Source organism: Triticum aestivum, chromosome 2D (assembly GCF_018294505.1).
Source record: "Triticum aestivum cultivar Chinese Spring chromosome 2D, IWGSC CS RefSeq v2.1, whole genome shotgun sequence".
NCBI classification, from domain to species: domain Eukaryota; kingdom Viridiplantae; phylum Streptophyta; class Magnoliopsida; order Poales; family Poaceae; genus Triticum; species Triticum aestivum.
Window position 1 is genome coordinate 623,584,544 of NC_057799.1, and position 72,089 is coordinate 623,656,632.

Here is a 72,089-nt window from a genome sequence, read left to right on the forward strand (position 1 = left end):
GAGGGAGAAGGAGGGGCGACTCGAGGAGGGAGAAGAGAGTAGGACGAAGGAGGAAGACGGAGTGAGGAGGGGCCAGCCGGTGGCGAGTGGAGGGAGGACGGAGGAGGAAGGCGGAGAGAGGAGGGGCCGGCCAGCGGCGACTAGAGGGAGGACGGAGGAGGAGGCCGGTACCGAGTCCAGCGAGAAGGAGGAGGTGGCGGCGGCCCTGATCGGAGGAGGGCGACGGGGGAGGACCGGCGTGGGGGGTTGAGGGGGAGATCGAGTGAGTGTGAGTGGATCAGATAGATCGGAGAGTGGGGGAGATGGAATGGCTTAGCAGTAGCGCGCTATAGCAAAAGGCGCTACTGCTAAACGACCTAGCAGTAGCGCCTTTTACAAAGAGCGCGCTACTGCTATGTGTCAGCATGTAAAAATAGACATCAAAAATACATTGATCATCAATGATCTTTTTGTGTACAATCTGATTTGTCAATATGAGTCCTCACCAGTTTAGGAACTGGTGAAGACTAATATTGCGGCCACAAATTCTACACATAGAGTTCAATGAAGACCAAGTGGTTGTGAAAGTTGAGAAGTAACATATTTAAGGTGGTACAAGCTCTCTTCACGAAGCGAGGTGGGACTAATTTTTTTAGTAAACTTAGCAGTAGCGGTTATTGTGTAAATGCGCTACTGCTATGGTCCCTAGCAGTAGCGCTCTTCATATTAGCGCGCTGCTGCTAGAACTAGCCTAGCAGCGGCGTCGTGGCAATTCTAACAGTAGCTTGTCTTAGAGAGGGCGCGCTACTGATACATTTATTTCAGCAGCGAGGTTTGTGCGCGCGCGCTACTGCTAGTAGCGCCTTATTTTAAAGCGCGCTGCTGGTAAGATTCTGTGTATAGGCTTTTCCCTAGTAGTGTATGAACATCACCATACTATAGTGATGTGTCTACAGTGTCCGGTCTACAAGGGATCTCTCCACAGTGCTGTTGGAAATATGCCCTAGAGGCAATAATAAAATGGTTATTATTGTATTTCCTTGTTCATGATGATGGTCTATTGTTCATGCTATAATTGTATTAACTGGAAACCGTAATACATGTGTGAATAAATAGACCACAACATGTCCCTAGTAAGCCTCTAGTTGACTAGCTCATTGATCAATAGATGGTTATGGTTTCCTGACCATGGACATTGGATGTCATTTATAACGGGATCACATCATTAGGAGAATGATGTGATGGACAAGACCCAATCCTAAGCATAGCACAAAATCGTGTAGTTCGTTTGCTAAGAGCTTTTCTAATGTCAAGTATCGTTTCCTTAGACCATGAGATTGTGCAACTCCCGGATACCGTAGGAATGCTTTGGGTGTACCAAACGTCACAACGTAACTGGGTGGCTATAAAGGTGCACTACAGGTATCTCCGAAAGTGTCTGTTGGGTTGGCACGAATCGAGACTGGGATTTGTCACTCCGTATGACGGAGAGGTATCTCTGGGCCACTCGGTAATGCATCATCCTAATGAGCTCAATGTGACTAAGGAGTTAGCCACGGGATCATGCGTTACGGAACGAGTAAAGTGACTTGCCGATAACGAGATTGAACGAGGTATTGGGATACCGACGATCGAATCTCGGGCAAGTAACATACCGATTGACAAAGGGAATTGTATACGGGATTGGTTGAATCCCCGACATCGTGGTTCATCCGATGAGATCATCGTGGAACATGTGGGAGCCAACATGGGTATCCAGATCCCGTTGCTGGTTATTGGCCGGAGAACGCTCGGTCATGTCTGCATGGTTCCCGAACCCGTAGGGTCTACACACTTAAGGTTCGGTGATGCTAGAGTTGTTATGGGAATTAGTATGTGGTTACCGAAGGTTGTTCGGAGTCCCGGATGAGATCCCGGACGTCACGAGGAGTTCCGGAATGGTCCGGAGGTAAAGATTTATATATGGGAAGTCATCATACGATCACCGGAAGTGTTCGGGGGTATGCCGGTATTGTACCGGGGCCACCGAAGGGGTTCCGGGGGTCCACCGGGAGGGTCCACCTGCCCCGGAGGGCCTTATGGGCTGTAGGTGGAAGGGAACCAGCCCCTAAGTGGGCTGGGCACCAACCTCCCCCTAGGGCCCATGCGCCTAGGGTTGGGGGAAACCCTGGAGGGGGCGCCCCCCTTGACTTGGGGGGCAAGCCACCCTCCCTGGCCGCCGCCCCTCCCACCAGATGGGATCTGAGGGGCCCGGCCCCCCTCTCCCTTGCCCCTATATATAGTGGAGGGGTGGGAGGGCAGCCATACCTTTCCCAAGGCGCAGCCCTCTCCTCCTCCAACTCCTCCTCCGTAGTGCTTAGCGAAGCTCTGCCGGAGAACCACGAGCTCCATTGCCACCATGCCGTCGTGCTGCTGGAGTTCTCCCTCAACTTCTCCTCTCCCCTTGCTGGATCAAGAAGGAGGAGACGTCCCCGGGCTGTACGTGTGTTGAACGCGGAGGCGTCGTCCGTTCGGCGCTAGATCGGATCTTCCGCGATTTGAATCGCCGCGAGTACGACTCCATCAACCGCGTTCTTGTAACGCTTCCGCTTAGCGATCTTCAAGGGTATGAAGATGCACTCCCTCTCTCTCGTTGCTAGCATCTCCTAGATTGATCTTGGTGACACGTAGGAAAATTTTGAATTATTGCTACGTTCCCCAACAGTGGCATCATGAGCTAGGTCTATGCGTAGATTCTATGCACGAGTAGAACACAAAGTAGTTGTGGGCGATGATTTGTTCAATTTTCTTGCCGTTACTAGTCTTATCTTGATTCGGCGGCATTGTGGGATGAAGCGGCCCGGACCGACCTTACACGTACACTTACGTGAGACAGGTTCCACCGACTGACATGCACTTGATGCATAAGGTGGCTAGCGGGTGTCTGTCTCTCCCACTTTAGTCGGATCGGATTCGATGAAGAGGGTCCTTATGAAGGGTAAATAGCAATTGGCATATCACCGTTGTGGCTTTTGCGTAGGTAAGAAACGTTCTTGCTAGAAACCCATAGCAGCCACGTAAAACATGCAACAACAATTAGAGGACGTCTAACTTGTTTTTGCAGGGTATGCTATGTGATGTGATATGGCCAAAAGGATGTGATGAATGATATATGTGATGTATGAAATTGATCATGTTCTTGTAATAGGAATCACGACTTGCATGTCGATGAGTATGACAACCGGCAGGAGCCATAGGAGTTGTCTTAATTTATTGTATGACCTGCGTGTCAATGAAAAATGCCATGTAATTACTTTACTTTATTGTTAACCGTTAGCCATAGTAGTAGAAGTAATAGTTGGCGAGACAACTTCATGAAGACACGATGATGGAGATCATGATGATGGAGATCATGGTGTCATGCCGGTGACGAAGGTGATCATGCCGCGCCTCGAAGATGGAGATCAAAAGGCGCGAGATGATATTGGCCATATCATGTCACTTTATGATCTGCATGTGATGTTTGTCATGTTTACATCTTATTTGCTTATAACGACGGTAGCATGAATAAGATGATCCCTCACTAAAATTTCAAGAGACGTGTTCCCCCTAACTGTGCACCGTTGCGAAGGTTCGTTGTTTCGAAGCACCACGTGATGATCGGGTGTGATAGATTCTAACGTTCGCATACAACGGGTGTAAGCCAGATTTACACATGCGAAACACTTAGGTTGACTTGACGAGCCTAGCATGTACAGACATGGCCTCGGAACACAAGAGACTGAAAGGTCGAACATGAGTCGTATAGTAGATACGATCAACATGGAGATGTTCACCGATGATGACTAGTCCGTCTCACGTGATGATCGGACACGGCCTAGTTGACTCGGATCATGTATCACTTAGATGACTAGAGGGATGTCTATCTAAGTGGGAGTTCATTAAATAATTAGATGAACTTAATTATCATGAACATAGTCAAAAGGTCTTTGCAAATTATGTCATAGCTTACGCTTTAGTTCTACTGTTTAAGATATGTTCCTAGAGAAAATTTAGTTGAAAGTTGATAGTAGCAATTATGCGGACTGGGTCCGTAAACTGAGGATTGTCCTCATTGCTGCACAGAAGGCTTATGTCCTTAATGCACCGCTCGGTGTGCTGAACCTCGAGCGTCGTTTGTGGATGTTGCGAACATCTGACATACACGTTTTGATGACTACGTGATAGTTCAGTGCGTAATGCTAACGGTTTAGAATTGAGGCGCCGAAGACGTTTTGAAACGTCGCAGAACATGTGAGATGTTCCAAAGACTGAAATTGGGATTTCAGACTAGTGCCCATGTCAAGAGGTATGAGACCTCTGACAAGTTTCTTAAGCCTGCAAACTAAGGGAGAAAAGCTCAATCGTTGAGCATGTGCTCAGATTGTCTGAGTACTACAATCGCTTGAATCGAGTGGGAGTTAATCTTCCAGATGAGATAGTGATGGTTCTCCATAGTCACTGCCACCAAGCTATTAGAGCTTCGTGATGAACTATAACATATCAGGGATAGACATGATGATCCTTAAGCAACTCGCGATGTTTGACACCGCGAAAGTAGAAATCAAGTAGGAGCATCAATTGTTGATGGTTAGTAAAACCACTAGTTTCAAGAAGGGCAAGGGAAAGAAGGGATACTTCATGAAACGGCAAATCAGTTGCTGCTCTAGTGAAGAAACCCAAGGTTGAACCCAAACCCGAGACTGAGTGCTTCTGTAATGAGGGGAACGGTCACTGCAGCAGAACTACCCTAGATACTTGGTAGATGAGAAGGCAGGCAAGGTCGACAGAAGTATATTGGATATACATTATATTAATGTGTACTTTACTAGTACTCCTAGTAGCACCAGGGTATTAGATACCGGTTCGGTTGCTAAGTGTTGGTAACTCGAAATAAAAAGCTACGGAATAAACGGAGACTAGCTAAAGGTGAGATGACGATATGTGTTGGAAGTGTTTCCAAGGTTGATGTGATCAAACATCGCACGCTCCCTCTACCATCGAGATTGGTGTTAAACCTAAATAATTGTTATTTGGTGTTTGCGTTGAGCATAGACATGATTGGATTATGTTTATCGCAATACGGTAATTCATTTAAGGAGAATAATGGTTACTCTGTCAATTTGAATAATACCTTCAATGGTCTTGCACTTAAAATGAATGGTTTGTTGAATCTCGATCGTAGTGATACACATGTTCATGCCAAAAGATATAAGATAGTACCACATACTTGTGGCACTGCCACTTGAGTCATATTGGTATAAAACGCATGAAGAAGCTCCATGTTGATGGATCTTTGGACTCACTCATTTTTGAAAAGATTGAGACATGCGAACCATGTCTATTAGTAAGTATGCATGAAGAAAGTCCATACAGATGGATCGTTTGGACTCACTTGATTTTGAATCACTTGAGACATGCAAATCATACCACATGGGCAAGATGACTGAAAGGCCTCGTTTTCAGTAAGATGGAACAAGAAAGCAACTTGTTGGAAGTAATACATTTTGATGTGCGCAGTCCAATGAGTGCTGAGGCATGCAGTGGATATCGTTATGTTCTTACTTCACAGATGATTTGAGTAGATGCTAAGAATATTTACTTGATGAAACACAAGTCTGAATTATTGAAAGGTTCAAGTAATTTCAGAGTGAAGTTGAAGATCGTCGTGACAAGAGGATAAAATGTCTATGATATGATCATAGAGATATCTGAGTTACGAGTTTGGCACACAATTAAGACATTGTGGAAATTGTTTCACAACTAATACCGCCTGGAACACCATAGTGTGATGGTGTGTCCGAACATCATAACTGCAACCTATTGGATATGGTGCATACCATGATGTCTCTTATCGAGTTACCACTATCGTTTATGGGTTAGGCATTACAGACAACCGCATTCACTTTAAATAGGGCACCATGCAATTCTGTTGAGACGATACCGTATGAACTATGGTTTAGAGAAACCTAAGCTGTCGTTTCTTAAAAGTTTGGGGCTGCGACGCTTATGTGAAAAAGTTTCAGGCTGATAAGCTCGAACCCAAAGCGGATAAATGCATCTTCATAGAATACCCAAAACATGTGGGTACACCTCCTATTTCAGATCCGGAAGCAAGGTGATTGTTTCTAGAAACGGGTCCTTTCTCGAGGAAAAGTTTCTCTCGAAAGAATTGAGTGGGAGGATGGTGGAGACTTGATGAGGTTATTGAACCATGACTTCAACTAGTGTGTAGCAGGGCACAGGAAGTTGTTCCTGTGGCACCTACACCAATTGAAGTGGAAGCTTATGATAGTGATCATGAAACTTTGGATCAAGTCACTACCAAACCTCGTAGGACGAGAAGGATGCGTACTACTTCACAGTGGTACGTAATCCGGTCTTGGAAGTCATGTTGCTAGACAACAATGAACCTACGAGCTATGGAGAAACGATGGTGGGCCCAGATTCCGACGAATGGCTCGAGGCCATAAAATCCGAGAAAGGATCCATGTATAAAAACAAAGTATAGACTTTGGAAGAGCTACTTGATGGTCGTAAGGCTGTTGGGTGCAGATGGATTTTAAAAGGAAGACGGACAATGATGGTAAGTGTCACCATTAAGAAAGCTCGACTTGTCGTTAAGATGTTTTCCGACAAGTTCAAGGAGTTGACTGCGATGAGACTTTCTCACTCGTAGTGATGCTAAGAGTCTGTTGGAATTATATTAGCAGTTACTGCATTATTTATGAAATCTTGCAGATAGGATGTCAAAACATTGTTTCCTCGACGATTTTCTTGAGGAAAGGTTGTATGTGATACAACCAGATGGTTTTGTCAATCCTAAAAGATGCTAACAAGTATGCAAAGCTCCAGCAATCCTTCTAAGGACTGGAGTAAGCATCTCGGAGTTGGAATGTACGCTTTGATGAGATGATCAAAGATTTTGGGTTTATACAAAGTTTATGAGAAACTTGTATTTCCAAAGAAGTGAGTGGGAGCACTATAGAATTTTTGATGAGTATATGTTGTTAACATATTGTTGATCAGAAATGATGTAGAATTTCTGGAAAGCAAACAGGGTTATTTGAAAAGTGTTTTTCAATGGAAAACCTGGATTAAGCTACTTGAACATTGAGCATCAAGATCTATAAGGATAGATCAAAAACGCTTAATAGTACTTTCAAATAAATGCATACCGTGACAGGATTTTGAAGGAGTTCAAAATAGATCAGCAAAGAAGGAGTTCTTGGCTGTGTTACAAAGTGTGAGTATTGAGTAAGACTCAAGACCTGACCACGGCAGAAGAGAGAGAAAGGACGAAGGTCGTCCCCTATGCTTTAGACGTAGGCTCTACAGTATGCTATGCTGTGTACCGCACCTGAAGTGTGCCTTGCCATGAATTAGTCAAGGGGTACAAGAGTGATCCAGGAATGGATCACATGACAACGGTCGAACTTATCCTTAGTAACTAGTGGACTAAGGAATTTTCTCGATTATGGAGGTGGTAAAAGAGTTCGTCGTAAAGGGTTACGTCGATGCAAACTTTGACACTAATCCAGATGACTCTGAGTAGTAAACCGGATTCGTATAGTAGAGCAGTTATTTGGAATAGCTCCAAGTAGGGCGTGGTAGGTACATCTACAAGATGACATAGAGATTTGTAAAGCACACACGGATCTGAAAGGTTCAGACCCGTTGACTAATAACCTCTCTCACAAGCGAGATATGAACAAACCCCATGGGTGTTGGATTCATTACAATCACATAGTGATGTGAACTAGATTATTGACTCTAGTGCAAGTGGGAGACTGTTGGAAATATGCCCTAGAGGCAATAATAAAATGGTTATTATTGTATTTCCTTGTTCATGATGATTGTCTATTGTTCATGCTATAATTGTATTAACTGGAAACCGTAATACATGTGTGAATAAATAGACCACAACATGTCCCTAGTAAGCCTCTAGTTGACTAGCTCGTTGATCAATAGATGGTTATGGTTTCCTGACCATGGACATTGGATGTCATTGATAACGGGATCACATCATTAGGAGAATGATGTGATGGACAAGACCCAATCCTAAGCATAGCACAAGATCGTGTAGTTCGTTTGCTAAGAGCTTTTCTAATGTCAAGTATCGTTTCCTTAGACCATGAGATTGTGCAACTCCCGGATACCGTAGGAATGCTTTGGGTGTACCGAACATCACAACGTAACTGGGTGGCTATAAAGGTGCACTACAGGTATCTCCGAAAGTGTCTGTTGGGTTGGCACGAATCGAGACTGGGGTGTGTCACTCCGTATGACGGAGAGGTATCTCTGGGCCCACTCGGTAATGCATCATCCTAATGAGCTCAATGTGACTAAGGAGTTAGCCACGGGATCATGCGTTACGGAACGAGTAAAGTGACTTGCCGGTAACGAGATTGGACGAGGTATTGGGATACCGACGATCGAATCTCGGGCAAGTAACATACCGATTGACAAAGGGAATTGTATACGGGATTGGTTGAATCCCCAACATCGTGGTTCATCCGATGAGATCATCGTGGAACATGTGGGAGCCAACATGGGTATCCAGATCCCGCTGTTGGTTATTGGCCGGAGAACGTCTCGGTCATGTCTGCATGGTTCCCGAACCCGTAGGGTCTACACACTTAAGGTTCGGTGACGCTAGAGTTGTTATGGGAATTAGTATGTGGTTACCGAAGGTTGTTCGGAGTCCCGGATGAGATCCCGGACGTCACGAGGAGTTCCGGAATGGTCCGGAGGTAAAGATTTATATATGGGAAGTCATCATACGGTCACCGGAAGTGTTCGGGGGTATGCCGGTATTGTACCGGGGCCACCGAAGGGGTTCCGAGGGTCCACCGGGAGGGTCCACCTGCCCCGGAGGGCCTTATGGGCTGTAGGTGGAAGGGAACCAGCCCCTAAGTGGGCTGGGCACCAACCTCCCCCTAGGGCCCATGCGCCTAGGGTTGGGGGAAACCCTGGAGGGGGCGCCCCCCTTGACTTGGGGGGCAAGCCACCCTCCCTGTCCGCCGCCCCTCCCACCAGATGGGATCTGAAGGGGCCGGCCCCCCTCTCCCTTGCCCCTATATATAGTGGAGGGGTGGGAGGGCAGCCATACCTTTCCCAAGGCGCAACCCTCTCCTCCTCCAACTCCTCCTCCTCCTCCCCCGTAGTGCTTAGCGAAGCTCTGCCGGAGAACCACGAGCTCCATTGCCACCATGCCGTCGTGCTGCTGGAGTTCTCCCTCAACTTCTCCTCTCCCCTTGCTGGATCAAGAAGGAGGAGACGTCCCCGGGCTGTACGTGTGTTGAACGCGGAGGCGCCGTCCGTTCGGCGCTAGATTGGATCTTCCGCGATTTGAATCGCCGCGAGTACGACTCCATCAACCGCGTTCTTATAACGCTTCCGCTTAGCGATCTTCAAGGGTATGAAGATGCACTCCCTCTCTCTCGTTGCTAGCATCTCCTAGATTGATCTTGGTGACACGTAGGAAAATTTTGAATTATTGCTACGTTCCCCAACAAGTGCGTCAGTGTTTTGTTGCGACAATACTAAATCTGGGTTATCCATCCTTGATCCAACGGGCATGTTACAACATAACATGCTATGGGCATGTCACTGGCTCTCTGCATGCCTATATTCTCTTTCTTTGGAGCGACTTGTATATGCTATGGGCATGTCTATCCTTTGGAGCGTCTTATATTATATGAGTCTTTGCTTGTTTTGCTTTTTAATTTATGTCATCTATCCTTGCTGGACACACTTATTTGAGAGAGTCAAAATTATGCTATGATTTGTTAGAATTACTCTATGTGCTTCACTTAAAAAAATTGAGCTATGAAATTGCTCTAGTGCTTCACTTATCTTTTTGAGCACGGTGTGCTTAAATATTTTTTGAGAAATACTCTCATGCTTCACTTAGATTTATTTGAGAGTTAGTAAATTTTTGGGGAAATACTCTCATGCTTCACTTAGATTTATTTGAGAGTTAGCAAAAATTTGAAGAAATTCTCTCATGCTTCACTTACATTAATTTGAGAGATGAAAATTTTTATGTTCATATTATTCACTTAAATTTGTTTGGGCCTATCAAAAGCAACTGCAACATATGAAATTAGTCCCAAAGTGATAGATATTGAAGAGGAATATAATAAAACTTTCATGAAGATCATTGGACAAAATAAACTTGATTCCTTGTAATAGTTTTGATATATAATGATAGTAATATGCGTGTCATGTTGATTAGTAATTATGCTTTAGTAAGAATATTGGTGTTAAGGTTTGTGATTCCCTATGCAAGCACAAAAGTCAATAGTTATGCAATGAAATTACATCCTAGTTGTGGTGCATTATTCGGTGTTTGTTATGCTCAATGCTCGCTTATGTGAATTTTCGTTTCTTGGTTGGATGCTTCTCAATCTATTTGCTAGCCTTCATTTGTACTAACTACAATACTACTTGTGCATCCAAAATCCTTAAACCCAGTTTTGCCATATGAGTCCACCATACCTACCTATATGCGGTATTTCCATGCCGTTCTAAGTAAATTTGTATGTGCCATCTCTAATTTTCAAAATGAATTTCCTTTTTGCGTGCTCGTACCACTGATGAAGTGACAGGGGGTGGCTAATATTTTCCATGCTAGATGTGTTATTCTCAAGATGAGTGTTTATTCACTTGTCATTGCACGAGAGTACAACGGTAATAGGGATGCCCAGTCCCGAAATGAAAAAGAAATTTACTTTGTGTTCTCAAATAATATATTTCTTGAAAAGTGTTGGTATGGACGGTACCCATGGATACGGCTAACTGTGGAGTGTGAAAGTATGGTGGAAAAAGGAATAAACTTTATTTTATATTTGGGAACCACCTATGATATATCTAGCATGGAGAGTGTTGGGAATTACTCGGTCGTTTTCGTTGATGGGAAAAGCATGCCTCTCAAAATATTTTTATCTCTCAATTTAAGATTTGAGCCGTGGCACCTCTACAAATCTATGCTTCCCTCTGCGAAGGGCCTATCTATTTAGTTTTATACTATTTTTATTTTTACTTGAGTCTCCATCTTCTCTTATAAAACACCAACTAGGGAGCACTATGATCATACTTGAGCATTGGATGTAGCTAATATACGAGTGCGTTTCGTGAATGGATCAATGGTTGAGCATGATGGGCTAGGGATAACTTTTTTTAGTGTTGATATTTTAAAAGATATGGTTGCTTGTTGATATGGTTGAGTATTGAAGTCTTCCTGTCAAATATAGACTATTGCTTTAAACCATAAAAAAGCACAAATGTCCATGCTACAAAAGAAAAAAATGTGATGAACATGTTAGGCAACATTCCACATCAAAAATTCTGTTTTTATCATTTACCCACTCGAGGGCGAGGAGGAATTATCTTGGGGATGCTGATACATCTTCAACGTATCTATAATTTTTTTGATTGTTCCATACTGTTATATTATCAATCTTGGATGTTTTATATTTCTTTTATAACAACTTTATATCATTTTTTGGGACTAACCTATTGACATAGTGCCCAGTGCCAGTTGTTGTTTTTTGCTTGTTTTTTTACTTCACAGAATATCCCTATCAAACGGATCCCAAATGCAACGAAACTATTTGGAGATTTTTTTCTGCCCAGAAGTCAACTTGGGAGCCAAGGAAGTGTATGAGGGAAGGCCAGTGGGGACCACGATACACCAGGGCACGCCCAGGAGCCCAAGCGCGCCCTGATGTATCATGGGGCCCACGGAGCTTTGATGCACTGCCTCTCAGCTCTATAAATACCCAAATATTTCAGAAACCCTAGGGGAGTCGACGAAAAACAATTCCAGCCGCCGCAAATTCCAGAACCACGAGATCCAATCTAGGGTGTTCTGGGTTGTTTGTGGGCCTAGTCATGTGGTGTTGCTTCGTTGGTTAGTTCTTCATGGCGGCCACAAGAAACACGCACGTCTGCAAACAAAACCACACACCCAATAGCAGCTAACAACCGAAACAAAATGTGTCAGCACAATAATAATCCACCGAAAGAAAAAAGCCAACCACCACTACAAAAGTTCCTCGGAAGACCAAAGCATGCAACGCGGCCAGCCCAAAACAACAAGCTAAAGGGCAAAAATGCTAACTGTCGGTGCAGTGAACAATGGGTGTTCATACCTCTGACCACGCACTGGCAAGCTGCGGCCTCTGTGCTGGGAAAGACATGGCAGGGGATGTGTCAAGTGTGTCAACCCCGAATCACTCAAGACAGGTGGATTAATGCCGTGAAGAAAGGCAAATCCTAAGCGGCGCCCACTGCGCCCGTTTTAGCTGTTTTCACTAATGGGCGCATACCCCCTCAGCGACTTGGGCTCGGCCCATCTACGTTCTTTCTTTTGCTTTTATCCGCAAAAAAAGCAAACGCGTGGTTGGGAATCGTACCGTCAACCTCATCTTACTATGTATGCCGCAGTAACCAACCGACCAACCACACCAGGTATGTTCGTTTATGTCTTCTTCATTCTTCTTTCTTTTTCTTTTTTCCTTTTTCCTGTTCATTTTTCTCATTTGTTGGAACGGTTTTGTTCTTTTGTTCTTTTTTATTTTCCTTTGTTAAATGCTTGTACTCTTTTTTCAAAATCTGATGAACGTTTTCAAATTGTGAACTATTTTTCAAAATCGATGAACTCTTTTTCAAAACCGATGAATTTGTTTTTCAAAATCAAGGAACTCCTTTTCCAAATTGATGAGATTTTTTCAAATTGATGAACTCTTTTCAAAATCGATGAACTCCTTTTCCAAATTGATGAACTTCTCTTTTCCAAATTGATGAACTCTTTTCAAAATCGATGAACTCCTTTTCCAAATTGATGAACTTTTTTTTCCCAAATTGATGAACTCTTTTCAAAATCGATGAACTCTTTTTCCAAATCGATGAACTTTTTTTCCAAATCGATGAACTTGTTTTCAAAATCGATGAACTCTTTTCAAATCCTATGACCTTTTTTTCAAAACTGATGAACTTTTTTTCAATTCGATGAACTCTTTTCAAAATTGATGTACCCTTTTTCTTTTTGAATTTTTTTGAACCCATGAACTTTTTCGTATTCGTGCCTTTTATTTTAATACGCGTTTTTATAAAAAATCGGTGAACTTTAATTTTTTTTACATGAAAAAACACATTTTTCCATAATAGTTTTCAAATAATTCACGAATCAAAGTGCTACAGTAAAAAATATAACCGTGCAATTCATTACGCTGCCACATATTCTTTGAAAAGTTCGCCCTGAATTGGTCGCTACAACATAGTTGCTGTGTTGGTTTGCCATGGTCGTACGTTTTAATCGCAGCGCCAGTTCGATCCTCTAGAGCGCTACTTTTTTGTGTTATTTTTTCGAGCTGCCTGCGAGCTAGCGAACGAAGATTTGCTGGACCGGCCCAAGTAGCACCACCTTTGAGCGCCAGTAATCGAAACCGGCGCTGAGAGCGCCGGTTAGGAGCTCCCGTGAAGAAAACCTCCAGGCAAGTCATCCAGAAGTACTATAAACCATCTCAGGACCCAAGGCCTGATCAATGCCAGGGTTACTGGGAAGCAAGTTTTCCGGGGAACGGACTCCCCATGCTGCCGGCAAGCTCAAGACTGGGAAAGCCACAAGCCTTCGGCCCTCTACCCTCACCTAATTGTCAACAACCTGTTGACAGGTGGTGAGCGCGCAGAGATTTCCCGACAAGTGCAAGGCGAGTAGGTAGAAGTTGTCGGGCCGCGTGGAGGATCACCGCATGAAGATTGCCTTTATTGGCACCCGTCCACGCGCATGTCATGGTAATAAAAGGTAGTTGGGCCGGCGGTTCAGGTGGAGCAGATCCTCTTCCCGGCATCAAGCACAACAAGACACCTAATGGTGCATTTAATGCTTTTGTCCTAAGCCGCCAGAGTTAGGTACGATAGCACTGTAACTATCGTTGGCATGTAATTATCTTTATGCCACTATTGAGCTCTAAAAGGGGCCTGCCTTGGTCCCATAAAATGTCATACACCAACACTAACACATTATAGAAGTACGGCGCAATGAAGCGTGCATTCCCTCTATTTTTGATAGAAATCAAATAAAATTGGAGTCTAGCGACGCAATCCACAAATTTTGGTGGTATCATTCATCCAATCAAAGAAAATATGAATTTAAATAATTCAAAAAACATTTTGATGCTAAGAGAACAATATAATATTACACATGTCTAGGAAAATATGTGTTTGCCACTAGTTTGTGGGTACTAGTGTGATTAAAAGTCATTGTCAAAATCTTATATGAGATAGATAGATAGATCCAACTAATGAAGGTTGCATAGACTCTGTGTATCAGTAAGTCATACTACCTCCATTCCCTTATACAAGGCCACTTCATTTTTCGTGTCAAGCTTTGACTTATAATTTTGGTCAACAAACTATGGATTATATGTCATAAAAAATATATCATCACAAAGTTCTTTGAAATGTGCATCCAGTGAAATGCTTTTTGTGGCATATAACTCACTTTTTGTTGGTAAAATTAATGGTCAAAGTTAGATATAAAAATATGAAGTGGCCTTGTATAAGGGAATGAAGGGAGTAGTATTATTACTAGAGGGTAACGTGCGCTTTGCCATGTTGTTCTTCGGTTTAGAATTAATTCTATATTCTGCAAATGGTTATTATGGCAATTCAAATTTCGTGCATATCACAGGGACGATCAAGCAAACGCAGCCCCCGCGGGTGCTATTGGGTTGCCCATGTAGGCCGGTCCTTTCAGTTTTAGGAATGTTTCATTTCTTTTTTTCCTTTTTCTTTTGTCTTTACTGGCTTTCTTCATGTTTTATTTTCCTATTTTTTCATTTTCCTTTTTAAGTTGATGAATATTTTCAAATTTATGAATAATGTTTTATAATTCAGGAAATATTTTATACTCTTGAACAATTTTCAAAGTTCATAAATGATTTCTTCAAAATTGTGAACATTTTTTCAAAATATACAAATATTTTTCATATCCTTGAATACTTTTAAATCCTCAAATAATTTAAAATTTTCGACCCTTAAATTTTTTGCAAACAAATATAGAACTCATGAAGATATTTTTAGAATTCATGACTATGTTACTGATATTGGTGGAGAATTTTAAATTTGCAAACATTTTTTAAATTAACAAATGTTGTGAAATATGTATGAACATTTTTAAAGTTCACACAAAAACTTGAATGTTTTTTTTTTGAAAAATGTGTTAATAGAAGGCTCCGATAGTGTCATGCGGACCCATGACTCAACCAGACCCTTACAGGCAGGGTCCACTTCGAGGAAATTTTTTTGGAGCTCCCATAGGCCTTCATTCCTAGGGACTTAGTAAACTTTTTTCATATTCATGAATAATTTTTAAATTTATCAATACTGTTTAAATTCGCGAATGTTTTTAAAATTTTGTGAATAACTTTGGAAGTTCACAAAAGTATTCTAAATGTTTTTTTTTAATATTTTATTAGAATGCCGGCATCGATATTGTCATGCAGGGCTCGCGACCCAACCAGACCCTTACAAGCGGGGTCCACTTCAAGAAAAACTTTGGAGCTCTCCCTGGTCTATAATCTTTGGGAGCTTGGTAATTTTAATTCACGTGGGGTTGTTTTGTTGGTTAGTTCTTCATGGCGGCAACAGGAAACACACACCTTTGCAAACAAAACCGCACACCCAGCGGCAACTAACAACCAAAGCAAAATGTGTCAGCCCACTATAGAGACACACTATCCCAACTGCCCCCATGAACGGCCCATAGTAGTTGTACTGAAAGGAAATAAAAATAAGCCAACTCCCCACACAAAAATTCCAGGCAAAACCAAAGCAACGCGGGTAGCCCAAAACAAGAAGCTAAAGAAAAAAAAATGCTAACCCACTATAGAAGTACGACGAAACGTAGCATGCATTCTCTCTAGTTTTGATAGAATCCAGTGAAATTGGAGTCTAGCTATGCAATCCACAAATTTTAGTGTTATCATTCATTCAATCAAAGAATATATGAATTTAAATAATTCGAAAAAATAATTTTGATGCTAAGAGGAAAATATAATATTACACTTGTCTAGGAAAAAAGTTTTTGCCACTAGTTTGTGTGTGCTAGTCTGATTAAAACTCATTGACGTTATATGAGATAGATAGATCCAACTAATGATGGATGTGTACACCATGCGTGTCTGAGCAAGCCATAGTATTATTACTACAGGGTAACACATGCTTTGCCCGTGCCGTTCTTCGGTTTGGAATTAATTATATTTTTCTAGTATGGCAATTCACATTTCGTGCCTATCATGGAGATGGTTGAGCAAAAGCGGACCCTCGTGGGTGCTATTGAATTGTCCATGTAGGGCGATGCTTCCGGTTTTGCGAAGGTTTACTTTATGTTTTTTATTTTCTTTTGTCTCTATTGGTTCTTTTTCATGTTTTATTTCCTGTCCATTTTTATATTTATTTTATTTTGTTCTTTATAATTCATGAATATTTTCAGATTTATGAATAATATCTTGAAGTTTAGGAACCCAAATTAAAATCTTGAGCATTTTCTAAAATTCATAAATAGCTTTCTTTTCAATTTTCCAAATTTTATAAAAACATTCCATTGAATTTTTTTACATTGGTGAATAATTTTTAAATCTTGGAACATTTTATAAAACTCATGACTATTTAAAAAAATCTTGATCATTTTCTAGAATTCATGAATACTTTTCTGGTATTGGTGAAGAATTTTTAAATTTAAGATTTTTTCAATTCACAAATGATTTTTAAAATTGTGAAGATTTTTGGAAGTTCATCAAAGAATAAATTTCTGAAAGTTTTGATTTTTTTGGGAAAAATCTTTTAATAGAATGACAGTTTTATCATGCGGGACCCATGACACAACCAGATCCTTACTGGCGGGATCCACTTCCAGGAAGTAAACTTTGGAGCTCTCCTGTGATTCTATTCCTGGGAATCTTAGTAATTGCTTTCATATTCATGTAGAATTTTCAAATTTATGGACATTGTTTAAATTCACAAATGTTTTTAAAATTTTGTGAGCAACTTTGGAAGTTCACAAAAAAACTAAAATTTATAAATGTTTTGAATTTATTAAAATATTTTAATAGCATGTTGGCTTCGATATTGTCATGCTGGACTGCCGACCCAACTAGAACCTTACAAGCGAGGTCTAGTTCAAGGAAAAATCTTTGGAGCTCTCCTAGGTCTATAGTCTTAGGAATCTCAGTAATTGTTAGGATTCTTTGAGTGGGATCATCCATTTCATTCAGTGTTATAACAATAGTAGTAGTAGAGTGAATTCTAGTTTCTTCCTCTCAGTATTTTGATATTTTTGACCAAAATTATCTAATAAAAAAAAGCCATTCAGATTACCCCATTTAACGAAAGTGCACCCCATTTAGCGGGAGTTTTGCTAGCGCTGCCTATTTAGAAATCTACCATGTGAGTCCCAACCAACAGGTACACGTGGCACGCGGCACACGACATTTTTCTTCAGATTTATTTTTCCCAAGACCGAGCCGGTAGCCGAAAATAGCTTTTTTCTCATGGATGTGAGGTGTATGTGCACACCGCTTCATCTTGATGAATTTCTTCTTCACGTTGCAACCTCATTCTTCTTCAATGTTGGGTTCCCTCATAGTTATACTACTAGGGTGGCCTAAAAACAGGTAATACTACTAGGGAAGAGCTGAGCAAAGCAAATTAAGAGAGCAGGCGAAGATTATCAAGCACGGTGGCCGGAGATACGCACGAGTTGATCGGAAAGAGCTGCACTGCTGCAGCATTGCCGCGCGTTAGCGACAAATCTGGGCTGATCATCTTCTTTGGACTTTGGCCCTGCAGCCGCTCTCTCCGCCGCACCATCAAATCATTTGGTCCACTTCTCCCCGTCGCCATCAAGCTCTTTGGATTGGTTAGCCCGCGCGCGTGATGTAAAAGTCAGGGAGGAGGGCTTCGGTCGGCTCCGGGGTCCGGGCATGGAAAATCACGACTTTCCAGTTTCGTTGTGGCTCGCTCGTCCCACAAGTTGCCAATAATTCTCTAGTGTTCCGTCGTTTCTCTCATTATGCACAATGCGCCTCTGAGCATCGACAGCCGGACTTGGCAAATCCGCCTCTCTGTACGCCTTTATATCTTGTGTCCGGCATCCACATATCTCAAATCTATGCATGTCTACCATACACGTCAATGTCGCATGTAAATAACAAATATTGGCACCGAAAATATATAGGTATTACATAAAATTTATTTTAAGGGCACAACTCAAACATTAGCTCTTTTTAGTTTTCATTGTGGATCCACATATGCTTCCTAAGATTATTGAGTAGCTGAGCGTGCACCTGATGATCTCGAAAATTCTGATGCATCTGCAGAAAGTTCATAAGCTGAGCTGCATCTTGATCTTCCGGGATTTCAATTTGTTCTCCAGGTGCTTCAAAATCATTGGTTTGGTCTACACCATCACCCTCATCCTCGACAATCATATTGTGCAAAATAACACAACATGTCATGAGCTGCAACAAAGTTTCCGATTCTCACATCATTGCAGCTCCACGAACAATTTCCCAGTGAGCTTGAAGCACTCCAAATGCCCTCTCCACATCCTTCCTAGTTGCTTCCTGTATTGTTACAAAGTGGCTTTGTTTGTTGCCTTGTGTGGTTCGAATATGGTCTTCAGAAACACCGCCCACTGAGGATAGATGCCATCGGCAAGATAGTATCTCATGATGTACTCACGGCCGTTGGCAGTGTGGTTGCACGACAGTTATTCCCCATTGTAAAGCCTCCTGAACACCGGAGATCGTTAAAGCATGTTGATATCGTTGTGAGATCCCGACATTCCAAAAAAAGCATGTTAGATCCATAAGTCATGTGATGGCACCGCTTCTAGTATGATGGTGGCCTCTTTGGTGTGACCTTGATACATTTCCCGCAAACCTTTGGGGTATTTCTTCCATTGCCAATGCATGCAATCGATTGATCCGAGCATTCCTGAAAACCCTCTAGTCTCTCCAATAGCCAACAACCTTTCTGTGTCCTGCGCATTTGGTTCTCTGAGATACTCTGCTCCTATTGCCTGCACCATGGCGCAGGCAATTTTGACATTAGTCTTCAGGCATGTGCTCTCTCCCATCCTGACCATTTCACCAACGACATCTGCGGCAGTACCAAGTGCAAGCATCCTCATAGCAGCAGTGCACTTCTGCTTAGCAGAGAAAGAAAGTTGGCGGCAACAATCCCTTTTGAACTTAATGTAGTCATCGTGTGCCTCCACTCCCGCCACAATGCACAAGAACAATGGTTTCCGCATGTGGAAACGGCGACGAAACCATGTATCATCTGGGAAATTTGGGTTCGGAGCAATGTAGTCCTTCTGCAATAGCCGTGCTTCGGACACCCTATCCCGATTGACCACTCTTCTCCCTTTGATTGAGCCCTTGAAGTTGAGAATATGCTCCACCTGTCGGTCCATTTCCTCTTGCATGCTCATGAGCATGACCATGTTCACTTCTTCGTCCGAATCAGAGGAATCGAAGAACTCATCTCGAATCATTTGATCAAGCTCCGTCGGTCAATACTCCTCGTCCGACGAAGCACCGGAATTCACCGATTTCCCTAATAAAATCATTGAAAATCCGGCCAGACAATGTGTCAAACACATATAGCGCAATGAGGAGCCAGAGAGTTGCCGGACGTACCACGGTGGCGTCCGGGCCGACGACGCCGTCCCCGGCGGCGAGGAGGACTACTGTGCCGGTGCTGGCGGGCCAGAGGAGGAACGACTGCAAAGTGCGCGCGGCGGTGGAGCGGAGAGACGGACGTCGAGGAGGAGGAAGAAAAGAGGAGAGAGAGCAAATGGATCCGGTAGGTCGAGGGGGTGGATTTGATGCATTTTCAGGTGGGGTCGGGCTGTCGGCTCCGACATGGCGGGCATGCCCGGGCGTGCCCGGGCACCCCCATATCTGCCCCATATTTGGGCTGAATATGAGGGGTGCCGGTCAGCCTAGGTGTTTAAGGCCCGTTTAAGGCGCCCGCCTGGGTAGCATTTTCGTGACCGGTCAATGACGGGACCGTCCGCCCGGGCGTTTGAGGCGGGTTTGGGGCATCCGGTGTAGATGCTCTTATGACATCTCCAAAGAAGACCCTCAAAACTCTTATAGGGTTGTAGTGTGTGTCTGGATCGTCTGTGTCAACTTTTGTCATCCAATGAAGACCCCCATTAGTCCGCGAAGTGTTCCGGACGTCTGTTTTCCGGCAAACCGGAGACAAACATGGGGGAGGGGGGAGGGGGTTGGGCTATACCGGTGTCCGGGCATTCACTTGCCCAACAAAGACCACCACGTGGTCCTCCTCCCTTTTCTCTCTCCGCACATGCTTGGTCCCCTGTCCTCTCTCCTCCCAACCGGATAAATAAGGATTAATTTATTTAGAGGGTTGGAGGACCCTCTCCCGCATCATGTCCACGTACCATGTTCGGACACAAAAATGAACATATACCGAATCCATTTGCGGATCAACTTTGGAGATGCCTATACCCCCTTTACCTATGTGGCCACAACCAAAGTGCATCTTTTTCTTTTGCCCATCCCCATCTCTTAGTTTGTACGCAAGCAGAACACGTGAGGAAAAGATCGAGATCTATCGTAAATGTTTATCAGAAGTACATAAACCTGACACAAAACCCATGACTTTCTAGGCAGAGACCACAACCTTTTCACTCTAATAATACATTCTCCATCCTCATTATCACGACCTTTATACCGGGAAATGAAACACTTGATTTTCTAGTTGGAAATCATAGCCTTTCTACCGGACCACATACTTTCTACCACTCCCTTCGTTCCAAATACTGGTCGTGGTTTTAGTTCGAACTAAAACCATGATAAGTATTTTGAAACGAAAAAACCCACGAGAAGTATTTCGGAATAGAGGGAGTAGTATATTATCACGAACTTTTACTCAAAAACACTTAATTTCTAACTTCAATAGTCATCTTCCTAGTTGTGATAACATGGACTTTCTACTCACAATTACATAGTGTCTACTAAAAACACTTAACTTTATAATCGGAAACCATAACCTTCCAACACTAAGTGTAGGGGCTTTTCTACTCATGATGGCCGAAAACGGCCTTAACTTTCTAGTTGCCGAAAATCATAACCAAAATACAGACTTTCTACTCGCCGTCACTAGTCAACATCATGAGTAAAATGACCCAGATTTTAAAATGAGAAGAATCTTTCTAGTCGATGCCATCATGAGTACGCGGAAAACAAAAGATGCCATCATGAGTACAAAACACCATAAGTAAACACAATAAAAATAACAATGAGGTCTATGGACCACCGAATGACCATTGCGGCCGTCAGAATGAGCCACCGACGTGTTGCTGTTGCTGCTCCCATACCGAAGCCGGCCTGACCTTGTCGATGACAATCAAGAAGTCTTCGTGCACGCCCATATAAGGACCAGCGTCCCGGAGCCGCATTCGTCGCTGTTGAAACCATGAATCAATCTGAATAATCTGATGCCAAATCTCGCCGTTGCATACGCATGGCAAGAAACACTGATCTCGCCGCCTCGAAGAGCTGGTAGGAATCTACGGCGGAGCGCCGTCTAATCCGTCCTCATGAACGAACTTCAGTAGGATCGTAGCCCGGAAGACTGACTCGAAGAAGAAACGCCGCCCTTGTGAGGACTAAAACCCTCCCTATCTATTAATCTGAGCGGAGGCAACATGAAACCCCTCTCCACCACCGACCGCAAAGCAGCAGGCGGAGGTGAGACGAATCCACGGACTCGTCGGCGGAGATCGAAAGGAGAAAGGGTTTTCTAGTGGCCTTGGGAGAGGGTAAAGAAAAGCAGTGTGAAAGACCACCCGTAGCCTGGCTCCTTATATGCCAAAAACAACTGCTAGTATGTTTACACCTAGATCACGGATGTTTCTACTTGGGAAATACCGAAAACCACAACAATGTTTTGCGTCTCAATGGTAACATGTGCGTAAAATACGATTTTATTGGCCTACACACATAAGAACAAAGAGTCCGCCCACAAGTAGGAAGAATAAAAAGTGCCCATCCAACACAACATTAGTTTTTTTCTTTGAGAAATCATTAGTGTGCGATCGTTTTCTTTGAGGGGCTTGTGCTGGCCCACGAGCTAATCATACGGCCATGCAGCAGATGCAGCGAATCCAGAAGAAGAGAGGAATGAGATAGTCGTGAGATAGTGGGCTGTTTCGGATGAGCTGCACAGAGAGAGACGGGGCAGCCTGAAAAAGAAGAAGAAGAGAGATATAGCACGCGGCGGTAGGAAACCGATCAAGCGCCGCCCCCGCGCGCGTCAAATACTACGATTTGCGGGATTCGGTCTTCCGCCATTCAATTGGAGCGTGGTTGGTTGCTTTCGCTGCCGGGCCTGGCTGACACAGAAAAAACGAGCCAAGCTAAGCTTGGCCTGGGTAAGCAAAAACATGGTCAAAAACGTAGATGACCAGTTGATTGGTTGCCTGCATTGGGGGTCTTGCTATGAAGATGCAATTTTCACCCGGCATTTGGTTGCATATATGCATATGATTACCAGCATTAACAACAAAACTTAACAGCCATCAGATTGGGCTTGACATTTCGTCAAACACTTTAAGCGCGCTGAAGCTTCCACTGCCCATCGTGCCCACCGGCAGCTCCCGGCCACCGTGGACGCGCCCGACTCGCCGCGGTCGTGGACGAGCTTGAGCTGGCCGTTGTTGAGAATCTTGCCGCGCCCGTCACCTCTCGGAGAGCCTCTGCGCCGGCCGCCTCATCTTCGCTGGCTCCGCCCGCGCTCTCGTCGTCGTCGCCGGCGACAGCGGAAACGTCACGCCGCCCCGCCGCCTCGCCTGCTCCACCACCACGTCCACGCCGGCGTACCTCGCCTCCGCGTCCACGCCACCATCCGCGCCTCCGCGTCTGCCTGCTGCGTTGTTTGATGTGCTCAGAGCATACCAAGCTCTGTGCTGAGCCACTGACGATGCCGCATAGCCATTCTCTGGTCAAGCTCACGATCTGCATATGCATCGACTACACGAAGGCATTTTCACACTTGCAACTAGTCGATCTTCAATTTGTAGCCGTTCTCGCTGCCGGGGCAAGCCAGCTTCGGGATGGTGTGCGCGAAGCCGCTGACGGCCTTGACCCACATGCCACCCGCGACGGCCGCGACCACGTCCGCTCGGACGCCAGGGTACGCGACGGCCGCCATGGGACAATCCGCGCGGTCGCTCGACCAGGTGCCCGGCCGCGTCCACGCTGGCCGCAGGCTCCGCTCGCCGGGTCGCCTCGCCGCTGCTCCGCCCCCGGCTGCGTCCACGCTGGCCGCAGGCTCCGCTGCGCCGGGTCGCCTCGCCTCGCCGCTGCTCCGCCGGGTCGCCTCGCCGCTGCTCCGCCGACATCGCGGCACCGGCCGGTCGCGGTAGTAGAGCACCGCGCGGAACCGGCGAAGGCTTGGTCGAGGCCAGCGCCGTCGCCGTGGCCATCGCCGCCGCCAAGCCGAGGGGCCGCTTCGACCACGACCTGCAATGGGTCAGTGGCGAGCTGCGGGTGGCGCTAACCGCGGAGGAGAAGAACAAGCGGGCCATGGAGGGAGAGAGAGGGGATTGAGGATTAGGGAGAGAGAGAGGGATTAACAGGAGGCACATGTCTCCAGAGAGCCACTCATGTGCGCCTCGAAGCATCGCTCTGGTGAAACTGCCGATTCGGCCGTTTCCAACGGGCCAGGTCCAGGGGTGCTTTAAGAACCGTGCTATGCGGGCTGAACAACGTATGCGGGAACCAAACAACCAAGGCCTGAAAAGATGCTGCACCGCGCAGGCCTGGTTGGCCTCGATGCAGGCAACCAAACTCGCCCTTGGAGCAAGAGGCATGGCGCCAAAACTACGTGTACTATTCCCTCGAAAAAAAGAAAACTATGTGTACTACGTCTCGTGTCCTACTGTTCCTTCGTTCTTGGGCAAACGAAAATCTGCCAACACGTGATATAATTTTCTTTTTGCGGGTGATAGATATATAAGTGTCTCTTTGTGCTGAGTGAACGAAATCTGCTAACGCAGATATTGCAGGTCAATTTCTGGTACTTGGAACGCCGCATTAAATGATTTTCTTAAAAAACATGGTATAAATGCAGATGGTATAAATGATTTTTTTAGAACTATAAATATTTTTTTAGAAACACGGTATAAGTGCAGACGCCGACATACACACACATATATTTCTTTCTCTAAATGCGCGAATGTACACCCTATCTCTATGACCACCTCTGACAGACAAGCCGACACATTCTAAAATTGACAAAGTCATCACAGATGCCTCGTAGTCAATGTGGCCGTCGTCTCCCACTGAAGTAACATCGTCGGAAATCTGAATAAATCCAAGAAAATGTGTGTACCAGTTGTCAAGTCTAGGACTCGGACCCTAATGAAATTATTCCACTACGGGAAGCTAACCATCTGAGCTAAGGTCGGATCAAACTAATGGTTAATTTCCAGTCAGAACTTGAAACATATATAGAATATTAGAAGACGGTCAAACTGACAATTGAAATTGGATTAATTAATATCCACAGTATGATTAATGTATCTTTCCTGTTTCTCGGGCGGTGCTTCAAATTTAAATATAAAATTTTGCTATATCCATCGTTTCTCCTGCTTGTAGCCATAAACACGATGTATCCATAAACGCCACAAACACATTTGTAAATCGAAGCAATCTTGCGAGGATTGGCAATATGCAACAATTACTAACCTTAGAGATGGAGTAGATTACACTCAAAACTCAAATTAAGTGCTCAAATGGTGAAATAGTGCCACGAACACCACCAAGCCTTGGCAAATATATATAGGGAACATACCGGAAATCTGAAAAACATGTTTGTGGGGCTAAACTTGAGTAGATCGAAGGATGAATGGCCTGTAGGTACTGATACATAAAAAATATTACCCTCGGGGTTTCCCCTACAATTTCTTTTTTTTAAATATATCTATTTCTTTTGAAGTTTAATCATCATTTTTTTTTCTTATAACAGTGTTTGATTTTGAGAACTAACCTAGTGATAACTGGCAAAAAGCAGTACCTCTTTATAAAGTGGTTGATTTTCATGAATTTCTAGATGAAGATAAAATCTGAAAAAGGCATTCGTTCCAAGAAGGACCCAAACACCATGCGAGAAGTCAGTTGAAGAGGACAAACTAGACCTTCGTGCGACTACTTAGCACACCAGCTTGGAGCACCGGCCTATGTGGCACTAACTCCACCACCCTTCGGACGATGATCTTGATACCCATGGGGTCCCCTTATTATTCCATGATTTTCGATGCCACCATGGAGAGCACCATCGCTTAAAATAACTAACAGAATCATATGTCACCTCCCTAAAAACAATTAATTCTCCACAAAAGTGTAGTAAGATTGTCTTGTTGTTGATCTCGTGATGAAGTCTGATAGTCCACCACAGGATAATTGTGTGGGAGTAACAGATTTGCATTCATCTCTCTCGTGGTGCTTCACCGTGTAAAATCATACAAGCTGTCATACATGATTATGATCATCTATGTTGGTTATTTGACCGAGTAATTTCCAACGGTCTATCAAAGAACCCAAGTAATTCAATGATCCCCTAATTTTTTTTAATTCAATGATATGTAGTTTTACTTTACGGATGCACTGCCTGTATAGTTGTCTTGCAAGAGTAAGTATACCATGTGTATGTTTGACGAAGGGTTACCAAATAATATGTTTTGATTGCACTATGTTCAGCTGGGGGAGTTCTAAATGATCGCATGGCTTGTATGCCACAAAGACGATGTTTTTTTTTCTGGATAAAGGGTATGTTTATTAACTCCTAATAAATCATTAAGGGATACAAAATACAATGAATACACACCTGAGACCTCTGCACGAATAGGATGCATACACCCAACATCAACCCAAACACACAAAGAATTGCGCCAGCAAGGAGCAAAGCCATACAAGAACCAAGCTATGCCTTGGTGGAATGAAAAACAAGGACAAAGAAAAACAAAAACTTGCCGCATTGAGGCCACAGGCCACGGCGCGCGGTGGATCGGGGAGGCGAGGGGGAGGAGGCGATGGCCATTATGGCGACCAAGCGTGGCATCCCAAAGGCTGCACCACCGTCAACCAATCGACCCTGCAGGGAGCCGCAATACGATGTATACTTGAGGAGAACACTAAACAAGAAACAAGTACTCCCGTGTCTAGATACATCTGTTTGAGCGACAAGTAATATGGATCGGAGGAAGTGCTACCTTTCCATGATTTGATGTAAATGATAAATCTTACACGGATGTGAACAAACTCGAATCTCAGTTCTACTCAAGACGCTGCCGAAGACTCCAGAGTACTCAAGTTGCACGGTATATTTCTTGTAACTGCAGCTTCAGATTTTCTTGAGGGAGGCACAGATGTCCACTAGTGATGTAGTAGGCCTGAAGGATGGTGGTGATGACTGATGAGCCTTTACATAAAGTAGATTCCAATAAGAAGAAGCCCTGACTGTGAATGGGCGAGGAATCGTAATCCAATCTCTGGCTGTCCGATCAGAAATCAGAGAGCGGCTACTATTGGCGAATAGTGGCACCACACGCCGGCCGCATCTCTTTCGACCGCCGAAATTTCATGTGGACTTTCACCTCGGTTGCTGGGGGCTATCAAGAGCCATACACCCGCTGCATGCATAAACCATCACCAAGCTTTCACGTGCATCTGAACCTAACTAAGTAAAGCTGCCAAACAAAAGAGTAAGCCTAAGCTACCGGCGCCGGCGGTGGTGAGCATGGCGTCGAGGGATCCGTTGATCCTCGGGAGGATCGTCGGCGACGTAGTTGACTACTTCGACGCGTCTGCGTGGCTGAGGGTGCTGTACGGCGACCGCGAGATCACCGTCGGGTCCGAGCTGAGGCCGTCGCAGGTGGCCAGCCCGCCGACGGTGCGGATCACGGGGCGCCCCGGATCACTCTACACGCTCGTGAGTGGTTCCTACCGATCTTGCATGCATGCGCGCGCGTCATTTGTTTGAACGGTCGGAGGTGTTACGCACAGTTATTTCTCCATATATGCGTATGCGTCAATGCGTGCATGAATAACTTGTGCCATGCATGTTTGTCTCTTTGTTAGGTGATGGTAGACCCTGATGCGCCTACCCCAACCGACCCTTCCAATAGGGAGTACCTCCATTGGTAAGTCTGCGTGCGTGCATGCACATTGCGGGATGATCTGTTTGCACACAAAATTCATTATTACTTTGTTTACAGCTAATTTCTTGCGTGCATAGGTTTGTTACAGATATACCAGACGGAGGTGACGTGGGCCATGGTAAGATGTTAATTTACAGAGCACATGTGCCATGTCAATTCTCCTCTCCAACTGCCTTTCCTAGCGAAAACAAGATAGTCCGGTGGAAATTCAAACTTTTTCGTTTGTTTGCATGGCTGCATGCATGCAGGAACTGAGGTGATGGCGTACGAGAAGCCGCAGCCGACGGCGGGGATCCACCGCATGGCATTCGTGGTGTTCCGGCAGGAGGTGCGGCAGGCCATCTACGCGCCTGGGTGGCGCTCCAACTTCGTCACCAGGGACATGGCCGAGTGCTACTGCCTCGGCGCTCCGGTCGCCGCCGCCTACTTCTACTGCCAGAGGGAGGGCAGCTGCGGTGGCCGGAGGTACAGGGGGTAGTGAAGCTACCTAGCTCTGTGTGCGTGCCCTATGCACTAATCGTACGCGCGCACGATCGCTCCAACCAAACGTGCCACACAGAATAAATAAACGAATAAATATTTGTAGGCTAACTAGCTAGCCGCTTCTAATACATACTAGTAGAACGCCCGTGCGTTGCTACGGGCTACCATGCATATAAATAAAATAAACAAATGATTAAGGTCATCTTCAAGGTCGAAACGCATTTCTTCTTCATACGTCCGGGCATGTTCAAACATCAAACAAGCGCCCAGGACCACAATTCAAGCCCATAGAGGGGGTGTCGTTGTCCGGACTATTCGCCGTGTTATCTCAGACACATTGTGTTTAAAGGTAAGTAGGTAGCTAATCTGCAGCAGCAAGAGCGTAAAAAAAGTAGTTCTAACATGAGGATGCAAGGAACTACCCGCATCTAATTGTGTTCATCATCAGGCCTAAGCCTGGGCTTGACCTTGTTGTCTTAGCTACTGCATGTCATGACCATTATCTCGAATTGGTGCAAACAAAAGCAAAGCCCTAATTAGTCCAGAGAAGATGAAATCAGATAGCAATACCAGGGCATGAACAGATCTAAAGAACACAAACCACAAGCAGAGACTCGGAGAAGACCAGGCTCGACCACTGTGACGTCACTTCCCTTAATAATTATATTTTTACACTATACACGTTTCACAACTACTCCCTCCGTTCCTAAATATTTGTCTTTCTAGACATTTCAACAAGTGACTACATACGGAGCAAAATGAGTGAATCTACACTCTAAAATATGTCTACATACATCCGTATGTGGTACTCATTTGAAATGTCTAGAAAGACAAATATTTAGGAACGGAGGGAGTATAATTTGAACACCTGTGTGCCATAAATAAATATATTTTTACACTATACACAAGTGAATCATGTTGTGTCATTTACATGACGGGTAAATTAAATGAACATGTCTTGATTAGGTACGACATACTTTGGACAAGGAAGAGACCTGCAGATAAATAACACAATTAAACAAACAAGTACTGAAATATAAGTGTTCCGCATTAAGCTTGCTAGTAAGGAAAATATCAGGAGATGGCTTGCTAGCTTTCACCTCTAGATCACCCCCATGGCAACTTGATACATCAGAGCAAGAAAACATTCCCCAATGGTTACAAACCTTCGGTGCAAAATGACATTCATGGGATCTGAAGACATCACTAAGAAATATCATGTTCTATATGAGTCTGACTTATTAAAGAACAGAGAGCAATGAAGAAAAGTGCAGTACATTAAATCAAGGCCAAATGATACATTGCATGCATCAGCGAGCAGAAAAATAAATGGTGTCTAATATTATATTTCCCCCTTCCAATAGAGAGACTCCTTCTATATGTTTAACCAGTGATTAATTCCGGTTACACCAACTAAACATAGTTTTAAATGCTACCAACATTTTTTATGAAACAAAGGACAACCAAAATTAACTCCCCTCGCGTGGAAACTTGATGTCCTTTCAACTATGAAATTCCACCAAAGGTAAGCATACAATAATTTTAGTGTATAATTATACAAAAGAAGAACATGTTACGTGTGTAGATAGCGCAAGGTGGCATATTATCATTGAGAGCATATATTAGCACATAGTGTGATGAAAATTGGAACCGGATGTACTGTCAGCATGTCTTTCTCCTTATTCTGTATATCATCATTTCCTCTACACTTGACATGATAGCTTGAGAAAAAAAAGATGAGTATCCAGATATGTACATAGTTATGGCTAGATTCCTTGTTTTGTCCAAGAAAGATAAGTCATGAGCCCATCATCTTATTACAGCAAGGCACATCTCTATCAGTGGTGCAAGAGGTGTAAATTTTATATTTTCTTTTCAAGAAAAAACTCCTGGCAATATTAAACATCATGATGTAACAAATTACAAATATTAGTGTTAACATAGGTTAATATCTATTACTTATGTGTGGTGCAGTTCAATAAACCCTGAAAAAAATTTGAATTATTCCTAACTATCACCATCAGATCTAGGTCAATAAAAGTTGTAGTCACAGCCTGAGCCAGAACTTTGGATTGAGAAGGGATTGGGAAACCCTCAAAGAAAGGAAGAAGCTCACCAAAACACAGTTATAGGCCCCAACTATCTCAACCTTGCGCACAAAACGGCTTAATGACTCATAAGGGATCAACAAGAGTGCCAGTCGCGTAAAGCTTGTTCAGATTGCCAAGGCCGTCCACCTGAGAGCAAGACAAAAACTTAAAATTAGGAGTCCGAATGTGGTTAGACAAGCTATACTAATTTCATTTTGATTTTGATCCGACATGTGCATTAAACAGAGCATGGACCACGATTGAACAGAGCAACCGCTGCAAAATAAATGTATAACAAGAGCTGGCAACATCAACATGTAATAGGCGTGTATATTTATCTATGGGTTTTGTCGCTAGTGAACGCATACAGTTGCAATTGCACTTATGCAACCTAAAGGCGAAAGAAAAAAACCACTTGTTAACCCAAAAGACTGAAAAAATCGTAACAAAAGAAGCTTCTCGGATAATTCATCGTGGAGCCCGGGCTCATCTGCACCTGATCAGCAAAAAATTCAAAAAAAATACTAGAAAAATTCAAAAAAATCCAAAAAAAATTCGGGTGGTAGATAAGTTGATGCGTGAGGTCCGCTCCAAAATTCAACTCATTTGGATATCTGAGCAGGCCTCGGCAAAAAAGACAAATCGGGTCAAAACAGTTTGTGAACAGTAAACTTTTTCACAGACCCCGATTTTGTCTTTTTTGCACAGACTTGCTCAAATGTCCAAACGAGTTGCATTTTGCAGCGAACCTCACGCACCTAATTATCTACCACCCGAATTGTTTTTGAATTTTTCTAGTATTTCTTTTATTTTTTCCGTGAGCGCGGGTGCAGATGAGCCCGGGTGCAGATTCGCCGCACTCGAAAAAAACAGCCTTCCTAAGTTCTCTAGTTGGGTGAAAAAAAGCCAGCTATTCTAAAAGTGAGCACCAGATTCCAGTATGTATCATGCAGTTTTCTGTATATGGTTCACACATGAAAAAGGGATTTTGGCCAGTGCTAGGACATGGCATTTGTTGCCTGATAAAAGATTAGTTCATGCTATCTTCAGGACAAAGTGAGCACGTGAGTTACCAGATGAGAAGGGGAGGCCATGAGTAAAGGTGGACTGAAACTTCTTGCTCGCTTGGAGCTTCATGAATCTGATCCATAGAAAATTATGTAATCATTTGAAATTAGTATACTAAAAAAATTGAAGGTACATTGCAGAAACGACACATTAGCAAAATTGAGTAATGCAAAACCGAACCCACCATAGGAGAAGCATAGAAAAAAAATCATCTTCTGAACCCACCTACAGATCCAATTTATATGCATCATGCCATGGAATTTCCGAATGCATGGCCGCAGCCGCTGGCTGCAACGTCGACCCAATGGTGCTTGTCCGGGCGAAGTACAAGGCCGTTGGGCTCGTCGCCCGGGAGTTCTGCAACCCACATCAGTTTCTATGACTATAGTTTCTACTATTGTACTCTTTGTAGTTTTTAATGCATAAATTAATCTAATGTTGGGAGCTTTCCAAGGACTAACTAAGACAACCAGAATCGGAGAGGAGAGTTTCTCAACAAAAAAAATAATAATTAGAGGAGAGTCAACTAACCTTCCTTTCTTGCTTCGTCACCCCCTCATGGGTTATGAGCTATGACGACCATGATGCCGGCCGTGCGTCCGAGCGCCTGTGGTCTGTACATCGATGACCTGCCCTTTTCTCATTTTCTGGTCACCGAAGAGTTCGATCGATCAGAAACATGGAAGGGCGAGAGTAGTCATGTTCCTGCCCTGTGTGTGTTTTCTTTGCGCGAAAGTTCCTGTTTCAGTCAGAGAGGTAGAACAATCAGAAATTGAGAAGGTCTTTCACTTCCTTACAGAATGAAATTTCTGTCTTGCAAGTTTACAAAGTCATCAAGTTAAGCACTTACGATAAAATTATCTGACTCAGAAAGCTGATATCACTCATACAAAAAAACATGTTATACAATATTGAGTTTCGACATAGCTATCATAATAGATCTATGCAAAAATGTTCAGGTGCACGCAGGACAGCTATACAATTTTAGCAAGAATAACAATTTTACATGAAAAATGCCTGCAAGCCTGAAAGCCCATTATGTAATTCCAGTACTGAATCATTCAGGCCCTTGTAATGTTATTTGAGATTAGGTTCATAATATTTGAAGGTGCGTGGTAAAGAAAGGAAAATAACATTACTTCCAATGAAATACTCTCCACATTGTTCGTACTTGCATTACTATCATGTTGGCATGGACATTGACAGACTGAATCAATTAGCTTGTAAAATTTATGAATAGATTCGGTTCTCTTGCTCTTCATGTCTACATGGATGAATCTGAAATATTCTAATTAGTTTCTATAATTAGTTCCTATGGCTATAGTTTCTACTATTGTACTCTTTATAGTTTTTAATGCATAAATTAATCTAATGTTGGGAGATTTTCAAGGACTAACTAAGACAACCAGAATTGGAGATGAGAGTTTCTCAACAAAAAAAGGAATTAGAGGAGAGTCAACTAACCTTCCTTTCTTGCTTGGTCACCACCTCATGGGTTATGAGTTATGACGACCATGATGCCGGCCGTGCGTCCGAGCACCTGTGGTCTGTACAAGTGTACATCGACGGCCTGCCTTTTTCTCATTTTCTGGTCACCGAAGAGTTCGATCGATCAGAAACTTGGAAGGGGAAGAGTAGTCATGTTCCTGCCCTGTGTGTGTTTTCTTTGCGCGAAAGTTCCTGTTTCAGTCAGAGAGGTAGAACTCTGTGTCAGCAGTTGTCTTGTCACTGCAATTTTAAATGACCGGCAATAAAGGTTGCTGCTTAATTTTAGAATGCCGTAAGTTTTCCACCTGTAGGTGTAGCAGCTAACAACTTTGAACCATACTAAATAAAGGAGTCAAAATGGAATACTTTCTGACCTCACAGTGCCTATGAATTTCAAGTAGCCATTTTTTAAACACCAGACACATTGTCCATGCAAAAAGAGGTGAAAAAAAATCAAATCTGAACTGAACTTGACAGAATTCAAAAGTTGTATAGCTGATAATGGGCATATACAACAAGATATAGTAAGCAATGCAACAGCACACATGTACAAAGGGGTGAACATGCCTAATTGGTACTTTAATTTAACACATCGAATCATTGAGTGGTGCTAGGTCTAGTTACACATACAGAGTTTAACATCAAGTGGCTAAGTTAGCAATGTCTAGCACGAAGTTAGGCATGTGACCTTCATGGGAAGAACTGGACATACCGGGCCATACCAACCTGCTTCTTCCCCCCTCTGCGCTAGCTCCAAGATGCATGTCTCGTCCTGGTGGATTAACCGCGACCTCGACCACTTCGATCCGCCGATGCTGGGCACCGCTACCAAGAACCACCAATCAGTCCTTGTTTGTGTCCATGGTGAAGACGAAGTCGCAGAATGCAGATCTTGGCTAACCCACCGACCACGCACACATGCGTTGGCGCGGCGCTTCGGGCGTGGCCCGACTTGTGCAGCGCGCTGAACCTTCCTCGCACGGTTCCTACACCTGCCAAGGCCAGCAGCGCGTGCCTGCACTTCCTCGGCCTCTGCTTGTTCCTGCGCCTAGCTGTAAACATCATCAGGTGTGTAACTTGCATATTCATGGCACAATTATCTAGGCAAGGGCGGTGTAAAGTATGACCATCCAAAGCAAGGCGATAACAAGAGAACGAACCTCTCCAACATACACCACAGAAAGGATGCCCACATGAAGCAGCACCCATTGACTCACGTGGACAACTTCCGAAGCAAATCCCACACGTAAGCTGTTAAAGGATAGATAAGTAATATAAGAAGTGGAGTTTATATGCACATGACCTACATGTACGGGAATGTTTTCATTAGCATGCCTAGTCTAGAACATAAAAGGGTGCAAGCCCATCCCTTTGCCGCAAGCATTCAAAATAACAAGCCTACTGTTCAACATTTTTTCCAGTAAAATACAGGTTGCCAGGCAGGTCATACTAACTCCACGGGTTACAAAATATACAGGCAATCCAATAATATAAACATCAAGAAGAAATCCTTAACGGGAAAGCAAGAAGAAATCGACCGATCAGGGACAATTCGAAGCAGCAGACCTTAACGGGGTTGAAGCAGCGGCCTTCCCCTCGTGCTCATCATCGCCTCCATGGCCTGCACATAGCCAACATCGTCACTCCGCCTGCTGCTGCTGCTAAAACAACAACAATAGCAACCACCACCAATTAGCCTAGTAAATCCAAAAATCCAATTGTGATGAAAAAACATGTCCATATCATGTGACTGCTGCAAACTGGACCCTTTTTTTGATACGCACATGGCTGCTGCAATACAAGCACACACAAAAAAAGACATCTTGTATTAGGAGGCAGGGAGGGTTGGAGCAGAGCTTCTTCGCCATGGACCTCCTCTCTCTCCCACATGCCCTTGAATTCCTTGACACAATACAAGCAGACATCAGATGTTGGAGATGAAGAAGAAGACAAGGGTAGGGGAGGAGGGATTGGTAACCACTTTCGTCGAGGAGTTTCATTTCCATGGCATCCCACGGAGGGAGGCTAGACTCCGGCAGAGGAGAAATAATGGCCTCCAACATGTTTAGATCATGAAGAGAAAAGACTTTTTTTGCGGGAAGAGAAGAGAAAAGACTGCCTGAGCATGGCCCGAACAGAGAGAGGGAAGGGAAGGGCCTTCCATAGCGAGCCATGGTCTGCACGCCCACCATGGTGCTCCTCCGTCACACCCGCAGCCTGCAGAAACCAACCGCACGGATCAAATCAAAAAATCCAGAAGAAGAAGATGAGGTGAGGGGAGGGGAGGCGAGGGGAGGAGGATGGAGGGCGTCAGTACCTTTGATGTCTACGTGCTGCAACCCGTCACCGACGTCGATATCCACCACATCAGCAAGCACCGAGAGAAGGCCGCCGCCGCCGTCGCCCCATCCCCATCCATCCATGGGTGGGTGTTGGCCTAGGGTTTCATCCCCATCCATCCATTGGTCGGGCCGGACCTCCATGGCCGACCTCGAGGGCCAGGTGGACGAGGGCGCGGTGGTGCCGCTGCGGAACTGGGCACCCCCTCACCTTGTTGCGCGATATGGAGCCTTCTCTCCCATAGCCCCACACCTTGTCGTGCGGATCCAGGCTGAGAAGGTGAGGGGCTGGAGCGGAGGCGCTAGAGGAGGAGGAGGCCGGCGGCGGTGGGACTGAGGCGCCGGCGGGGTTGGGGTTGGGGCAGAGGAGAGCGGCGGTGGGCAAGTGCATCGAGGGCACGAGGGAGCGAGCGCCCGGCTTTTTTTCGTAGGTTAACCTTCGTAGATTTTTTTAGGACGATTTTCTGTCGATGAACCATAGTGTTTCACGACGGGCATCGTGGTAGCATACCGATTTTTTTTGTCGGTCTCGAGGGCGGAAGGGGGGAATCGCTGGGTTGCGGGAGGTGGGATCGAGGACGAAAATTAACCGTCTCTGGTGGGATGAAAATTGACCGGCGGAGACTACCAACTGCTCCATTAGGAGTAGAGACTAGAGGCTGGGGCGCCATCTGGTGGCGCCTTCTGAGGCGGGCCTGTGCGTATTTATCTTGTCTTCCCACATTCAACTCCCATGTTGGTCCTCGGTCTCACTTATGTACATAAATATGGGTGTATACTATAACATTAGGATCTCTTGCTCTCTTGATGTAGTTTAATATTAACTATTTGTTGGTTTGAAGTCAAAGTTTAACCATACACATGAAGAGAAAAGATGAGAAACATAAGAAGACATTCCAGATTATTTTTAGTGAGCATTTTCTGGAAGTAAAAGCTCAGCCGCTCACATTCATAGCCATCATCTTACCCAGAACAGTCTACAAAAGAATATATTAAGATGCAGTTAGAAGAAAACAATCATAAGTATGTCCAAACGAAAAAATCAATTGGAATATCTTTTAACGAAACCATATCAAGACTATGCCCAATCTCACCTTTTATGGCATTTTATCTAGATTCTTACGGAGGCACTCTGTGTACTACAACCTAATCAATTTCGCCTAGCAGAAGCATTATTTGTTGCTATAACTTGCCGCTGGCCACCAGGTTCATACAGGAAAATAATGGAAGAAAAGAAATCAGTAGTCCGGTCAACATAGCTTATGAACTGCAACTAATAGGTGTCATCCCAACAAGAATTAAAATGTGATTTATAGTTTTATCAATGTATTGTGACCAAGAATAACTCAAAATGTGAGTTATATGCCACAAAGAGTATGCCATTGGATGCATATTTTAATGAACTTTGCGATGATATATTTTTGATGACGTATAACCCATATATTAACAGTGAACATACAAGATACCACCACTAGATCCTGAGCGGGTTTAGCCACGAGGTTACACAAAAATTGCAACACCAAACTACTTGCATAAAAACAAACAGCTGAAAGAAACATATCCCCTCTTCACCGTCTTGCTGCTCGGAGGACCACTCACCTGATTGGTAGCATGAAAAAAAGAGGGCACAATATAAGAAGAAATGCAGACATCAGCAGAGGCCAGCATGGCGGTGGCGGGCGGAGCGTCTATAACTTGCCAAAAAAAAGTCATATCTGAAAACAATCTGAATCAGAGATGTGGGCGAAGAGATTTAAGTAGTTCGGAATGCTAATCAAGGACCAGAAATTTGATACGAAATTGATTAGGAGAAGAGATGAATATGCAGGACTGTGTAGTTCAATAATTGTGAGTGTGTTACAGTTAATTCACTCGAGTTAAAAATAATTAATTATTCTTGTGTGAAGGTCATAGATTGCACTAAAGTAGCTTATCTTTTCCTAGTTCCTTTTATATCTGATAATACAAAATTTCCTTGCAGACCATTTTTTGTTGCACTACCAGCACCCCCTTTATTAGTCAAACTTTGCTCTCAGTTACTTGTAAGTTGTAAGCTTACAATTAGTTGTAAATTTTAGAATTTGGTTTATCTAGACCTGTCATTAGCCGTTTAACTTGGCATGCATTTAACAAATATCAGTTTCTACTTAAACTGCCGAACCTTGGGAATTGGTGCAAACACCCTTTTGACCACACATTACCTATTAAATAAAGTTGGTCAACTATATGATCATACATCATGAAGCAAAGAACAAAGGTATGATTGCAACACATGAAAACACCCTTGCATGAAGTGATTCCGAGCAGAAGTTCCGTCCTTGATATTTATCCGCTGTATTTTCCATGTTTTGCTCAAATCTTCTGTGCATGTCCTTCTCTCTTTATAGCTTTCTCAACATACTAGTTGTCATTAGTTTTTGTGGAATCTAATGAACACCTGATTACGACACAATAAGATAAAGCAACTTTGAGTTATGAAAACATTTAGTTCAAACCATAAGCTGGACAACATACATACTACAAACTTCTTTTGTTGTTTGAGAAAAGGTATACGAGTCCAGCAAGCAAGCCTTCAGGAAAGCAATATACAGCCAAAGTTTCTGTTTTTGTTCTGCATATAGTAAACAAGCAATCTAATCATCCTAAAACCAATGCTTAGCACATTATTTTTATAATACAATGGATATATACAAGGGAATAATTATTTACAGAGAAACTTTCATGAAAAATGTTTCTGTGAGCATGAACACAAGTGCTCAAGGTCGACCCTCACTTCTTCAATGCATAACTTTCCAATCACTTCTCTTTTTGAAAAACTTTTTAGGCAGTGATAGGCAAGTAAATTTTTTTGTATTTTCGTTCTTTAATTTTTTTGTATGTTTCACCCACAATTAAACAGAAACAAAAAGGAAAAGCAAAATCTACTTAGTGAAGAAAGCAAACAAGCACACACGAGAATATCAACCCCACGCTATTGCTCCCCGGCAACGGCGCCAGAAAAGAGCTTGATAATCCCCAAGTGCAAGGAATCATTGTAGCAATTTCCAAAGGTGGAAGTGGTAAGTATGGAGTGTCGAACCCACAAGGAGCTAAAGGTAAGATCAATATTCTCTCAAGCCCTATCTGCCACTGATACGACTCTACGTACACCGAACGTTTGCTTCCAACTAGCAACGAGAAATAAAACTATGTTGTGGGTATGAAGAGGATAACTTTGTATGGTATCGAAGAGCTAAAATATAAAAGTAGGTGCTGTTATCATAAAGTTAGAATATATTACTAAATATTAAAAATAGCGAGTGTGGAATAATGGTGGATCGGTGTGCGGAATTGTCCTAGGCAATCGTTAACAAGACCGATAGTCGTCATTGCAATTTCATAAGAGGGAGAGGCATAAGCTAACATACTTTCTCTACTTGGATCATATGCACTTATGATTGAAACTCTAGCAAGCATCCGCAACTACTAAAGATCATTAAGGTAAAACCCAACCATAGCATTAAGGCATCAAGTCCTCTTTATTCCCATACGCAACAACCCCCTTACTCGGGTTTGTGTTTCAGTCACTCACCGACCCACTATAAGCGAATCATGAACGTATTGCAACACCCTACAGCGGGAATCCCTCACGCTTGTGCGACACGGAGGGCACAATAGGACAGCACCAAAATAAAACAGACAACTCGTACCAATCTAGATCATCAATCAACCCAAAGACAAAAGATATCTACTCAAAACATCATAGGATGGCAACACATCATTGGATCATAATATGTGGCATAAAGCACCATGTTCAAGTAGGGATTACAGCGGGGTGCGGGAGAGTGGACCGCGTAAAATAGATGAGGGTGGTGATGATGATGGTGATGTTGATGAAGACGATCACCGCGGCGATGATTCCCCTCCCGATGGCACTCCGGCGCCACCAAGAGAGAGGAGGAGAGGTTCTCCCCCTTGTGCTTCCTCCTCCATGGCCTCCCCCGAAGATGGGGAAAGGTTCTCCCTCTGGTCCTTGGCCTTCATGGCGATGATGGCCTCTCCGGGATACTCCTCCATGGCCACCGGTGATGATGGCCCCCTCCGGCAGGGTGCCGGAGAGGGCCTAGATTGATTTCTCGTGGCTACAGAGACTTGCGGCGGCGGAACTTCCGATCTCCGTTTCTTTCTGGAAGTTTGGGTATATATGAGAGGTGTTGGCGTTGATTTCACGTCAGGGGGGTTTCTGGGCTGTCCACGAGGCAGGGGGCGCGCCCTAGGGGGGTGGGCGCGCCCCCCACCCTCGCGGGCAGCCCGGGACTCTTCTGGTCCAAAAATGATCTCCGTCAAGTTGCACGTCAATTGGACTCCGTTTGGTTTTCCTTTTCTGCGATACTCTAAAACAAGGAGAAAACAGAAACTGGCACTGGGCTCTAGGTTAATAGGTTAGTCCCATATAAAAGTGTATAATAAAGCCCATTAAACATCCAAGATAGATAATATAACAGCATGAATACTTCATAAATTATAGATACGTTGATGACGTATCACCTTTCTTGCCGATCTTGTAATAGAATGAGGTGTCAATAATTCTGAAGACAACACTAAAATTCATAGAACAAGGTGTCAATAATCGGCAAACTGACACACACACCTCCATAATGGTATACTCATCTAAAAGCATGAACTTTCAAATTCTAGAGTTCGTAAAATGTTCCAGCTAGATTTACCTGAATGGGTGAAGCATGATTCTTAAAAAGGGCGAAGGGAGATCAATCAAGAAGATGCAGGGTTTGAGCTGTATCTTGCTGAGTAGTAGTGTCTATTGTATTCGTCCTCCTGATCCTCTTCTTGGTCCAGATCCTGTTGGCAGCGTAAAAGCTGTTTTTCATTCTCTACGACAGAAAGGGGGGCAAGGAAATAATAAACTTAAAATAAGCTAGCAGAAGTAGTTTCTGACCAGCATCTAAATGTCGTATATGCCTTGTTAAATATGAATCACAAAAAATGATAGAAGTTTGTCTTGGAACTAAAATAATAATCAAAATAGGTCTCAATGGAAACAAAAGGACATAGTAATATACTCCCTCCATCCCTAAATATAAGACCTTTTAGAGATTCTAATATGATCTGCATACAGAGCAAAATGAGTGAATCTACACTTTAAAATATGTCTATATACGTCTGTATGCAGTCCGTATTGAAATCCCTAAAAGGGCTTATATTTAGAAACGGAGGAAGTATATGTGATTAATGAGGATTCTTGTTTTCATTATGCAGTATCTCTATGCCAATATCCCTACTAAAGAATAACATATAGGTCATTTAGTAGGAGTGCAAAAGTCTGCAACACCAACAATGAAGTGCCTAAACCATCCACCGCCCCAACAAAAAAAAGTTTAGCAAGTATCTATGCTTTATCACTCCACTTCCATTTGCTGGTTATAATATAGGCAACGGAAAATCCAGGATCAGTTTAGCAGCAAGCACAACCGCGTTGAACCCTAACCTAGGTTTCAACACTTTTGGCATGGTGATCTAAATAAATTGGCATTACATAGGACCAGAAGTATGCAGATTCTTGAGAGCTAAAACTGATCCATATTTCCATGTCTAGGGATGCAACAATTCAGTTTAGACATCCAATCGTAGTTAGGTTCAGGTTCATGTTATTTTACATGGCCAGCAACATCAAATGGAAGACCTTCATCTTAGAGAACTACTTGTATGTATGTCCTCTAACTAAACTGAATAAGATCACCTCATCGCTATAATATGGTTTCCCATTCTCATCCTTGTATGACCTTTCTCCTCCTAAAATCAAATCTCTCTGAACCAAAACATAAAGAAATTCGATTCATTTACTTTTAGCAACATGTAACAAAAATAAATTGATAACAGAAAGCCTACTAAATCTCCCTTTGGTGGAATTTGCACTTTCATCTACCCAAAAGGGAGCAATTTTGCACAATAAAGCAAACATGCGGCAAGGACTAATACACATGAAGTGAGATCTTCATCCCAAAAATAAGTGAAATTAACCTATCATACATATCTGTCCCTTAGTAGGAGTGTCTACTACTTAATGCCGAACAGTACATGCAGTTCTTGGAAAAATGAGGGGAAAAGGGAACAAATTTAGAACTGAAGCATATTTGAAACATATTGATAAGAAATAATTATAGAATATTTCTATGACCTGATGCAGGGTCATGGGCTTGTTGGACGGATGACGGCACAAGGGAAGCTGCCCGTTGTATAAAATACACATAAGCAAAACCAACCTAGGCGTACTTATACAATAGCAGGGGTAAATCAAAAGGCACAGATTCAAAGAAAAACTCACAGTGATGTTAAATAATCAGTCAAAATTCTATTTGTCTACGATGACATTATGTACTACACATTACTCTGTTAGGATAGTGTGCATTTTCAGGCCTACAGGAATTTGCAATAAAATTCCTTTGAGAAATCGCCAACCTGTTCAATCGATATATAAAACTATGAATATCAGATATTGTGATGACTATTAGTTAGCAAACATTTTAATATTCACGGGATACTGGAAGAAGAAAATCCTGACCTGTATAACATTAACAAGTTTGTAGAGCTGCTCCACGACTGTGCGAGAATTTTATTTGTTCCTGGTACCACTATGGTGAATGGCACCTTGTCCTTGTTGAGGCCAACTGCCAATGACTCAATGTTGTACAACCCCGACAATCCGATTGATCATCACACTCTCATCCACAATAAAAGCTGATATCCTGTGGTGCTTTACTACCCTATACATACAAGATATTAAAGGAGAAAAGGAATCATTATACATTACTAGGGAAAACCTTATACACAGAATCTTAGCACTAGCGCGGCACAAAAGAAGCGCTACTGCTAATTAGCAGTAGCGAGGTTAAGAAAAACACGCTACTGATGCAAATTTAGCAGTAGCGCGTGAGGGCTAAACCGCGCTGCTACAAAAATCGATCGACAGTAACCAACAATCTAAGTTTAGCAGCAGCGCGATGTCATGATGCGCGCTACTGCTAATGCAATAGTAGTAGCACGCTTTTTACTCACGTCGCTGCTGCTAATTTTGAAATTGACCACACGGTTGGCCCGTTTAGCAGTAGCGTGTGTGAGAAAAGCGCGCTGCTGCTACGCTCTTAGCAGTAGCGCGTTTTCCTCCCGTGCTACTGCTAAGACGCAGCACCCCCACCACCTTTTTCCACCCGTCCTCCCCTCCCCCATCTCCTCTCCTCCCTTTCCCCTACCTCCCACATCCTCCCTCTCTCACTCTTCTACTTCCTCAATACTTCTCCCCCCATTACTCTCCCTCTTCTACCTACCTTTCTCTCTCTTCATTACTCCTAGCTAACTACACCACCTCCATTAATGCATCTCCTTTCTCTTTTTCCTTCCCCCTCCACTAGTTGAAGTTTTCTCCTCCCAAATTAGCTAGCTAGGTAGACGTAGCATTTAGTTAAGTGACCTATTTGCCCCCTAACTAGATCTATCTTTGTCAAGAAGAGCTTTGTGCACTTTTGATCTCCCTACATCATCATCTCCACCGTGTGCTCGATCTCGAGATAGAGGTGATTAAAATTTCATGCTTTTGCAAAATGGAAATATGTGTATGTGTGTGTGATATGATAATTGGGCAATATGATGGAAATTGTGTGTGTGGCATGAGTTGACGCCAAATTGTGCTTTTGAGTTGCCTATGTTTTGCCGAAATGTCGATTTATTTCTGTTTCGGCGAATTCCGGGCAAACTCTAGATCTATATATGTCCTATTTTTAGGGAAGGTCATGCCGAATTTTTGTATGACTTTGATGCATGCACGCATTTTTATAATCAATTTGTTTATTATTACCGTGCAGACGTTCATGATGGTCAGTGGAACGATGGTGGACAGGTGGTTGCGGTCGGCGGTGCAGGACATGAAAGAAAATAACCGGACAGAGGTTTTATGTCCGTGTCGAAAATGCAAAGGAATAGTTTGGCTCGACCCCTATGACGATGGTTGTGTCGAAGCGCACCTGCTCATGACTGGTTCATGGATGGCTATACTCGGTGGATAATTGAAGATGAGGATGACGATGTTGAGGACGCCGACGGGGCAGGCAATGACGACACGGGGCAAGACGAAGAGATGATCGATAATGGCGGCGGGGAAGAGGCCGGACATGGCGGCGGAGAAGGGGCCGGACATGGTGGAGGAGAAGGGGCCGGACATGGCGGCGGAGAGAAAGTGGACTCCACGCAGCAGAGTTCATCGATACTAAGTTCAATCGTGTGGGACCCTCATGTTCAAGCACTACTTCGCAAGGAGACGAGTACTGAGAGACTAGAGAGGAGGCTAAGGTGGAGCAACTGGTGGTAGACTCGAACACTCCATTGTATGATGGTTGCAATCCTGAGGTGACCCGCTTGAGTTTCACGCTCCAACTCCTGAAGACAAAGGCTAAAAACAAATGGACCGACACTAGCCTCGATGAGCATCTCAAGTACCTAAAGGATGTTCTTCCCGCGGGGAATCTATGTCCTACTAGTGTTGATGAGGCCAAGAAGATTATTGCTAATCCCCCGGAGGAGGGCTCTAAGGACGGATTGCTCATAAACGCCTTAGCACATGGCCCCTCGCCCAACCTCCTAACCTATCAGACATACGATATCAACGGATACGTGTTCTACACGGAGGCCAAATATATGGACAATGATGATCAGAACTCAGGGGTGACGATGGAATGCATGACCGGCAGCGACAACGGCGCAACTGAAAGATTTTACGGAAGGGTCGAGGAGATCTGGGAGCTTGACTACTCTGGACTGCACAACACGACGATGTTCCCTGTCAGATGGGCTAAGAATGTCGAAAGAGAAAACCGGAATTTCACTACCATGACTATACCCGACGCCAAGAACGCTACCGTGAACGCTATCGCAAAAAACGAGCCATGGGTACACGCTAAGCACGTGACACAATGCTTCTTCATAACCGACCCGCGCAATCCCAGCCGTGTTGTCGTGAGGAGAGGCAAAAGGAACATCATTGGAATGGATGGAGTCGCCAACGAGGAAGACTACGATCAGTACGGCAACCCAATGAGAGAAGATGATGATGATGATGAAGTATACGTCAAAAGAAGAATCAATACTACATTACCTAAGAAAAATCATACTCCATGAAAAAGGCAAAGTCACAATGAGGGGCTCAACTATTCTTCAACGAACAAGAAGGGAAAGAAGCTGACTCAAAAACGAAAACGTCAACGCTGAGGAACCGTATGTTATCGGTCAAATGATGTAATATATATGTTCCTATTTTGTATACACACTTAGCCATTATTATCCATGGATCCAATGATGTAATATATATGCTCATATTTTGTATACATATTTAACCGTCAAATGATGCAATATATATCGCCTTCAATTCCCTTCGTTCACTGCTCTCGGAAAAAAAGAAAAGAAAAGTGAGAGAAAATAAAGGAAAAGAAAATAGAAGGAAACAAACAGGAGCTACAGCTAGTCAAGGTAGCAGTAGCGATTTCTACACGAAACTGCTATAGCTACCTGGAGTAGCTGTAGCGCGTTTTGCCTAAACGCGCTACTACTATGCCCACTTAACCCCCAAAATCCCCACTCCTCTCTTCATCCCGCCTCTTTTCTCCCAAATCTGCACACTCTCTCTTCCCCCGTTGCGCCGCTGGAGCCCTGCCCTTGCTGCGCCTCTGCGCTCGCCCCCGACCACGACCCCGACCGACCCCGGCGCCGGCTCCGGCCCCCGACCCCGACCGCGACCGACCCCGGCCTCGGCGCTCGCCCACGGCCCCGGCCCCGACCCGGACCCCGACCCCGGCTCCGGCCCCGGCGCTTGACCCCGACCCCGGCCCCTCCCAACCTCGGCCGTCGTCGGGCCTGCACCCTCTGTAAGCCCCCCACCGCTCCTCCTCTCTCTGGTAGCTAGGTTTTTTGGTTAATTTACTTAGGTTTTAGTTAGGGCAGATGGTTAATTAGGTTATATATTTAGTTATGAATTTAGCTAGTTTTTCTTCAAGTTCTATATTTTCTTCCTTTTATATGCAAATTTGAAGTGGACATGTGATATGTGGACATGTGATGTTTTGGACATGTCATATTTGGAAATTTGGACATGTCATTTGGACATGATGATTATGTGCAGGATAAATGATCCGAGTGGCCTATGTTACGCCGGAATGTTGATTCATTTCCGTTCCGGTGAATTTCAGGTGCTCGATATGTCCATTTTTTAGCAAAGGTCATGCCGAAATTTTCCGTGAATTTTGGCATGATTTGTGCTAGATAGTAGGCATATTGAGTGCTGGGAAACGACATTCCGACAAACATAGATTTCTTTTTTATGTCATTTCTCATTTTTTCATAGTTTTAGAATTAAACGAGGAGACTTAATCATAGGAAACATGTCGAACAACGAAGAAACTGGGCCTTCTGACCAAGATGCAGACGAGATGGATTATGAGGGTGAACAAGAGTACCTCAACTATTTTACTGCTAACCAATTGCAAAGTCAAGGTTTGCAGGTCGGCCTCGATGATGGTACTGACGCCGACATCGACACCGACGGCGCCGGCACCGGCAGGGAAGATTCCGGCGGGGAAGGTACCGGCGCCAATGCCGCTACCGAAAAGAAGAAGCATAAGAAGCAGAGGATACGAAAACCTAAGGAACTAGGGATTGGACGACTGGTGATCACAAAGATGGCACCTGTCAAGTTTGAGCCATTAGAGACGGAAGAACCTCGCAAGTGCTATAGGAACCAAGTAGGATGCATCCTATGGGAATGCGCGAGCATCAACGACGATGACTTAAGGAGTAAAGAACATTTGACGCAGTTGCTCCTGACGAAGTTGCACAAGAGATTCAAGTTCCCCGACTGGGATGATAACATAGAACAATCGTGGGATGATCCGAAGATGAAAAAGATTAACAATCACGCCATGGGCATGTTCAGCAATGATTTGGCCTCCTGGAAAGGGAGGGTGAAATGAGCTATTGAGACTGAGGAACCCTTGTCCAAGATTCTGGAGGAAAATCCGACACTTACGGAAGAGGAGTTCGAAAAGTTCAAGGACACTTGCACTACCGAGGCAGCCAAGGCTAAGGCTGCGAAATTCAAGAGCCTTCAGCAAAGGAACACGGGGAAGCATCGCCTCGGAAGCCGTGGCTACCTCGGTAAAAGGCCCATATGGGAGAAGGAGGATGCGAAATGTGAAGCCGCGGGTATCCCAGACCCCTTCGCGAAGTTCACCAACCCCTTGGAGCGTGACTTCATCAGGGCCCGCTACAAGTGGGACAAGGAAAATAAGGTTTTTTACACGGAACAGATCACGAGGAAATTGATTAGACTACTGGTAATTATTCTTTTACCACCTTACATTTAGCTCCAGATCTAGTCGACTACACATTCCTAAACGGTTCACGCTCCTTTTGCAGGAGAAGCAACACCAGCTTGCAGCGAAATCCCTACTTCTCCGATGAGGCCCAAGTGGGATACCCCTCTCAACCGGGCCTTGAACGAACTTAAGGGACTCCCTTTGGGCCAGCGGCCGTAATATGGTCGTGTGCACGGCGCTGGAGACGACGCCACGTGGAAGGTGTTTTACAACGAGGGCCCGGAGGCCAAGAAAAAGAAAAAGAAGTTTAGTCAGGCGGACATCGACGAGAAGGTGAAGCTTGCGGTCGAGAAAAAAGCAGCCGAGGACGCGAAAAAAACAACCGAGGAGAAAAATGAGTTGCTACAGCAGGCATTCAATGCAGCTGTAACTGCCTGCAGAAATGATTTCGCTACTAACTTGGTTCCATCTATCATCAACTGGACGAAGGAAAACCCAGACAAGACGGCACATGATTTCCCGTTGCCCAGTTTCATCGGGAGCAACTCCGTGAACAACAACACCACCGCATCATCACTTGCTCACGCAACCGGGCCTCCTCTCGCAGTCGCTCCCGCTCATAGCAGCCCGTCCTCAGTCTCCGGCGAGCTAGGTGGGCCTTCGTCTTTGGCTGAGCTCAACGCCCTCACGGTAATTACATGTCGCACCAACATATATATATAGAATATTCCCTTTTCGTTGCCTTTCAGATGTTTTACGCCATAGACATGTGTTTGCAGGCCGAAGAAACCCCGTGCACCATATTCTACTTGATCAAAGGCCAGAAGGTGGATGTGGGAAAGGGTATGATAATGAACCCCTTGCAACCCACGTTCCACAACCAGCCGATCCCCGCTGGGCACTTCAGGGTTAACTTGTCCAGTGTGAAATCGGGGCACGAGGATTTGCCTCCTCCAGTACATCATGTGGGAGAGGACGATGAGACCCCACCGTGGATTGGAAGCTGCAAGGGTTGGGTGCTGCTATGGCTGAAGAATCTTAGTCTGGAGCCGGCCGAGAGCACACCAATAACCACACATCAACAAGCATGTTCGGAGACCACCACCCCGCCTACGCAATTACCAGCTCGTGTAGTGTCGGGTGAGAGCGGCGGACGACGTGATGAAGGGGGTGCAATAGTACTGGCTGATGTAATCGGTCCTGTAGAACATAGAATGGATGATGAGACGGAGGTCGACCCAATGGGTTTCCTCAATACAAACGCGTAAGACTATGACATATATATGATGAGTCAACCATATGACAAATCGGGCTATCAGCATGCTAATGAGGATATGGATGATCTGCCCGGGCAGGAAGGTCGTAGCAGGGATTGCAAAAAGTCTCTCTTCATGAAATCCTCACAGGACATGTCTGAAGATGCCGCCTCAACACAGGCTTAACTAGTCGGGGGTCGTACAGTGCTTAGCCCGGGAACACTGGGGCAGGGGTTAAGGAAGGGTCTGGAAGGTGTGCCCAAGAAAAAGGAGAGGAAGAGATCGGGGAAGATAGCTGCCTCCAAACAAGCCAAAGCACATAGCAGCCAGACGATGGATTCTGAAGAGCGTGTACTCGTGAAAGGTGCGGCCATGTTCCATCTCACGGGCGAGCCGATGCCACCGCCGAAACCGCTGGAGGCACTATCAGGGGATCTCAGGAGACTGCACGACCATGTGCTGTCGACTAAGAAAAGCCTACTAGCCTTGAAGGATCCAGGATATCCGACATACGCGGCTCGTGTGCCTGAGGGGAAGTGCTACGTCGACAGCCCGCGGAGGTGTTCTTCCTGCGGTTTGACCATATCTTTGAGATGTTTCTAACAAGGCGGCTCGATTTTACAATCGTCCGCCTTTTTGTGCTACATATGAGCTCCGTCATGAAGAGAGAAGAAGTCTCGCAAATCTGTGTGGCGGATCCGTACTACATGCATGAGTCTTTCTTGAGTCTCGGCGACTTTGAGCGTGAAACTGCTAGGGATTACCTCCAAAACTTCATGGTACAAAATAAGGACCAGGAAGTTGTCCTCCTACCTTATCATCCAAAGTAAGTCAGTTCCGGACAACCCTTTCATACATTTCAATCATTCCTTCTCGCTCATATGGAGAGTAATTTGAGGTGTCTTTTCCCCGCAGCAACGGGCGCGCCGTCCTTATCGTTCTTTACTCGCGAGTCTCCCACGCCGTGTATTTCGACCCTTCCAGAGACTATGAGAAGAAGGACTACACCCACATAATGAATATTCTAGATGATGCTCTCCAAGGCTTCAGCATTAGAGGTGGCCACATGCAGATCAAGAAACAAAGGAACAAGAAGATGGATTTTGCGCATAACACTAACTTCTGCTGCATCCATGTCCCAAAACCAAGCAAGAAGGATGGATTCTACATCCTCCATCTCATGATTGGGTTTAGCACAGATCACCAAAAGCTTCGCATGACAAGCAGAAATGATGATCATATCCACAAGTGGCTAGAATCTCATGGAGAAGCGGATTATGAACTTAGAGATGACTTCTTTCGCATCCAAAGGGACATTGCAACGATCATCATGAAAGAAGTCGTCGATGAGAAGGGGATGTTCCACCACGGCCCCATATCGCGAGCTGACGTCCGAACTCGCATAGGCATGCAACGTCAAGACCTCACGCCGTTCAAGAAGCTAGGGTCCATCCTCGATGATATGGAAGGATGGAACTTCTAGTGATTTACGATGCCGATGATGATGATATGTGTCGGTTGAACTTGTATACTTTCTGTAGAGATGAAACTTTGTGATGTCCACGGTCCCTGCCGAACTTGTGTAACGCTACTTTGTTAGTTTGGGTACGATGACCTGCGTACCTCTAGTTAATTAGTTTGCGTACTGTATGTTGCATCTAGTTGCTAACCCTTTCTTTTTCGTGTTGCTCTAATATATTTTGTTGCATATGATTATACATCCTCTTGATGAAGATGCATCTCTAACAGGTACCTAGTTTCTTGATGGCGAGATGGCTGTGCTATGTCGTGTACAAAGGGAAGGTTCCGGAGGTGTACAACGAGTGTCCTGAGTGTCAGGCGCAAGTGAATGGGGTCTCGGGCGCCAGCCATAAAGGCTTCAAAAGTAGACAACAAGGAGAAGCTAGTTACTTGAGGTTCACGCTAGCGCGAGAGAGGACTCGTAACCGCCACCTCATGTACTGCATAGTTCCGCTCTCACTCATAGTGATAGCTCTTCTCACGTATACCATTGTTTAGATGGATGACATTGTAGTTGCAAGTATTCGAGACTTGCATGTATCGCTATTTTCGAGATGATGACGAGATACCACTTTGTGTTGGATGATGATTATGATGAGACTATTTGTATGTATATGCTATGATTACATTTGTGGTCTCGCAGCCATTTGTATGTGTATCATGATGACATTTGTATCTGCTAAAGATTCTTGTATAAAGCCTGTTCAAATACAAAACAAATATGCAGAAAAAAAACAAAAACTACTAAAATTAGCAGTAGCGAGTGGAGAAAAGTTAGCAGCAGCGTGACAGTAGCAGTAGCGCGTCCAGACAAAGCGTGCTAGAGCTATTAGCAGTAGCGAGCTTCCACGCAGCACGCTGCTGCTACACTTGTATAGCAGTAGCGCGGGCGTGCACGCGCTGCTGCTACGGGTTAGCTGTAGCGCCTTATTAGTAGCGCTGGTCCCCACGCTACTGATATACCTAGAACCCGCGCTGCTGCTAGGCTTTTCCCTAGTAGTGATAGATCAATGACGGAGTGCATCCAATTTGTTCCAATCTTCACCCTGTTCGCCCGATTGCCTGATTTTGAACACCCGCAGCTCTTGGATTGGCCAAGCCAGACACCAAAAACTTCTCGCTACAATCAACATCCATCGACCATATCTTGTTGTGATGGCACCTACAATTTGAAGGTAGTGTTGTGTGTCGAGGTCCCTGACCCGGATAACCTTGTCCTTGGAGCAGGTCACCATCTTCTTACCCGAATCCAGGAACACAAAATCAGTAGCCTGCATTAAGCAATCCCCAAATTAGAATTATTGGGCTATGGCGATGAATGGAGTCATAGAGAGGCATGAAACCATATCCAAACCTGATCTCGGTGACCACGGATCGGAAGAGGCTGGCTGGCGGAGGCGAGGACGGCGCCAGAGGGAGTTAAGCGTAGGGTGGAAGCAGCAGAGCAGTGGCTGCAGACTGTCACCTGACAGGACACGAGGTGCGCCCTTGGTCTCGCCGAGATGGACATGGACGAACGAGACGGTGGCTGGTGGTGATGGCGGGATCCATTCCGGATAGCCGCCACACCAGCTTCGTTCTGCTCTGCCCGTGATAGCCGCCGTGTCTGCTCCCGTGGTGTGCCGATCTGCTGTTGGCCGCCGCTGCTCCTCCACTACCGACCGCCACAACTCTCTGCCGTTGTTGCTTCCACGAGCCTTCCTCGCCCCCTCGAGGAGGAAGAGGAAGAGGCGGCTGCGGCTGGCAACACTGAAGGAGAGGAGGAGCCGACATGTGAGGGAGAGGTGGAGACGACGTGCACGTGCAACCCGATGAGGAGAATGGCTGCAGGATCCAGACCTGCTGCCCGATCTGGGGCAAGAAAGAGGGGAGGAGGTCGCCGGTGGTGGGGAGATGGTGAGGGGAAGGAGAGAAGGGGTGGGGGCGCCAGCTGCGGGGAGGCTGTAGGTGGTGGCGGCGTCTATAGACAAAGGAGAGAGGAATCGGGGGATGAGGGATGGGGCCAGCTGCGGTTAGGTTAGATATCGATCTCTATTGCATGTGTGGGCGTGGCCAATCCTACGGTGCGTTCGTTTTGTCCTTTCCTGTCCTATGTGGACATCGCGAGGCTACGCCCTTGATGCGTAGCTTAATGTGTTTGATTGTGCACTGGCTATCTCCATGGGCCATACCTGTGACCAAAGTATACCGCGCTATGTGCAATTGGTGGACGGCCTGAACATTTAATAATCATATATGTGCTGTTTTTTAGAACATATATTTGCTGTTGTTGGCAGATGAATGGTGTTTCTTTGCGGAACAACGAATGATGCTCTTGTTCCTAAGGAGAACACCTCACCAAACCGGGGTGTGGGCATGTGCAAAGTTGCTGGAGGTTGTATGAAATTCATATACATACTATAAAAAAATCAATAGAAAATGCAGCGACAATAAACCACTGCACCGACCGAAAGAGGTTTAGCATAGGATGATAGGAGCAACATCATATGGAAAATACAACTCCGTGGAAGCAGACCTACATCAGATAACAAGTCACCCTAGGAGCCGAGCCATGTTTCCATGTCTAGGCCTTCATGATCACCATGTCGATCAATCTTGTTGTCCAGCTATGTTTCTTTGGGTATGTTTCTATGATCACCATCTTGGTGAATCTTGCTCCCTCACCAAGCTTACTTTGTCCTTGTTCCTTTTCCAGCATCGCCCATGAGTCAGAGTGGCGACAAAAGTTAAAAAGAACCATCACATGATTATCAAGGAATCTCTATCTAAAGCAGACAACATTGCACATTTTCCAAATTGTCCAACATGTCATTGCTCCTCCAGTCCACCCGTTTTCCCCCTAAAGAACATGGAGAGATGATAACCAAACCCCACATATTGCAAGTGTCATGCCTTACCCTCTGAAAATTCAGAGCAGACAAGATCACCTTCCAGATAAATTTAGTTGGAAACCAACTAATTTACAGGCGTTCCACTATTTACCTGACATGGTAGTTTCATCAATATTGCTTCATGTGAATTCCTAATTTGGTGGGGCTAGGTCTCAGTTGACTGAGACTTAACCAAGTCTCAATCAAGTGACATAGCAAATAAAGAAAAAAAACTAATTTTTTTGCACGGATCTCCATGTAAAACTTATGAATATAGCATCGAGTCACCGAGATTTAGCTATCACGTTCTTGGAGATGCACAATAGATGTTCATTTAAAGGTAATTGTAACCGCGACTATTGTAGGAGCCTCCATGTAAACGTACATCAACAAGCAATCAATCATACTTCAAGCTGGCAATGGTTAACTATTACCGGCATCCCCATGGGTAAATCCTCTATCAAGGGACGAGGATGGGGCAGTTTTAATGCCCATGGGGAAGCTGTTGTGTCAGATCCCTCTCCCAGTGGCTAGGATGGGGATGGTATGAGATATCATTACTCGTACCTGTTACCCGTCTTACCCCTGAGTGCCTTATATGTGGGCCCTAAAATTAGTATATGCGAAGAAAAACTAATATTTATTATAAAGATTCGCCAGAAGTATAAATCACCTCAAACGTAATAAAAATTAGAGAGGCCCATCTAGATATGAAAGAAGCTTCACAACATAGATAAAACAATGTAAAATGCAATCACACAAGCAGAAGTACAATAACTATGAGATATGAAACTATCATACATGATACTATCTAGGCACGTGATACAATCCCATCCACTATAAAGATCCAACCATCCAAGATCAATCAGTCCTCGAGCACCGGATATACTCCTGGTTCTATGAAGATACCTAACACACCTCGCTTGTCATCAACATGCCTGCGGATCCTACCAAAGCCCTTCTCACCCCAGTTTGGTCCCCATGAGTTCTTGAAGCGCCAGTACTTGATGCCGTTGGAATCAGTGCCATAACCAACAATCAGGACAGGATGCAAGCAATCGGTCTTTCCATTGACAGCTTTACAATCCAAGATGCCTCCTTTGTACTCATGCAGATCATCGAAAAACTGCAAAGTGACAACCACGGGACGCTTCGCTACCGCTTTCTCTAGAGCATCCTCAGTTGGGTTGACAAATCGAAAGCCTGATATCCTTATTGCTGCTGCTGTCTTGTTTCTCTTGCAACCTGATTTACTCCTCCGAGCCATGTATGGGTAGTCGGATTCGCTCGAGAGTCCATTTTTGCTTATATATCTGAAAGCATTTTCTTCGTGGCCGCCTTGACACCCATCACTCTTTGTGTCACAGTCGATGAGCTCTTGAACCGACAACGAGATCGACTGCAAGGTCTTCATGTAATGTACAGCTTCGACCGAGGCTGCAGCAACCATCGCCCAACAGCTGCCTGTCACAAATGCACGATTAGGCGGTGTAAGGGAACCATGCATGTGCTAATATGTAAAAATACGCTTTCGACATTAGCTGCCGTCTAGAATTATCCATCACACATCAGGAAATAAACTACGATATACTAACATATCAGTTTAAAACACACGCACGCTAGCTCGAACCGGAGAGTAATAATTAAGCTCAAGTCACTCACCACAACCGTTTTGTTTCCTCACAACCGGAGAGACGACACCAGCTTTAACCCAGTCAATCTCTGATGGTACAACCGAAGAGACGAATCATGTTGAATCCTGTCTGCCACCTTCATACAGGTCCAAACTCCAAAACCAACATATCCGGACCATGCAGCTAGTTTCATAGACCTGCGAAGAAAGCCAAAGCGGTGGCCAGCAGTAGCTGCAGCATCCCCAACATTGCTCTGCTGAGACTGCGATTTGATCACCAGAAAATATCCAGTTTCATCAAACACACACACCCACGCTGAAAGAGAGAGAGAGATTGGATTGAGATAGTGTATTAAGCGAGAGGCCTACGTACGTGTAGGTGTCTCAGACTGCTAGCTCCGGCCGGCCTCGACAGCGACCGAGCCGCCGTGGCCTGGCTGCGCAGTAGGATCCTCCCCACGGCGCCCAATGCCCGACGAAACATGTCTGACTACACCCGGCCGGTCTATCCGTCTCTTGCTCGACCATGGATCCAATGAAGAATATAGACGAGGAGGGGGGCCAACGGAACTTGAATTGGAGTCGAAATCCAACTCATGTTCAGACGATCCACCGTGGATGAATCGGAGTCTCAAGGTTGCAGGCTTTTATTTCTGGAAAACGTTTAAAAACAACCCGCTGATTACAGCCGAGCGTAAGCCTCCTTGAGGAATCAACACGCGTCCCTGCGGCCCTACCACCGCCCGTCCCATAAGTCTTATCCTGCTGCTCCTCTCCTCAATCCTTCTCCAACCTTGCTCTCCTCCCACCACAGAGCCTCCCCTGTCTTCCTCTTCCTGCCTTTCTTCCACCCCGTTCGGCAGAGTTGTTGTTGCTGCTGCTACGAGGGGCATCGCTGCGCTGCGACCACTACTTTTTTGACGACACGATGGCGAGCTGTTGCTACAAAGCGACGACGCTGCTCGTGGTGAGGGTGGTGACGCGGGGCCCCAAGGGTAGCGGCCGCCGGGGCTGCAGACGACGACGCTGTCTTCCTTTGGCGGCTGCTAGCCGCGCATGCTGCAATTGGTGGCTGTGGCGAGGAGCTGCGCCACATCAAGCTGCGTGCCCTGATGCTGCGATGGAACTTTGGCGGTGCAATCCAGTGCTACAATGGAGCTTCCCCGGGGCTCACGAGTGCTGTGATGGAGCTTTGCCAGGGCAGTCCGGTGCTGCAATGGAGCTTCGCCCGGGGCCGCCGGTGTTGCGATGGAGCTCCATCGAGGCCGTCTAGTGCTGCAATGGAGCTTCGCCGGTGAGCCACTAGTGCTGCGATGGAGCTTCGAGAGGGGAGGGGGCGTTCAATGCTGGGATTCAGGCTGCAGGAGTGGGATTAACTACCCCATCCCACTTGAATCGTTTTAATGGGATCCCATTGGACAGTAATCCTATTTAAGAGTATCTCTAGCAGACTCCTTAAAACCGCGACCCTTATAACCGGGATAAGGGTCGAGAAAAGCGCATTTTAAGGGCCGAAATCGGCTCCCCGATATTCTCTTTTACCGCTCGGGTCTGCGGGCTCTCTTCCGCGCGCTGCCGGTTTTGGCCCTCAAACCGTAAAGTCACACAATGCAATTGACCGCGGTTTTGAACACAATTTTGGCGACATTTGAACATAGTTTTCACGCCACAACCCAAAAGATATCGCATCCGTCATCATCCCATCATCATCATCATCATCATCATCATCATCATCATCATCATCATCATCACATGATGAAATCTTCACCGCCACCCATTGCCACCACCACTTGCCGAATCACCACCGAACCTTGGCACCGCATGGCTAGCCTCCTCCTCTCCAAGATCTCCAACCTTGCAATGTCATACCATTCTTTGGTGACCTCATCCATCTCATTTCGATTCATCGTCATGATCTTGTTCTCCTCTTGAAGGAGCTTGGCCATGGCTTTGTTCTCGTCGGCCATGGCTCTTCTCTCCTCAATGGCGGCCTTGCACGCGGTCTCCTCCTTGAGTAGTTGCCACTTCTCTTGCTTCTCTTGAGCCTTCTTCTCGGTCAACTCCGTTTTTGCCTCCAATGTCTTCACCAATAGCTCATTGGACTTGACCATGTGATCTAGCTTGTCCCGCAAGCTTGATGCCTCCGCTTCCTTCTTGATCTTCTCTTTGACCTTCTTGTTTCCATCGGGCTTGTTCTTGTTTCTTGGGTCATCGCCATCATCATCATCCATCCTGTCGAGTGCACCTTTCTTCGGTGGGGATTCTTTGTCAATCACCTTCCACTTCTCACCATCTTTGAGAAGTTCCCAACAATGCTCTAGTTGAAATGCCTTTTTGCATGAAGCTTCCATGTCCTTGTACCTTTGTTGCCCAATTTTGTCCTAGAAAATGAAAAGGATGTCAAATAATGCAACCACTCTGACGGCTACAAAAGATTTGCACAACTTGGGACATGAAAACAAACTCACATGGTCGGCTTCAATGGTACCACTTGGAGGTGCATTACAGACTTGCGTCAAGCAAGCAACCCAACATCTACAAATTGGCTTGATCACGTCCCAACGACCTTGGAGAGAGCGAAAGGTGTGTGGCGTCCTGTTGGGATACTTTGCCAAAGTTATTATTTATTTCCTTATATCATGATAAATGTTTATTATTCATGCTAGAATTGTATTAACCGGAAACATAATACTTGTGTGAATACATAGACAAACAGAGTGTCACTAGTATGCCTCTACTTGACTAGCTCATTGATCGAAGATGGTTATGTTTCCTAGCCATAGACATGAGTTGTCATTTGATTAACGGGATCACATCATTAGGAGAATGATGTGATTGACTTAGACCCATTCTGTTAGCTTAGCACTCGATCGTTTAGTATGTTGCTATTGCTTTCTTCATGACTTATACATGTTCCTATGACTATGAGATTATGCAACTCCCGTTTACCGGAGGAACACTTTGTGTGCTACCAAACGTCACACCGTAACTGGGTGATTATAAAGGTGCTCTACAGGTGTCTCCGAAGGTACTTGTTGGGTTGGCGTATTTCGAGATTAGGATTTGTCACTCCGATTGTCGGAGAGGTATCTCTGGGCCCTCTCGGTAATGCACATCACTTAAGCCTTGCAAGCATTGCAACTAATGATTTAGTTGTGGGATGATTTATTACGGAACGAGTAAAGAGGCTTGCTGGTAACGAGATTGAACTAGGTATTGAGATATCGACGATCGAATCTCGGGCAAGTAACATACCGATGACAAAGGGAACAACGTATGTTGTTATGTGGTCTGACCGATAAAGATCTTCGTAGAATATGTGGGAGCCAATATGAGCATCTAGGTTCCGCTATTGGTTATTGACCGGAGACGTGTCTCGGTCATGTCTACATAGTTCTCGAACCCGTAGGGTCCGCACGCTTAACGTTTCGACGACAGTTATATTATGAGTTTATATGTTTCGATGTACCGAAGGTTGTTCGGAGTCCCGAATGTGATCACGGACATGTCGAGGAGTCTCGAAATGGTCAAGACATGAAGATTGATATATTGGAAGCCTATATTTGGATATCGGAAGTGTTCCGGGTGAAATCGAGATTTTACCGGAGTACCGAGGGGTTACCGGAACCCCCCGGGGGCTTAATGGGCCATAGTGGGCCTTTGTGGAGAAGAGGAGAGGCGGCCAGGGCAGGGCCGCGCGCCCCTCCCCCCTAGTCCGAATAGGACAAGGAGAGGGGGGCGGCGCCCCCCCTTTCCTTCCTCTCTCCCTCCTCTTTCCCCTCCACTCCTAATCCAACTAGGAAAAGGGAGGGAGTCCTACTCCCGGTGGGAGTAGGACACCACCTGGCGCGTCCCTCCTGGCCGGCCGCACCTCCCGCCCTTGCTCCTTTATATACGGGGGCAGGGGGGCACCCTAGAGACAACAATTGATCGTTTGATCTTTTAGCCGTGTGCGGTGCCCCCCTCCACCATAGTCCACCTCGATAATACTGTAGCGGTGCTTAGGTGAAGCCCTGCGTCGGTAGAACATCATCATCGTCACCACGCCGTCGTGCTGACGAAACACTCCCTCAACACTCGGCTGGATCGGAGTTCGAGGGACGTCATCGGGCTGAACGTGTGCTGAACTCGGAGGTGCCGTGCGTTCGGTACTTGATCGGTCGGATCGTGAAGACGTACGACTACATCAACCGCGCTGTGCTAACGCTTCCGCTTTCGGTCTACGAGGGTACGTGGACAACACTCTCCCCTCTCGTTGCTATGCATCACCATGATCCTGCGTGTGCATAGGAATTTTTTTGAAATTACTGCGTTCCCCAACAGTGGCATCCGAGCCAGGTTTTATGCGTTGATGTTATATGCACGAGTAGAACACAAGTGAGTTGTGGGCGATGTAAGTCATGCTGCTTACCAGCATGTCATACTTTGGTTCGGCGGTATTGTTGGATGAAGCGGCCCGGACCGACATTACGCGTACGCTTACGCGAGACTGGTTCTACCGACGTGCTTTGCACAGAGGTGGCTGGCGGGTGTCAGTTTCTCCAACTTTAGTTGAACCGAGTGTGGCTACGCCCAGTCCTTGCGAAGGTTAAAACAGCACCAACTTGACAAACTATCGTTGTGGTTTTGATGCGTAGGTAAGAACGGTTCTTGCTAAGCCCGTAGCAGCCACATAAAATTTGCAACAACAAAGTAGAGGACGTCTAACTTGTTTTTGCAGGGCATGTTGTGATGTGATATGGTCAAAACATGATGCCAAATTTTATTGTATGAGATGATCATGTTTTGTAACCGAGTTATCGACAACTGGCAGGAGCCATATGGTTGTCGCTTTATTGTATGCAATGCAATCGCCCTGTAATGCTTTAGTTTATCACTAAGCGGTAGCGATAGTCATAGAAGCATAAGATTGGCGAGACGACAACGATGCTACGATGAAGATCAAGGTGTCGCACTGGTGACGATGGTGATCATGACAGTGCTTCGGAGATGGAGATCACAAGCACAAGATGATGATGGCCATATCATATCACTTATATTGATTGCATGTGATGTTTATCTTTTATGCATCTTATCTTGATTTGATTGACGGTAGCATTATAAGATGATCCCTCACTAAATTATCAAAGTATAAGTGTTCTCCTTGAGTATGCACCGTTGCGAAAGTTCTTCGTGCTGAGACACCACGTGATGATCGGGTGTGATAGGCTCTACGTTCAAATACAACGGGTGCAAAACAGTTGCACACGCGGAATACTCAGGTTAAGCTTGACGAGCCTAGCATATAACAGATATGGCCTCGGAACACGGAGACCGAAAGGTCGAGCGTGAATCATATAGTAGATATGATCAACATAGTGATGTTCACCGTTGAAACTACTCCATCTCACGTGATGATCGGACATGGTTTAGTTGATATGGATCACGTGATCACTTAGAGGATTAGAGGGATGTCTATCTAAGTGGGAGTTCTTAAGTAATATGATTAATTGAACTTAAATTTATCATGAACTTAGTACCTGATAGTATCTTGCTTGTCTATGTTGATTGTAGATAGATGGCCCGTGCTGTTGTTCCGTTGAATTTCAATGCATTCCTTGAGAAAGCAAAGTTGAAAGATGATGGTAGCAATTACACGGACTGGGTCCGTAACTTGAGGATTATCCTCATTGCTGCACAGAAGAATTACGTCCTGGAAGCACCGCTAGGTGTACCACCTGTGCCAGCAACTGCAGACATTGTGAATGCCTGGCAGTCACGTGTTGATGACTACTCGATAGTTCAATGTGCCATGCTTTACGGCTTAGAACCGGGACTTCAATGACGTTTTGAACATCATGGAGCATATGAGATGTTCCAGGAGTTGAAGTTAATATTTCAAAAGAATGCCCGGATTGAGAGATATGAAGTTTCCAATAAGTTCTACAGCTGCAAGATGGAGGAGAATAGTTCTGTCAGTGAACATATACTCAAAATGTCTGGGTATAATAATCACATGATTCAACTAGGAGTTAATCTTCCGGATGATAGCGTCATTGACAGAATTCTCCAATCACTGCCACCAAGCTACAAGAGCTTCGTGATGAACTATAACATGCAAGGGATGGATAAGACGATTCCCGAGCTCTTCACAATGCTAAAGGCTGCGGAGGTAGAAATCAAAAAGGAGCATCAAGTGTTGATGGTCAATAAGACCACCAGTTTCAAGAAAAAGGGCAAAGGGAAGAAGAAGGGGAACTTCAAGAAGAACAGCAAGCAAGTTGCTGTTCAGGAGAAGAAACCCAAGTCTGGACCTAAGCCTGAGACTGAGTGCTTCTACTGCAAGCAGACTGGTCACTGGAAGCGGAACTGCCCCAAGTATTTGGCGGATAAGAAGGATGGCAAGGTGAACAAAGGTATATGTGATATACATGTTATTGATGTGTACCTTACTAATGCTCGCAGTAGCACCTGGGTATTTGATACTGGTTCCGTTGCTAATATTTGCAACTCGAAACAGGGGCTACAGATTAAGCGAAGATTGGCAAAGGACGAGGTGACGATGCGCGTGGGAAATGGTTCCAAAGTCGATGTGATCACGGTCGGCACGCTACCTCTACATCTACCTTCGGGATTAGTTTTAGAACTAAATAATTGTTATTTGGTGCCAGCGTTAAGCATGAACATTATATCTGGATCTTTTTTGATGCGAGACGGTTAGTCATTTAAATCAGAGAATAATGGTTGTTCTATTTATATGAGTAATATCTTTTATGGTCATGCACCCTTGAAGAGTGGTCTATTTTTGTTGAATCTCGATAGTAGTGATACACATATTCATAATATTGAAGCCAAAAGATGCAGAGTTGATAATGATAGTGCAACTTATTTGTGGCACTGCCGTTTAGGTCATATCGGTGTAAAGCGCATGAAGAAACTCCATACTGATGGACTTTTGGAACCACTTGATTATGAATCACGTGGTACTTGCGAACCGTGCCTCATGGGCAAGTTGACTAAAACGACGTTCTCCGAAACTATGGAGAGAGCAACAGATTTGTTGGAAATCATACATACAGATGTATGTGGTCCGATGAATATTGAGGCTCGTGGCGGATATCGTTATTTTCTCACCTTCACAGATGATTTGAGCAGATATGGGTATATCTACTTAATGAAACATAAGTCTGAAACATTTGAAAAGTTCAAAGAATTTCAGAGTGAAGTTGAAAATCATCGTAACAAGAAAATAAAGTTTCTGCGATCTGATCGTGGAGGAGAATATTTGAGTTATGAGTTTGGTCTTCATTTGAAACAATGCGGAATAGTTTCGCAACTCACGCCACCCGGAACACCACAGCGTAATGGTGTGTCCGAACGTCGTAATCGTACTCTACTAGAGATGGTGCGATCTATGATGTCTCTTACTGATTTACCGCTATCGTTTTGGGGTTATGCTTTAGAGATGGCCGCATTCACGTTAAATAGGGCACCATCAAAATCTGTTGAGACGACGCCTTATGAAGGCAAGAAACCAAAGTTGTCGTTTCTTAAAGTTTGGGGCTGCGATGCTTATGTGAAAAAGCTTCAACCTGATAAGCTCGAACCCAAATCGGAGAAATGTGTCTTCATAGGATACCCAAAGGAGACTGTTGGGTACACCTTCTATCGCAGATCCGAAGGCAAGACTTTTGTTGCTAAATTCGGAATCTTTCTGGAGAAGGAGTTTCTCTCGAAAGAAGTGAGTGGGAGGAAAGTAGAACTTGATGAGGTAACTGTACCTGCTCCCTTATTGGAAAGTAGTTCATTGCAGAAACCGGTTTCTATGACACCTACACCAATTAGTGAGGAAGTTAATGATGATGATCATGAAACTTCAGATCAAGTTAGTACTGAACCTCGTAGGTCAACCAGAGTAAGATCCGCACCAGAGTGGTACGGTAATCCTGTTCTGGAAGTTATGTACTAGACCATGACGAACCTACGAACTATGAAGAAGCAATGGTGAGCCCAGATTCCGCGAAATGGCTTGAGGCCATGAAATCTGAGATGGGATCCATGTATGAGAACAAAGTATGGACTTTGGTTGACTTGCCCGATGATCGGCAAGCAATTGAGAATAAATGGATCTTCAAGAAGAAGACTGACGCTGACGGTAATGTTACTGTCTATAAAGCTCGACTAGTTGCAAAAGGTTTTCGACAAGTTCAAGGGATTGACTACGATGAGACCTTCTCACCCGTAGCGATGCTTAAGTCTGTCCGAATCATGTTAGCAATTGCCGCATTTTATGATTATGAAATCTGGAAAATGGATGTCAAAACTGCATTCCTGAATGGATTTCTGGAAGAAGAGTTGTATATGATGCAACCGGAAGGTTTTGTCGATCCAAAGGGAGCTAACAAAGTGTGCAAGCTCTATTTATGGACTGGTGCTAGCCTCTCGGAGTTGGAATAAACGCTTTGATAGTGTGATCAAAGAATTTGGTTTTGTACAGACTTTTGGAGAAGCCTGTATTTACAAGAAAGTGAGTGGGAGCTCTGTAGCATTTCTAATATTATATGTGGATGACATATTGCTGATTGGAAATGATATAGAATTTCTGAATAGCATAAAGGGATACTTGAATAAGAGTTTTTCAATGGAAGACCTCGGTGAAGCTGCGTATATATTGGGCATCAAGATCAATAGAGATAGATCAAGACGCTTAATTGGACTTTCACAAAGCACATACCTTGACAAAGTTTTGAAGAAGTTCAAAATGGATCAAGCAAAGAAAGGGTTCTTGCCTGTGTTTCAAGGTGTGAAGTTGAGTAAGACTCAATGCCCGACCACTTCAGAAGATAGAGAGAAGATGAAAGATGTTCCCTATGCTTCAGCCATAGGCTCTATCATGTATGCAATGCTGTGTACCAGACCTGATGTGTGCCTTGCTATAAGTTTAGCAGGGAGGTACCAAAGTAATCCAGGAGTGGATCACTGGACAGCGGTCAAGAACATCCTGAAATACCGGAAAAGGACTAAGGATATGTTTCTCATTTATGGAGGTGACAAAGAGCTATCGTAAATGGTTACGTTGATGCAAGCTTTGACACTGATCCGGACGATTCTAAATCGCAAACCGGATACATATTTACATTGAACGGTGGAGCTGTCAGTTGGTGCAGTTCTAAACAAAGCGTCGTGGCGGGATCTACGTGTGAAGTGGAGTACATAGCTGCTTCGGAAGCAGCAAATGAAGGAGTCTGGATGAAGGAGTTCATATCCGATCTAGGTGTCATACCTAGTGCATCGGGTCCAATGAAAATCTTTTGTGACAATACTGGTGCAATTGCCTTGGCGAAGGAATCCAGATTTCACAAGAGAACCAAGCACATCAAGAGACGCTTCAATTCCATCCGGGATTTAGTCCAGGTGGGAGACATAGAAATTCGCAAGATACATACGGATCTGAATGTTGCAGACCCGTTGACTAAGCCTCTTCCACGAGCAAAACATGATCAGCACCAAGCCTCCATGGGTGTTAGAATCATTACTGTGTAATCTAGATTATTGACTCTAGTGCAAGTGGGAGACTAAAGGAAATATGCCCTAGAGGCAATCATAAAGGTATTATTTATTTCCTTATATCATGATAAATGTTTATTATTCATGATAGAATTGTATTAACCGGAAACATAATACTTGTGTGAATACATAGACAAACAGAGTGTCACTAGTATGCCTCTACTTGACTAGATCGTTGATCAAAGATGGTTATGTTTCCTAGCCATAGACATGAGTTGTCATTTGATTAACGGGATCACATCATTAGGAGAATGATGTGATTGACTCGACCCATTCCGTTAGCTTAGCACTCGATCGTTTAGTATGTTGCTATTGCTTTCTTCATGACTTATACATGTTCCTATGACTATGAGATTATGCAACTCCCGTTTACCAGAGGAACACTTTGTGTGCTACCAAACGTCACAACGTAACTGGGTGATTATAAAGGTGCTCTACAGGTGTCTCCGAAGGTACTTGTTGGGTTGGCGTATTTCGAGATTAGGATTTGTCACTCCGATTGTCAGAGAGGTATCTCTGGGCCCTCTCGGTAATGCACATCACTTAAGCCTTGCAAGCATTGCAACTAATGAGTTAGTTGTGGGATGATGTATTATGGAACGAGTAAAGAGACTTTCCGGTAACGAGATTGAACTAGGTATTGAGATACCGACGATCGAATCTCGGGCAAGTAACATACCGATGACAAAGGGAACAACGTATGTTGTTATGCGGTCTGACCGATAAAGATCTTCGTAGAATATGTGGGAGCCAATATGAGCATCCAGGTTCCGCTATTGGTTATTGACCGGAGACGTGTCTCGGTCATGTCTACATAGTTCTCGAACCTGTTGGGTCCGCACGCTTAACGTTTCGATGACAGTTATATTATGAGTTTATATGTTTTGATGTACCGAAGGTTATTCGGAGTCCCGGATGTGATCACGGACATGACGAGGAGTCTCGAAATGGCCGAGACATGAAGATTGATATATTGGAAGCCTATATTTGGATATCGGAAGTGTTCCGGGTGAAATCAGGATTTTACCGGAGTACCGAGGGGTTACCGGAACCCCCCGGGGGCTTAATGGGCCATAGTGGGCCTTTGTGGAGAAGAGGAGAGGCGGCCAGGGCAGGGCCGCGCGCCCCTCCCCCCTAGTCTGAATAGGACAAGGAGAGGGGGGCGGCGCCCCCCTTTCCTTCCTCTCTCCCTCCTCTTTCCCCTCCACTCCTAATCCAACTAGGAAAAGGGAGGGTGGAGTAGGACTCCACCTGGCGCGCCCCTCCTGGCCGGCCGCACCTCCCCCCTTGCTCCTTTATATACGGGGCAGGGGGGCACCCTAGAGACAACAATTGATCGTTTGATCTTTTAGCCGTGTGCGGTGCCCCCGTCCACCATAGTCCACCTCGATAATACTGTAGCGGTGCTTAGGCGAAGCCCTACATCGGTAGAACATCATCATCGTCACCACGCCGTCGTGCTGACGAAACTCTCCCTCAACACTCGGCTGGATCGAAGTTCGAGGGACGTCATCGGGCTGAACGTGTGCTGAACTCGGAGGTGCCATGCGTTCGGTACTTGATCGGTCGGATCGTGAAGACGTACGACTACATCAACCGCGTTGTGCTAACGCTTCCGCTTTCGGTCTACGAGGGTACGTGGACAACACTCTCCCCTCTCGTTGCTATGCATCACCATGATCCTGCGTGTGCGTAGGAATTTTTTTGAAATTACTGCGTTCCCCAACAGTGGCATCCGAGCCAGGTTTTATGCGTTGATGTTATATGCACGAGTAGAACACAAGTGAGTTGTGGGCGATATAAGTCATACTGCTTACCAGCATGTCATACTTTAGTTCGGCGGTATTGTTGGATGAAGCGGCATAGCGGAATGGACAAGAGAAGTTGGCGGGGTAGCTCTTCCGGTGACTTATATCGTCGAACAAGCGGAATGGACAAAAGTGAAAGTGCAATAAATAGAGACATCACACTTGTGCCCATTCCGTCGTACACCTGGGGGGCGGCGGCGGCAACACCATTGGCGGGCATCCTCGGGGTAGTTCTTGCCAGAGCAATCGGGGAAGGTGTTGGCGGGGTAGCTCTTCCGGTGAGCTTCTTGCGTTTCACACCAGAAGCCTCCCCCTTCTTCGTCGGTGGGTGCCCGACGAATTCGCATTGGAGGCGGCGGGGCCGGCGGGCGCGTGTGCCTTCCTGGCGGGCCTGTGAGAGCGCCGCCCTGGACGACGACGTTGCCCTTCCGCTTGCGGGGTGGCGCGGTGGAGCCTTGAACGGCGACGGGCGCGGCATGGCCAGCGACGTGATCTGCCGAAGGGGGTGGCGCGTCGATGGCATCCACGTTGACGGAGACGGCTGAGAGGCTTCCATGGTGGTGAAGGGAAGCTGGGAAAGGTGCTCCAGAGCGAGCGAAGGGAAAGGGAAGCGGGAAGAGCCACGTGAAAATGTCCCTCCCGCCAAATCTCACAGCCGATAGGGGTCAAGCCCGGGTCGCCTCCCGCCTCGTGAATGTAAAAGTTGAGGGCGAATTTTTTCTGCACCCCGCAAATTTTTTTACAGGTCACGGGCCGATACGGTGTCTGTTCGGGGCACTTTTTTCATCCGAAATCGTAAACGGACGGTTATTTTGCGGGTCGACGCGTTTTAAGGGGTCTGTTAGAGATGCTCTTAATCTGCTGGGAGCCCACCAACCCGATAAGTTCCCATGCACTAAGGACTATTCAACTGACAAAAACCTGAAACAAAGCATGCATGCTTGCCACTTATACTTCTGACTCCAGCAATCTAAGATTGCTTGTACCGGATGTTCGCGAGTTGCACGGCCACAGCTTGTAACGGCACGGCCCAGACGCGGTACAGCGTCTCGCCGCCGCCGGGCATCTCCAAGCTGTTGGGGATCGTTGCAGAATTTTAAAATTTTCTACGCATCACCAAGATCCATCTATGGAGTTTACTAGCAACGAGGGGAAAGGAGTGCATCTACATACCCTTGTAGATCGCGAGCGGAAGCGTTCAAGCGAACGGGGTTGATGGAATCGTACTCGTCGTGATCCAAATCACCGATGACCGAGCGCCGAACGGACGGCACCTCCGCGTTCAACACACGTACGGAGCAGCGACGTCTCCTCCTTCTTGATCCAGCAAGGGGGAAGGAGAGGTTGATGGAGATCCAGCAGCATGACGGCGTGGTGGTGGAAGTAGCGGGATCCCGGCAGGGCTTCGCCAAGCACAAACGGGAGAGAAAGGTGTCACGGGAGGGAGAGGGAGGCGCGAGGGGCTGTGGTGTTGCTGCCCTCCCTCCCCCCACTATATATAGGGACCCCTGGGGGGGGCACCAGCCCTGGGAGATCAGATCTCCAGGGGGGGCGGCCAAGGGGGAAAGGGGGGTGGCTTCCCCCCCAAGCCAAGTGGGGCGCCCCCCACCCCTAGGGTTTCCAACCCTAGGCGCAGGGGGAGGCCCAAAGGGGGCGCCCCAGCCCACTAAGGGCTGGTTCCCTTCCCACTTCAGCCCATGGGGCCCTCCGGGATAGGTGGCCCCACCCGGTGGACCCCCGGGACCCTTCCGGTGGTCCCGGTACAATACCGATAACCCCCGAAACTTTCCCGGTGGCCGAAACTGGACTTCCTATATATAATTCTTCACCTCCGGACCATTCCGGAACTCCTCGTGACGTCCGGGATCTCATCCGGGACTCCGAACAACTTTCGGGTTTCCGCATACTAATATCTCTACAACCCTAGCGTCACCGAACCTTAAGTGTGTAGACCCTACGGGTTCGGGAGACATGCAGACATGACCGAGACGCCTCTCCGGTCAATAACCAACAGCGGGATCTGGATACCCATGTTGGCTCCCACATGTTCCACGATGATCTCATCGGATGAACCACGATGTCGAGGATTCAATCAATCCCGTATACAATTCCCTTTGTCAATCGGTATGTTACTTGCCCGAGATTCGATCGTCGGTATCGCAGTACCTTGTTCAATCTCGTTACCGGCAAGTCTCTTTACTCGTACCGTAATGCATGATCCCGTGGCTAACTCCTTAGTCACATTGAGCTCATTATGATGATGCATTACCGAGTGGGCCCAGAGATACCTCTCCGTCATACGGAGTGAGAAATCCCAGTCTCGATCCGTGTGGACCCAACAGACACTTTCAGAGACCCGTAGTGCACCTTTATAGTCACCCAGTTACGTTGTGACGTTTGGTACACCCAAAGCACTCCTACGGCATCCGGGAGTTACACGATCTCATGGTCTAAGGAAAAGATACTTGACATTGGAAAAGCTCTAGCAAACGAACTACACAATCTTTGCGCTATGCTTAGGATTGGGTCTTGTCCATCACATCATTCTCCTAATGATGTGATCCCGTTATCAATGACATCCAATGTCCATAGTCAGGAAACCATGACTATCTGTTGATCAACGAGCTAGTCAACTAGAGGCTTACTAGGGACATGTTGTGGTCTATGTATTCACACATGTATTACGATATCCGGATAACACAATTATAGCATGAACAATAGACAATTATCATGAACAAGGAAATATAATAAAACCATTTTATTATTGCCTCTAGGGCATATTTCCAACAGTCTCCCACTTGCACTAGAGTCAATAATCTAGTTACATTGTGATGAATCGAACACCCGTAGAGTTCTGGTGTTGATCATGTTTTTCTCTAGGGAGAGGTTTAGTCAACGGATCTTCTACATTCAGGTCCGTATGTACTTTACAAATATCCATGTCTCCATTTTGAACACTTTCACGAATGGAGTTGAAGCGACGCTTGATATGCCTGGTCTTCCTGTGAAACCTGGGCTCCTTGGCAAGGGCAATAGCTCCAGTGTTGTCACAGAAGAGAGTCATCGGGCCCGACGCATTGGGAATCACCCCTAGGTCGGTAATGAACTCCTTCATCCAGACTGCTTCTTGTGCTGCCTCTGAGGCCGCCATGTACTCCGCTTCACATGTAGATCCCGCCACGACGCTTTGCTTGCAACCGCACCAGCTTACTGCCCCTCCATTCAAAATATACACGTATCCGGTTTGTGACTTAGAGTCATCCAGATCTGTGTCGAAGCTAGCGTCGATGTAACCCTTTACGACGAGCTCTTCGTCACCTCCATAAATTAGAAACATATCCTTAGTCCTCTTCAGGTACTTCAGGATATTCTTGACCGCTGTCGAGTGTTCCATGCCGGGATTACTTTGGTACCTTCCTACCAAACTTACGGCAAGGTTTACATCAGGTCTGGTACACAGCATGGCATACATAATAGACCCTATGGCCGAGGCATAGGGGATGACACTCATCTTTTCTCTATCTTCTGCTCTGGTCGGGCATTGAGCCGTGCTCAATTGCACACCTTGCAATACAGGCAAGAACCCCTTCTTGGACTGATCCATATTGAACTTCTTCAATATCTTGTCAAGGTACGTACTCTGTGAAAGACCAATGAGGCGTCTTGATCTATCTCTATAGATCTTGGTGCCTAATATATAAGCAGCTTCTCCAAGGTCCTTCATTGAAAAACATTTATTCAAATAGGCCTTTATACTTTCCAAGAATTCTATATCATTTCCCATCAATAGTATGTCATCCACATATAATAAGAGAAATGCTACAGAGCTCCCACTCACTTTCTTGTAAACACAGGCTTCTCCATAAGTCTGTGTAAACCCAAACGCTTTGATCATCTCATCAAAACGAATGTTCCAACTCCGAGATGATTGCACCAGCCCATAGATTGAGCGCTGGATCTTGCATACCTTGTTAGCATTCTTAGGATCGACAAAACCTTCCGGCTGCATCATATACAATTCTTCCTTAAGAAAGCCGTTAAGGAATGCCGTTTTGACGTCCATTTGCCATATCTCATAATCATAAAATGCGGCAATTGCTAACATGATTCGGACGGACTTCAGCTCGCTACAGGTGAGAAAGTCTCATCTTTGTCAACCCCTTGAACTTGTCGATAACCCTTAGCGACAAGTCGAGCCTTATAGATGGTCACGTTACCATCCGCGTCTGTCTTCTTCTTAAAGATCCATTTATTTTCTATGGCTCGCCGATCATCGGGCAAGTCAGTCAAAGTCCATACTTCATTTTCATACATGGATCCTATCTCGGATTTCATGGCTTCTAGCCATTTGTCGGAATCCGGGCCCGCCATCGCTTCTTCATAGTTCGAAGGTTCACCGTTGTCTAACAACATGATTTCCAGGACAGGGTTGCCGTACCACTCTGGTGCGGAACGTGTCCTTGTGGACCTACGAAGTTCAGCAGTAACTTGATCCGAAGCTTCATGATCATCATCATTAACTTCCTCCCCAGTCGGTGTAGGCACCACAGGAACATCTTCCCGCGCTGCGCTACTTTCCGGTTCGGAAGGGGGACTATCACCTCATCAAGTTCCACTTTCCTCGCACTTAATTCTTTCGAGAGAAACTCTTTCTCCAGAATGGACCCGTTCTTGGCAACAAAGATCTTGCCTTCGGATCTCAGGTAGAAGGTATACCCAATGGTTTCCTTGGGGTATCCTATGAAGACGCAATTTTCCGACTTGGGTTCGAGCTTTTCAGGTTGAAGTTTCTTGACATAAGCATCACATCCCCAAACTTTTAGAAACGACAGCTTAGGTTTATTCCCAAACCATAATACATACGGTGTCGTCTCAACGGATTTCGACGGAGCCCTATTTAGAGTGAATGCGGCAGTCTCTAAAGCATAGCCCCAAAATGAGAGCGGTAGATTGGTAAGAGACATCATAGATCGCACCATATCCAATAGAGTGCGATTACGACGTTCGGACACACCATTTCGCTGAGGTGTTCTAGGCGGCGTGAGTTGTGAAACTATTCCACATTTCCTTAAGTGTGTACCAAATTCGTGACTTAAATATTCCCCTCCACGATCTGATCGCAGGAACTTTATTTTTCTGTCACGTTGATTCTCAACCTCACTCTAAAATTCCTTGAACTTTTCAAAGGTTTCAGACTTGTGTTTCATTAGGTAGACATACCCATATCTACTTAAATCATCAGTGAGAGTGAGAACATAACGATAGCCACCGCGAGCCTCAACACTCATTGGACCGCACACATCAGTATGTATGATTTCCAATAAGTTGGTTGCTCGCTCCATTGTTCCGGAGAACGGAGTCTTGGTCATCTTACCCATGAGGCATGGTTCACACGTGTCAAATGATTCGTAATCAAGAGACTCCAAAAGTCCATCTGCATGGAGCTTCTTCATGCGTTTGACACCAATGTGACCAAGGCGGCAGTGCCACAAGTATGTGGGACTATCGTTATCAACTTTACATCTTTTGGTATTCACACTATGAATATGTGTAACATCACGTTCGAGATTCATCAAGAATAAACCATTGACCAGCGGGGCATGACCATAAAACATATCTCTCATATAAATAGAACAACCATTATTCTCGGATTTAAATGAGTAGCCATCTCGCATTAAACGAGATCCTGATACATTGTTCATGCTCAAAGCTGGCACTAAATAACAATTATTGAGGTTTAAAACTAATCCCGTAGGTAAATGCAGAGGTAGCGTGCCGACGGCGATCACATCGACCTTGGAACCATTCCCGACGCGCATCGTCACCTCGTCCTTCGCCAGTCTCCGCTTATTCCGCAGCTCCTGTTTTGAGTTACAAATATGAGCAACCGCACCGGTATCAAATACCCAGGAGCTACTACGAGTACTGGTAAGGTACACATCAATTACATGTATATCACATATACCTTTGGTGTTGGCGGCCTTCTTGTCCGCTAAGTATTTGGAGCAGTTCCGCTTCCAGTGACCACTTCCCTTGCAATAAAAGCACTCAGTCTCAGGCTTGGGTCCATTCCTTGGCTTCTTCCTGGCAACTCCCTTGCCGTATTTCTTGAAGTTCTTCTTACCCTTGCCTTTCTTGAACTTAGTGGTTTTATTCACCATCAACACTTGATGTTCCTTTTTGATCTCCACCTCCGCTGATTTCAGCATTGAATATACCTCAGGAATGGTCTTTTCCATCCCCTGCATATTGAAGTTCATCACAAAGCTCTTGTAGCTTGGTGGAAGCGACTGAAAGATTCTGTCAATGACCGCGTCATCCGGGAGATTAACTCCCAGCTGAGACAAGCGGTTGTGTAACGCAGACAATCTGAGTATGTGCTCACTTACAGAACTATTTTCCTCCATTTTACAGCTGAAGAACTTGTCGGAGACTTCATATCTCTCGACCCGGGCATGAGCTTGGAAAACCATTTTCAGCTCTTCGAACATCTCATATGCTCCATGTTTCTCAAAACGCTTTTGGAGCCCCGGTTCTAAGCTGTAAAGCATGCCGCACTGAATGAGGGAGTAATCATCAGCACGTGATTGCCAAGCGTTCATAACGTCTTGGTTCTCTGGGATGGGTGCTTCACCTAGCGGTGCTTCTAGGACATAATCTTTCTTGGCAGCTATGAGGATGATCCTCAGGTTCCGGACCCAGTCCGTATAGTTGCTGCCATCATCTTTTAGCTTGGTTTTCTCTAGGAACGAGTTGAAGTTGAGGACAACGTGGGCCATATGATCTACAACACATATTGTAAAGATTTTAGACTAAGTTCATGATAATTAAGTTCATCTAATCAAATTATTCAATGAACTCCCACTCAGACAGACATCCCTCCAGTCATCTAAGTGAAACATGATCCGAGTCAACTAGGCCGTGTCCGATCATCACGTGAGACGGACTAGTCAAACATCGGTGAACATCTTCATGTTGATCGTATCTTCTATACGACTCATGCTCGACCTTTCGGTCTTCCGTGTTCCGAGGCCATGTCTGTACATGCTAGGCTCGTCAAGTCAACCTAAGTGTATTGCGTGTGTTCCGAGGCCATGTCTGTACATGCTAGGCTCGTCAACACCCGTTGTATGCGAACGTTAGAATCTATCACACCCGATCATCACGTGGTGCTTCGAAACAACGAACCTTCGCAACGGTGCACAGTTAGGGGGAACACTTTCTTGAAATTATTGTAAGGGATCATCTTATTTACTACCGTCGTACTAAGCAAATAAGAAGCAAAACATGATAAACATCTCATGCAATCAAATAGTGACATGATATGGCCAATATCATTCTGCTCCTTTGAGCTCCATCTTCGGGTCG

General features: G+C 45.2%; 2 protein-coding genes, 2 long non-coding RNA genes and 1 pseudogene across 12 annotated transcripts; 1 reads left to right on the top strand and 4 right to left on the bottom strand.

Moving 5' to 3' along the window:
• The first annotated feature begins 26,844 nt into the window (after positions 1-26,844).
• On the top strand, positions 26,845-27,743 carry LOC123056082 (protein FLOWERING LOCUS T-like). The gene is made up of 4 exons (XM_044479827.1): positions 26,845-27,036; positions 27,186-27,247; positions 27,343-27,383; positions 27,514-27,743. Exons 1-4 carry the CDS (start codon positions 26,845-26,847, stop codon positions 27,741-27,743), a joined length of 525 nt encoding a protein of 174 aa, XP_044335762.1.
• Positions 27,744-28,602: 859 nt separating this feature from the next.
• On the bottom strand, positions 28,603-32,462 carry LOC123055080 (uncharacterized). Of its 5 annotated transcripts, none has more exons than XR_006426505.1 (7): positions 32,371-32,462; positions 31,438-31,645; positions 31,132-31,263; positions 30,912-30,979; positions 29,865-29,985; positions 28,849-28,942; positions 28,603-28,743 (listed from the first exon to the last, which is right to left on the bottom strand). It is a non-coding gene; the product is annotated as an uncharacterized lncRNA (long non-coding RNA). The 5 variants fall into 5 exon arrangements; XR_006426503.1 differs by having other exon boundaries at positions 31,091-31,263; XR_006426504.1 differs by lacking the exon at positions 31,132-31,263.
• Positions 32,463-32,497: 35 nt separating this feature from the next.
• LOC123055081 (uncharacterized) lies at positions 32,498-34,276 on the bottom strand. Of its 4 annotated transcripts, none has more exons than XR_006426510.1 (4): positions 33,961-34,276; positions 33,555-33,645; positions 33,107-33,436; positions 32,498-32,586 (listed from the first exon to the last, which is right to left on the bottom strand). It is a non-coding gene; the product is annotated as an uncharacterized lncRNA (long non-coding RNA). The 4 variants fall into 4 exon arrangements; XR_006426509.1 differs by having other exon boundaries at positions 32,498-32,634; XR_006426507.1 differs by lacking the exon at positions 32,498-32,586 and having other exon boundaries at positions 32,901-33,436.
• Positions 34,277-35,668: 1,392 nt separating this feature from the next.
• LOC123056083 (uncharacterized) lies at positions 35,669-50,637 on the bottom strand (annotated as a pseudogene).
• Positions 50,638-52,554: 1,917 nt separating this feature from the next.
• On the bottom strand, positions 52,555-53,858 carry LOC123050518 (senescence-specific cysteine protease SAG39-like). 2 transcript variants are annotated; one of them, XM_044473302.1, is made up of 3 exons: positions 53,741-53,858; positions 53,397-53,630; positions 52,555-53,198 (listed from the first exon to the last, which is right to left on the bottom strand). In XM_044473302.1, exon 3 carries the CDS (start codon positions 53,182-53,184, stop codon positions 52,600-52,602), a length of 585 nt encoding a protein of 194 aa, XP_044329237.1. In that variant the 5' UTR covers positions 53,185-53,198; positions 53,397-53,630; positions 53,741-53,858; the 3' UTR covers positions 52,555-52,599. The 2 variants fall into 2 exon arrangements, with proteins under 2 accessions (XP_044329237.1, XP_044329238.1); XM_044473303.1 differs by having other exon boundaries at positions 53,397-53,852.
• Positions 53,859-72,089: the final 18,231 nt, after the last annotated feature.

Excerpts from the sequence above, each read along its gene's own strand:
- LOC123056082 (XM_044479827.1), top strand. The coding sequence starts at position 26,845 with ATGGCGTCGAGGGATCCGTTGATCCTCGGGAGGATCGTCGGCGACGTA. Across the intron at positions 27,037-27,185 it reads CCGGATCACTCTACACGCTC|GTGATGGTAGACCCTGATGC; the intron begins GTGAGTGGTTCC and ends TCTCTTTGTTAG. Across the intron at positions 27,384-27,513 it reads CGGAGGTGACGTGGGCCATG|GAACTGAGGTGATGGCGTAC; the intron begins GTAAGATGTTAA and ends GCATGCATGCAG.
- LOC123050518 (XM_044473302.1), bottom strand. The coding sequence starts at position 53,184 with ATGGTTGCTGCAGCCTCGGTCGAAGCTGTACATTACATGAAGACCTTG.